This window comes from Dipteris shenzhenensis, chromosome 19 (genome assembly GCF_047967505.1).
Source record: "Dipteris shenzhenensis isolate YYH24624 ecotype China chromosome 19, Dip_SZ_1.0, whole genome shotgun sequence".
NCBI classification, from domain to species: Eukaryota; Viridiplantae; Streptophyta; class Polypodiopsida; order Gleicheniales; family Dipteridaceae; genus Dipteris; species Dipteris shenzhenensis.
The window spans coordinates 21158352-21230440 of NC_141614.1; the positions used below are offsets into that span (position 1 = coordinate 21158352).

The 72089-nt window shown below is 43.0% G+C and overlaps 1 protein-coding gene across 1 annotated transcript; it reads right to left on the minus strand.

Moving 5' to 3' along the window:
* Nucleotides 1-15911: 15911 nt before the first annotated feature.
* LOC147890222 (uncharacterized) lies at nt 15912-17834 on the minus strand. Its single transcript, XM_087390235.1, has 5 exons — nt 17622-17834; nt 17328-17401; nt 16952-17072; nt 16544-16831; nt 15912-16220 (listed from the first exon to the last, which is right to left on the minus strand). The coding sequence occupies exons 1-5, from the start codon at nt 17832-17834 to the stop codon at nt 15912-15914; spliced, it is 1005 nt and encodes a 334-aa protein (XP_087246361.1).
* Nucleotides 17835-72089: the final 54255 nt, after the last annotated feature.

The window sequence follows — 72089 nt, forward strand, 5'->3', positions numbered from 1 at the left end:
ATTGGTGATTGTCCCTTGCTTCATACGATATCTGGTCTTTTGTTTCTGAAGCACCATAATTTGGCTTGTTCTATGCTCTGACTATGATCCCTTTGCAGGATATGTCAATGATGAGGAGATCATTTCAAACTCTAGAAGATGTCAAGCTCGAGAGGCACATGGTTATTCATGTTTTAGGGGATTCATGGAGTGGTTTTTAGCAAAGAAGGAAGAAAGAAGCTATCATTAGCATATAACAATGAATTACATTGACGCAAGAAAGGCATATATTCCTTATTTTGATATAAAACGTAGCATGCTTGATGGAGGAAACTATCTCGACACATTTCATGTATTTTGACGTAGCTACAGAGTTGAGATGTGTAGATCCAATCTAGATCATTTGTGAGCTCTTTAATGTGTAATCAATCTGGTAGATAAATATGCTTCTTAGGAGACTTGTAGTGAATTGTGGGATCGATATAGATCTTTGTGGGCATTTGATCTGATTGTTTTGGAATCGTTCTGGCTCTTTGTGGGTGTTCGACTCATGTTTTGACCTATCTCTTTAATGTGGGAAGTTAGGAACTTTTTATCGCTTGTTTAGTCTTGGCTCTAAGTGAGTAGACTAGTACAGGTTATTTGGCATTGGCATGGCTCTCTAGAAGTGGTATGGATTGTGAAGATTGTGGGAGAGAGGGAAGGAGTCTCACTTGCGGCTTTCTCACATGCACAATGGGGGAATACACACAAAGGTGGAGGCTGAAAACAGTTTTTCTCTTCTTAGTTGTGTAAGCCAAAAGAACTCAAGTACAAAGAAATAGAAGAACCCTATATGTGGGTCTCAAAACCAAACTCAACTAACTAAGGTGGCATACTAACTGAGCCACGAACTAGTGTAGATAAGGATAGCTGTCATCCAGCTATTATTCGTGGGCGGTGTACCAACCGCATCTCCAGCTAACAAGTCGGTGACATAAGTACACAACGGTCACCCTGGAATATCTCGAGTGGAGCTCGATATCTCAACACTCCCCCTCGAGCTCAATCCCAAATCCTGCACAGCAGGTCTCTGAACTTGCGCAGCTTCTCTGCACCCAATGCTTTCGTGAATATGTCAGCTACCTGATCCTTTGTGCTGACATAAACTAGATCAATAAGACCTAGTAAAACCTTCTCCCGCACATAGTGATAATGCACCTCAATGTGCTTTGTTCTGGCATGAAAGACCTGGTTCTTTGCCAAATGTATACTACTCATGTTGTCACAATAAATGACAACCGGCCCATCTGTAGACTGATGCATATCATAGAGTAGCTTATGCAACCAAGCTACCTCACATGCAGCCATTGCTGCACCCCTGTACTCAGCCTCTGTGCTCGACAAGGCAACTGTAGGCTGTTTCTTGCTGCTCCAAGTGACTGCAGCACTCCCAAAAGAGAACACATATCCACTGGTAGATCGTCTATCTGAAATGCTACCAGCCCAATCAGCATCAGTGTATCCATGCAACTGTATCTGAACCCCAGCCTCATAAAATAGTCCATACTGCAATGTGGACTTCACATACCTGAGTATGCGTCTAGCCGCATCCAAATGCGGTTTCCTTGGAGCCTGCATAAACTGACTTACCAACCCAACAGCATAGCTCAAATCTGGCCTGGTAATAGTCATGTAAATCAAACTTCCTACTATGCGTCTGTACATAGTAGGGTCTTCCAAAAGCTCACCTGCATCTGTGCTCAGCTTCACATTCTGCTCCAAAGGAACTGAAATAGGCTTACAGCCTGTCATCCCATATTTGAACAGCATGTCCAATCCATACTGCCTCTGCAAGAGCTGTATCCCACTTGGTGATCTAATCACCTCAATGCCCAATAAATAACGCAGCTCTCCCAATCCTTCATCTCAAACTTCTGCCTCAATAGCATTTTCACATGAAGGATATCTTCATCACTATCACCTGTGATGATCAAATCATCAACATAAATGACCAGCAGCATAATCCCTTTCTCTGTTTTTCTCACATAGAGTGAGAAATCTGCCTTGGAAATCTAAAAGCCAATAGTGACAAGATACTGTCCTATCTTGTCAGACCATGCTCTAGGTGCTTGCTTCAAGCCATACAAGGCTTTCTTCAACCTGCAAACAAACTCAGGATGAGTAGCATGAACATAACCTGCTGGCTGCTCCATAAAGACCTCTTCTTGCAAATCACCATGCAAGAAGGCATTCTTTACATCCATCTGATGTAAAGACCATCCCTTTGATGCAGCCATAGCAATGGCTGCTCTTACGGTTGCCATCCTTGCAACCGGGCTGAAAGTTTCTTCATAATCAATGCCATATGTCTGTGCATACCCCTCGACAACTAATCTTGCCTTGTATCTATTCACAGAACCATCTGCATTGTGCTTGATCTTATAAACCCACTTACAGCCAATTGCATTCTTGCCTTTAGGTAAAGGCACTAATTCCCATGTAGCATTAGCATCCAAGGCATCCATTTCTTCATCCATGGCTTTCTCCCATTTTTCATTTCCCATGGCTTGCTCAAAAGAAGTGGGTTCTGGTTCCTGTATCACTTTGACCATATAGGCATAGTGAATGGCTGTAAATCCATCATATTTCAGCCTATCCACAGGATACCTAACCCTGGTAGACCTGCGCAAAATAGGCTCACTTCCAGGTGCTCTCAAATCATCCCTGGTCTTCCTTACTCTAGGTGTAACAATAGAAGGAATACCCAACTCATCATCAATGCTCTGTTCTGAGCCACTGGATTCACCATCCACACAAGAGTGACCTGCATTCACATCATACATGGGCTGATCTACCTCTCTTTTCCTTTTCGTGATACCTGCGTACCACTCTCTGCATTGCTTTGAGGGGATTCTCCTGATCTCAATTTGCCTATCCATGGCGAAGTATGTGAACCACTGGTAGAGGACACTCCAGGTCCACTGATATTTTGTGATTGCTGCTGTCCATTCTGTGCAGCATTACCATTTTGTGCATCTACATCAATCATCACATTTACTGGTTTATACCAGCTGCTCATCTCATCAAAAACAACATCTCTGCTCACTGTGAACTTACGTGTAGAAGAGTTATAGCATCTATACCCTTTCTGCTGTAGAGAATAACCAATAAAGATGCACTTCTCAGCTTTTGGATCCAACTTGGACCTTAGCTCATCTGGCACATGGACATAGGCAATGCAACCAAAAATCTTCAAATGAGAAATATCTGGTTTCCTACCAGTATACATCTCCTCTGGCGTCATGCCATGTATTGCTGCAGTGGGAGTCCTGTTCATTATATAGACTGCTGTAGCAACTGCTTCAGCCCAATAATAATCTGGTAGATCTTTTTCATTTAGCATAGCCCGAGATACCTCTCCAATATGCCTGTTTTTTCTGTCTGCAATTCCATTTTGCTGTGGGGTATGACTGCATGAATATTGCTGCTTTATACCATGCTCCTGCAAGAACCTTTCAAACTCATTTGAGAGGTACTCTCCCCCTCCATCTAACCTTAGGCATTTTATTTGCAGGCCTGTTTCTTTTTCAACCATAGCTTTGAAAGCTTTGAAGTGTCCAAACACTTCACTTTTCTTTTTCATAAAATACACCCACAGTTTTCTGCTGAAGTCATCAATAAATGTGACAAAATAGTGACAGCCTCCAATAGATGCAGCTTTTGTAGTCCACACATCAGAGTGGATTAATTCCAATGGTTTTTTACTCTCTTGAACATGCCTAGGAAAAGGTTTCCTTGCCTGTTTCCCAAATTGACAGGCTTCACAAACCTTGTGCATTTTTGCAACCTTGAATTTAGGCAATCCTGCAACAATATTTTGGGCTTGCATTGATTTAAGTCGCTGTATATTAACATGACCAATGCGTTTGTGCCAGATATCAATATCTGCAACTACACCGGTCCCATGTGCAAACATTGCTGAACTCAATTCAGGCATGTCTGCATCCAACGTAAACATCCTGCCCTTCTTCTTTCCTTTTGCTATCAAGCAACCATTATTTTTCATATCCTCAACAAAACATCCATGAGGATTAAATCTGACGTGCAAGCCCTGCTCAACCATCTGACCAACAGAAACCAGGTTCTTGGTGATGTTCGGGACATGAAATACATCAGACAAGTATTTCTTTTTCCCATCCTGCATAGACAAAGGAATTTTGCCAATCTGCACAATAGGATGTGCACTATCATCACCAGTCTCCACAAATCGTGGCTTTTCCATCTTCCTTGCATCTTGCATCCATTCTGCATGACCTGTCATGTGGTTTGACGCAGCTGAGTCAACATACCACCCATCATTTTGTTCTTCTGCACTTGTCACAGAATTGGTCATATGCTGCACCATAAATAGATGCTCATTTCTATCATCACCCTGCCTGCTAGAAGATGCATAATTGCCTTGCTGCAATTTTCCATTCATAATGTCATTCTGCTTTTTGTAGCAGTCCTTAGCCATATGACCCATTTTGCCACAATAGTAGCATTCAACATTGCTATTTGCATTTTGGCTTCTCTGCCATCCACCACGACCTCTTTGGCTCCCCCTGCCTCTAGAGTTACCACGTCCTCCTGCATAGGACTGGTTTTCTTGCGTTTGCTGCATATTCTGATTTCTACCACGGCCTGCAGATCGGCCTCCTCTACCTCTGCCTCTACCTCTACCAGCATTTGAGTAGAAGACAGTTTCTTTTGAAGTTCCTGCTGAAGAAGATGCACCACCATTTCTCTGCTCTTCAGAAATTAGAAGAGCAATCAGCTCCTCAAAATCAGGAAATTTTTCACGGACGGCAATGGATGTTCGGAACTATGCATAATCCTTTCCTAGACCATTCAAGGTCACAGAAACCAAATCATCATCATCCACTGGCGACCCAATGGAAGCAAGTGCATCTGCAATTTTCTTCACTTTCATGTGGTAGTCATTTATGCTCAAATTTTCTCTCTGCACATTGTGCAACTCCTGTTTGAGTTGCATTTTCCTGGCTTGCGTATTTGTGCTGTACATTTTTGCCAAAGTATCCCATGCCTCCTTTGGCGTATTTGCATCCTGAATATGCACAATCATGGAGTCCGAAATGCTGATAGACAGCCAGTACATAACTTTCCTGGCTCTCTCATGCCATCCTTTGAATGCCTGCATTTCCTGTTGACTGGGAACATTAGGAAGAACAGGTTCTTCTTCATTTCCTGTAATGAATTCCCAATAGCCTTTTCCCATTAAGAAATTCGTCATTCTAAACTTCCATGCTTGGAAGTTGTTCTTGTCAAGCTTTTCAGTGACAATCTGTGAAAGAGAATTAGATGCCATTACAGAACACTGCAAAATATTCTGTCACTGCAAAAAACACAACTTTTGCCACACACAGCCAGATCTGCAAAACTGACGAAAGTGGTATTTCACCACACAGTCACTTCCTAGTGACGATTTTGCATCAACAGGCAACAAGCATGAATCTGTAACTCCCAATATCTCTGCACACAGGCATACGATGCGATTTTTGCGGCACCTTTTCACCGACTAGCTGCACAGTGGTCGCACAGCAAAAAACAGGGCCTTTTTCTGAGTGCCTGCGAAGGACTTCCACCTTCAAAACGGGCCTCGAAACGGCCTCAAATCATATACTGCGCTCTCGCCACACCGCGAAGGGCGTCTTAATCTGAAACAGTGCACTCCTGCACTTCTGGCTGTGCTACCTGCAGAGATTTGCTCCCAAACTCGAAATAGGAAAGCAACACTGGTCCTCTTACCAGGACACCACGAACTTGGCTTGCTTTCTTGAGCTCCTTACCACGAACAAGGCTCTGATACCATGTGAAGATTGTGGGAGAGAGGGAAGGAGTCTCACTTGCGGCTTTCTCACATGCACAATGGGGGAATACACACAAAGGTGGAGGCTGAAAATAGTTTTTCTCTTCTTAGTTGTGTAAGCCAAAAGAACTCAAGTACAAAGAAATAGAAGAACCCTATATGTGGGTCTCAAAACCAAACTCAACTAACTAAGGTGGCATACTAACTGAGCCACGAACTAGTGTAGATAAGGATAGCTGTCATCCAGCTATTATTCGTGGGCGGTGTACCAACCGCATCTCCAGCTAACAAGTCGGTGACATAAGTACACAACGGTCACCCTGGCATATCTCGAGTGGAGCTCGATATCTCAACATGGATTGCACTTATTCATATTGGAATTCACAATTTTGGGCAGCTAATTATATATCAATTTCAAGCTCTATGTGGGCGTATTTCTTCCTTTGCTTTTCTTTATTCATCCGCATTTAGATTAAGTGGGGTGTTGGAATAATCTTCATGGGGGTTTGGTTGAGGCTCTAAGGTTTGAAGGGGGTTGCCCTTGGCAGGAGTTCATACATAGAATGATGTGGTGGTCCAATCATGTATGGCGGTTTCCTCAGGCTATGGCAGAATTCTCTGTGGTGGCTCGGCACGTCTATATTTATAGGCTCAATGCATCTGAGCCACTGTCTTTGTCCATCCTCTCACATGAGAGTCGATTATAGGACTTCACGACTGGCTAATATAGTTGCTTAAGGTCTTCTCAGCTGAGTCGAATCTCTGAGTGTTGAGTCTTCTTTGTAACTAGCGACAAGGCTTGTAGGCATGAGCTGGATATACAACAACACAAAGCAACTATAGATGTGCAAAATAGCAGACACATCTATAGGCGTTGCTTGAATAGAGAAATTATGAACACGTCTAAAAGGACGTTTAATAGTGCGTCTATTTATGCATGTATTATTGCATCTAATAGCACGTCTACACTGAGAAAATACGGGCCCGTCTATCACTGTATTTAATAGCGCATGTATTAGTGCGTCTACACTGAGAATTAGACGCATATTTAGATGCAAAACAGAGAATACAGAAAGTGAGATTTTGGTGTACATCACTGCTTTCCAAACATTGCCCATGATGACCAAAGCACATAATTTTAACAAAAACATCAATGTTTTTTTGCAAACCCACATATATAAAAATTAAGTGAGGTGAGGAGAATGAGACAATATGTAAAATAGTTTTGCCAATATCAATGATGGGCTACGGTTCAATCTCATCCTCAATGAGATCAACCCTTGCCAAATTATCTACTTCAAAATCCAAACAAGTGTTTAGATCCACAAATACATTCAACCCACTACTACTTGTGCTACTCATGTGCTCATCGAAATTAGCATCACCAATGGTAGGTCATCCTCATGGGTAATGGCCTCAATATCTGTATCTCCTATCTCATGATCATCCTCCTCTCTCATATCACACTCATCATCACCTCCATGGCCATGATCATCCTCCATACGCTCCATATTAGTAAATGTACTATACATCACTTTAGAGCGTGGCATAATAGGTATGACATGCCACCATCTATTATTATCCACCATTGGTTGATAGACAACCTAATTCAAACACAAATACAATCATGTTATTTTCCTTGCATCGAACGTATCTAATATTTAAAAGTGAGTATTTTTATATGTGTGTACAGTACCTGTTCACATTGTTGCAGTAGTACTAGTGTGTCCTTCTTACTTTGCCAAAACTTTGTGGAGTCAATAGTTACAAAGCCACTTGCATGGCATTTGATTGTTGCATTAGGGCCTCTTTCCACCACGTCCTTAAACCACTTTACATCCAAAACATACACAAAGAAGCACCGAAGTCAAGCTTAATAATATCTTGGATTATGCCACAATAATCATCCATGGCTCCATTGGCTCCCTCAAAGCGAGCAATGATGCCATAATCTTGTGTGTTTCTCTTATCATCAATCCGTTGTGTTCGAAAATGCTTGCCCTCACACCATATAGCATTGAAGATAGTGCACTACACCAAGACAAAATCAATTAAATAAGCAATCTAAATTATTGAAAGCTCCTAACTTATGCATAACATTCTATATACCGACCTTGCTCATGCATCCCCTAACATACTCCCATTCTTCCATTGTGATATGCATCCCCTCGTCTTTCTTTGCTTTCTCCATTTCATCAAGTAGCCAATCCACATGAATATCCTTTGGAAGTGCTCTTAGATACTGAGGGTATGGCACACAAGTTCCGTGGTGTGTACGAAAGAGGGCCCTTTCTTCTTGTCTTCTTGCCTTTGCATCCTCATATCTTGTCACCCATCTTTTCATCACATCACTATTAAGCACACAATAGAGGTTGATATTATTAAGCAACTCCATGTCTATTACTTTGTTGCGTCCTTTCCCTTGAGGCACAATAGAGGTCATCCTTAGGTCTTCAGCATCTCTCCATAGTTGTGGGAGAGAGCTATCCACATCAAAAAGAAACTCAGAAATATATACAAGTGACTCTTGTACCAACCAACCCTCGGCCATGCTACCTTCGGGTCTTGCATTTTGTATCACAAAAACCTTCAAGGTCTTCATGAAGCGCTCGAGGAAGAACAACCATCGTGCATGTATAGTACCATATATAGCAATCTCATCCACCAAATGCACTATGAGATGTAGTTGGCTTATGAGAATAGAACGTGGAAATGTCTCCTCCACTAAACAAACCACCTCCACTAACATAATTTGAGCATTCTCAAGCATGGTGGGATCTATTTTCTTTGAGCTCACATACCTAGAAATGAAAAAGTACACCATATTAGTAATATGAACACCTTGCATGGAGCATTGATATGCATCACATTTTGTATCATGTAAAGTACCTCACAAGCTCGCCCATCTTGTAAATACAATCCTTCACGTCCTTCGATGCACTATAAGAAATGCTAGTAGGTAGTATGAACTGAACATACGAGGAATGGTTGATTAGTTGCTTTTAATTCACTCACAAATTTTAAAGGAAAAAGATATTATGGAGCATCTTGTGTCAATCATGAGATTTCAAGCCATATAACTACTCTACACCTCTTTTCTTGCTCTTTGTAAAGGCCCCCTTCAAACACCTCATGCATCTAGTGGGAGTACGAATTGTAGTAATAGTGTGCTTCACTGCCACCATCTCTAGCTTTGATAACCTCCATGGTGCATGAGGTAAAAAAACATGCCCATTTGGTCTCTCTTGTGGCAAAGCTTCATGCATCCTCCCTGTGGTACATAGATCCTCCCTTATGCCTGTGGAATCTTGTGTCCCATTCAAATGTTCCCAAATGGTAGATGCCACATTCTTGAAGATATGCATGGGATCAAGCAAGTGATTGATCTTGAGGTGGGACCAATATGGTAAGATAAAAGATGGAGTATCTAAACAAAAGCTGGTGTTAGTAGGCAATCTTTATTTCCAGCCAATATAGCACATAATAGTTACAAACCCTTACCAGCTCATGCCAAGTGGTGGAGGAGTCATGGAACCGTCCCAAATTCTCATCCAATCTCTCGCAGTGAGTGATCGTGGGAGGACCTGCATGTGAAGACCATAAATGAGAAAAAGCATTCGAGTAATTGACCCACTAGCATAATTCACCATGTTTGCAAAATAGACTTTAAAGCTTACTTGAGTAATGCATTCAAACTTGCATTGCTCCATCCATAGATGGTTTGCAAGTTTAGTAACTCAAGGGAGGCACGTAGAATAGAGAATGTGCACCGCTCAAACAGTGGAGTCAATGCTGTGGTAAAAAGATCATCCTACTCCATGCTATCATCCCTCCCTTCGGATTAATGGACATATTCATGAGGTAATGGTGGAGGGCTAATATCACCATCACTCCATGCATCCGTAACGGTCCCTCCTAAAGATCCCACCTCACATCGCCAACACTTCGCCTCCTCAAGACGAGCATAGGGCAACATATGTGGGTGTGGCACTGCATCCTGTATCAAATTAAAATGGGATCATAACTCAAACATATGAACACCCATAGGTATCTCAATCAACCTTAACTCTTTAACACTTACCATGTTTACGATCGCATCCCATTCTCCATACTTTGAGATGTGATTGATGTAATCTTGCATGCACGATACATGTTTCCTTCACATCGATCACACATACATTTGATTTTTTGCTCCAACCACATTTTGTGATGGTGGATACAGAGAAATTCCTCACTGGAGCTACTTGTTGAAAATTTGCTCTTGTATCAAATATTTAATCTTCTAATACCATGTCTAAAACCGCATCTGTCTGTTCTGTGATGTGCGTCTACAAATGCATCTAAAACTACATCTGTTTGTTCTGCGGTACATTTAGATGTGCAATCAAACATGCATTTAGATGCGTATATAGACGCGTAATTAGATGTGCCTATAGACACGCTTATAGACGCAATTTTTAAACCTACTTTTAGTACGCTTGCTTTTCTTCACATACTTTTAGCATCGCGCGGCTTGGTTTGCTATTAACAGACACAGTTTCGAGCATCCACACTTATCTCCAAGCACCTACACTTATCTCTAGGCTTACACAATTATCTCCAAGCACAAAAGAAAAGAGGGTGAACAAGGAAGAGAAGAAAGAGAGGCAAAGGGTGAACAAGGAAGAGAAGAAAGAGAAGAAGCTTTAAAGAAGGACAAGAAGCTTCCATACCTCTATCCGAGGTAAGTCTCTAAATTATGGTTGATCTTCTTTGAAAGTTGCTCTCTTTGGATTCGTCCTTTGTCGTATCCAAGAAACGAATGTTTTTGGTACTAGTGTTGTGCTTTTGTGTCGGGCACATGTCCTTTTCGAGTTTTTAGAATAGTTCGTCTGTCGGAGCGCGTCTATAGACGCATTAAAGAGCGCATCTAAAAGCGCATCTAAGAGCACGTCTATAGATGCGTCTACTCTATTTTTGGGAAACAAATAGCTGTGTCTATAAACATGCTGTTATATGCAAAGATAGATGCGCTTTGTTATTTTTCCCTGGCCTAGCCTTCCCTTTCCTTCCCTTTCCTTTCTCTTTCCTCTTCCCTTTCCCTTTCCACTTCCACTTCCAAGAAAAGGATTGCATATTGAATGATGGAAATCAGTGATTGCATGAATGAAGAAAGGGATTGCATGAATGATGGAAGGGATTGCATGATTGAAGAAGGGGATTGCATGAATGATGGAAAGGAAAAGCATGATTGAAAAAAGGGATTGCACTCTATATTTTCCTCTCTTTTTCCTTCTCTCTTTTATCCTCTCTTTCCTTCTCTTTTCATCTCTCTTTTTCTCTCTTTTTTTCTCCTCTCTTTTTCTCTATTTTCCTCTCTTTCCTTCTCTCTTTTATCCTCTCTTTCCTTTCTTTTTCGTGGTAATTTTTCTCTCTTATCTCCTCTCTTTTTCTCTCTTTATTTCTCCTCTCTTTTCCTCTCTTTTCCTCTCCTTTCTCCTCTCTTTTATCCCCACTTTTTCTCTCTTTTTCTCCTCTCTTTTCCTCTCCTTTCTCCTCTCTTTTATCCCCACTTTTCCTCTCTTTTCTACTCTCTTTCCTTCTCTCTTTTTCTCTTCTTTTTCTCTTCTCAGCTCATTAGTAATCTTCTTTTTTTCTTTTTTCCAGTTCATCATGTGGCCAGGAAGCTCTTTAGGCTCACCTGATCTTTGGGAGACCATCTTTTGAGAGTTATATAACCTTTTGGGACACCCTCCTAGTCCTGGGGAGTTATACGGCTACATGACGGGTACTCTAAACACCCCTTAGGAGTCGGCACTATAGACTCCAAACCACCCCAATCCCACACCAGCTGAGATTACCCCAGTGGAGTCAACACAGCCTAGCCGGCTACATAGCCGAGCCCCTTCCCCCATGCCATCCTATGCCTCTTCCCCCATGCCATCCTATGTCCCTTCCCCCATGCCGTCAGGAGGCCCTTCTGCCTCGCAGAGCCATCGACATACTCCCGTGCAGTCGAGACTCGATTCTCCAGCTATGAGTGGTCCACGTAGTCCCATGCAATTGAGAGTCATTTCTCCGGCTACGAGTGGCTAGCATACTAGCTCGACATGACATAGTAGTAGGGAGAGTAATGGGGGATGCATGGCACAGTGCTTTGGGGGGGGTGGTGGTGGGGACGAGGATGATTCAAATGATTTAGACATGCCTCCGGGTGATGGTACAATTTACTATGACATCACTCAGACAGGAGGCATCTTGATGGATGCACGGGGGAAGGACATCATGGTCTTCATGCAATCTACAATTGCTAACAATTACAGAGATTGCTTTATTCACTACAAAGACCATCCAAAGAGGTTGGCTGATGAGACCCTCGCTGCTGTTTGCTCTAGGTATCCTAACCCCCCCAATGTTCAGTTCACAGATAAATGGGCCAAGTCAAAGATTGTTACGATACTTGGCAATAAAAGCTCTTCACTTAAGAGGCAGGCACTAGCGGAGCTTGCCAGGCTCAAAGGAGGTCAACCACCAAGGGGCCCGCCCCACACCGCTCACAAGTGTGTGGAAGAAAGCAATGAAGTCAGCGAAGGAGGAACCCTGTCTGCAGCACGTGCACGTGGAGGCATGAAGGATCCAAATGGAGCAATATGAAAGTGTGCATTTTGGAGCAAGGGGTGTTGAATCATGGGAGGCCCAATTTGTAAGTATTAATCTCAAATTATATTATTTATGTAGTTTATTAGGAGGTTGTTTCTTTGTACTAACCCTTCCGCAAATTGTCATCTTGCAGCTTGATATCATGGGCAAGTACCTACTCTTGTCAAGATAGCCTACCACCGCCACCATCGCAAAGAAGATACATAAAGGCACTTCTATAATGATGGGTTGATTACTAAGGAGCAATATATCCGAGCTACTGGAGCGCCCCCCGAGGTATTTGAAAGTAATTAAATAATGTCAATATTATAAGTAAAGATTTGATTTTTCATACATTGATATATGTTGTCCCTTGTTTACAGGACCCTGCACAAGAAGATGAGGAAGAAGACGAGGAAGAAGGAGGCAGAGAAGGGAGCGCAGAAGGGAGCGAGGACATGGAGAACTTAGATTAGTCGTAGAAGTAGTGCTAGCTACTCTTTTTTGTACTTAAAGCCACTGGCTTGGCTTCATGCCTCTTGTATATACACTCCTCTTATTTTTGGTACTTGGAGCCACAAGATGTGGCTTAGCTTCGTGCTATATCTACATACAAGCACTTTTTGAGCTATAAATTAATATACACTCTTTTTATTTTTTTGGCTTTCAATTTTCTTGTGCAACGTTCTATTAATTAATGCCTTGTGAACTAAACGTTTTGGAGTTGTAATGTTTTATTTGGAATTGTAATTGTCGGCTATAGACGTGCTTGCAAGAGTGCTAATTACAATGCGGTTGCCTGTAAGAATTGAATTACACAATGTGGAAATGGGATTCCTGTAACTACATAGCATACACAACATACACAGCATTCTGTTCAAGCACACAAAATTTAAAAAATATAATGTAGCGCGTCTATCAAGGCATCTATAAACGCGTCTATATACATGTCTGTCTATTCGAGAAGTGTTTATAGGCGCGTCTATAAACGTGTCTATAAATGCGTCTATAAACGTGTCTATAAATGCGTCTATCTGTTTTTAAAATTTTCTAGCAGAACGTTTATTTACGTGTCTATATGTGCATCTATAGTCATGTCTGTCTGCTATATCGACACGCGTTTAGATGCAGGTCTATAGACGCACAAATAGACGTGCAAATAGGCGCACCCATAAGTTTTTTTTTAAGTTGAGTAAATGCGTTCGTGGGCGTGTCTGTAGGTGCTTTGTCTTGTTGTGATAGTGTGTCGAGGTCTAATATTGTCTTGAGTCGAGTTCTTCATGATACATGTCATTTTGGATCGCAATATCTCTCTTTATTATGCATGATCAATTGATATTTCCTGTGATAGATTTCAAGGAATCATCTCAGGTTAATAGCTTAGCTTGAGCACTAATTCCAACAAGAGAGAGTGTGATCAAGGGGGGAGAGAGATAGGGGGGGGATCAATGTAACAATATATACATAGAAAGTATACAAATATATATACATAAATAAATATAAAAATATACACAAGAGAGAGAGAGAGAGAGAGAGAGAGAGAGAGAGAGATCAAGGGGGGAGAGAGAGAGGACGATCAAGGGGGGGGGGAGAGAGAGATAGAGGGGGGGGGAGAGAGATGGCGATCAAGGTGGGGGGGAGGGGAGAGAGAGAGATAGAGGTGGGGGGGAGAGAGATGGCGATCAAGGGGGGAGGGGGGACAAAGAGAGAGAGAGAGAGAGAGAGAGAGAGAGAGAGAGAGAGAGAGTATACATATATAAAAGAAAATATAAAAATATATATACATGAATAAATATAAAAATATAAGAGAGAGAGAGAGAGAAAACACACACATAAATAAAACTCACATGTACATCTACATAGAGGAACACACACACACACACACAAAGATGCCCAAACAATCAAAATGCATACACAAAAAATCAAAATAATGTGCATGTGCGTAGATACACATCCACACACATAGACAGGCATACACATGTATATGTGCAGACATATAGGCATACACATGTACACTTTCATGAAACAGAATGAGCATACATAAACTTGATTGTATATGTTTGTGCATATACACATATATATGTATATGCAGTTTGCCACATAGATAGTTATAGAGAGAGAGAGAGTGAGAGAGAGAGAGAGAGGGGGGAGGGCATGTGTGTGGGGAGGGGAGAGAGGGTGGTGTGGTCTTTTGTGCACTCATTGAGTTGAATCATTGAGTAATGTGAGCATAGAGCCAATCCATTTTGATATTTTATTTCTTGAAATTTATTACATTTGAACCTTGAGACCTAGTGGAGTGGGTTTCTAGCCCATCGTAGATGCTACGATGGGTCATGCTACTAGGGGAGAGAGAGAGAGAGAGAGAGAGAGAGAGAGAGAACACACACACACAAAACACGTTGCGATGGGTCATGCTACTAGGAGAGAGAGAGAGAGAGAGAGAGAGAGAACACACACACACACATGCTGCAATGGGTCATGCTACTAGGAGAGAGAGAGAGAGAGAGAGAGAGAGAGAACACACACACACACACAAAACACGTCTATTCTCTCTCTCTCTCTCTCTCTCTCTCGTTTAGAAGTTTGGTTTAATGAAAGGCTTTTGAATTATTGTACAACTCAAAATTTTTAAATGTGTTTGTCTGTGTGTGTGCGAGTGCGTGTGCGCAGGCGTATTTATAATTTTTCACAAATTATCTTAAAATTCCTCAAAGTTTGAGATTCATAAATGAAACCTTAAAGTTTATTGAAGGTAATCTATGATCGCAACCTTGAGACCCAGCAGAGCGGGTCTTTAGCCCGTCGTAAACGGGTCAGGTTACTCGTTACTATAAAAGAGTCACCAATCGCCACTCCATCACATGAAATAAAAAGAAGGGGAAGTTTAATTATTTTGGCTCTTAAATGAACCAACATCAAGTGAGATGTTCCAAACAAGGGAGGTAATTGTGTTAAGGATGATGTGCATGTTTATGTGTGTGGTTGTGCACTCGGTGGGCTATGTGTGTGTGTAGAATAGGATCTAGTGGAAATGCGTGTGTGTGTGCGCACATGCACGTATGAGAGAGAGAGAGAGAGAGAGACCCGGGGAGATGCTATGATCTGATATGATATGATTGTATTAAAGTTATGAGGAGACCCTTCACGAATAAGTTTTAGTGATCCCATATACTTATAGGGAGGGAGAGAAGAGGGAGTTGAGAGAGAGAGAGAGAGTTGCACACAACCACTCATTACTGTATTGAAGCATTACAAATTGTTAGTTATATCTTTACTGTCATATATTCACGGACCCTCTTTCTTTCTTTTTGGATTGCGTTAGACATAGTACGTTCTTCTCTACTCTAGAGATTGGAGATATAGCTATAAGTAAATCATTAGATTTCTTATTACATAGTTTAAAGCGTTAGCAAGTGCAAGAATGTCACAACAGCAAGGATCGTTGTGGACAGCAGCTAAATTAGAGAAGCTTGAGGTTGCTCTCACCACCAGGTGGCTGCCTCACGCCCCCCACACGATCTCTAGTTACTGGTTTCTCGTCTGCGAAGATGTCGTTGCCGCTCATCTCTCGACGTTTTGCAGCACTCACCAGCTTCTCTGATGGAGTCGTAGCCACGCTTTCCCCCCTGAAAATGTCGTTTCCTGACAGCTCCACCACCTTCTGATTATGCACAAGTCTCTTCGATTGCAGCTGCCCAGACCCTCGCCCTCCTCCTCCGCCTGGTTCTATATAGGACCCAAATGAAATCTGGCTGCGTCCTCCTGCAGGCTGTACATGGGTGGAGAAATCAGTACTCTTCCGATTACTAAAGCCCATTTGTGTGTAGCACGGCAAGATCAGTCTTGCTGCTATCGACACAGCAGAGACATACTCAAGTTGTGCTGCTGTATTTAGAAGAAAGAGGATCACGCAAAGATCAGAATCGCGAGTTTTTTTATAGGGGGCATGTGTTCATATTTCACAATCAAACGTCGTAGCAGGGAGCATATCGGATCGACTTTCTGCTATCTATGTAAAAGTAAGAGATCAGTTTTGATATTCTGTGTAAGAAATCAGTCTTGATATTGTGTAGGGAGCGTATTTCAACTTACGTGAGAGACCCTCACAGACGTTCTTGGGGCCCTGTTCTCTTGATGTTCAGCATCAAAGTTGTGTGTCAAGGATCTCGGGCGGAAATCTTGGGACCTGCCAAAAATGTTGCTCCCTTCCAGCTCTCTCGACTTGGCCGACGAGCATGGCCTCCTTACGATCGCGTTTTCGGTTCCTCTAGCGAATGTTCCGCTTAACTCTCGCTGCTTCGCCATCTCGGGCAGGGAGGAGAGCTTCTTGGGAGAAAGATCTTCTGTGCCGAAAGCGATTTGGCTTGCACCTCCTGCAGGCTGCTAAGTACATTGCATTAGTTTAAGAGCCTGACCATTGTCAAAGTAATTCTTCAAGAAACCATACTGAATATCTTTTGTCCTGGTCGGGGACGCAATTTCGCTGCACTTTCAAACTACCTTGCTTATCTTAACGACAGGCTTGCTGGGAGCAGCAGAACCAGGCGAATTGAACGCTGTTTCGTGATCAAATATTCCACTTCCTGTCAGCTCCCTCCTCTTAGATTCCGATCCATGTCTCCTGCGTTCCACTTGACATGCAATCAGGTGCTTGCCGAAGGATTACCTGAAGCCCTTAACCGCAACACCGTAAGCTAAAGCTCCATGAATGGAAAGTGGGAAAACATTCGTTTGTAAAAAACGTTAAGAATCTGATACGTTCCATTGGCAATTGGTACGGTCAGATTTTACATGGGGCACTAAGCTAATCGAAGACAAAAACAAACATTAGACTTCACGAACGTGGAGAAATTAAGCTAGAAAGAAAACAACTCACCTCTTCTGCATTGCATCTGCGTCATCGGGTGTTACATTAGTAGCGAAGGTGATGGTGCTTACGCCTCCTGCAGGCTGCAAGCCATCCGAGGAAGACGTGTTATGCTTGAGGTCGATCGTGACACACACAATAGTTCATTTGACGTTGAGGAAAACGATTCCTAATATTTCGTTCTGGTCGAAGCAGGGTTGAATTACAAAGGCTGGCGAGAAAGAACTAACCGCTGGGAGACGTACAATCGAAAGATGAGAAATGTGGGCTTTCTTCTTACAGAGCACGCCGAAGATACGATACCTGATTGGTACGAATAGCCGAACGGCTGGAGAGATTATCACAGGGGCTTTCATCGGAGGCGTTCATGAAGGCACTACTGTCGTTGGTGGCGGAAAAACGAACAGCAGGGCAAGGGGGAGCGTTATCGGGGGTCCAACGAAGGAGATCCAAGCTAGATGAAGCGCGAGAGGGAGGGGTGGTGCTTCCAGCTGCGGGGCTATCGTCGCCAGACATAGCTAATGCTTCGATCTTGAAGTCTATCAACCACGGCAAATGCCAAGAAACGCTCTACGTGAAATTACGAGAATGCACTAAGGGAATAACGTGAATGCACATGCATGGGCTTGAATTCACAGACTTGTTCAAGCTACGTTGCTTGCACAGAGAGAAAGTTCCAAGAACTAAAAAACGGTTCAATTCGTTTGAATCATTCCCCTACGTTATACACCTCATTTTAACTTAAGGATACATGTAATCTATACATAACCCAAGGATGATATGGTTGTGTAAACTAGATCTATGGGAATTATGTTAGTGCTTTGAACTCCATGGCCCAAGAAATGCTAGTCTAGGTGAATTGCGTGAATGCCAGCCAGAACATGCATGGCCTTGAATTCACAAATTTATTCAAGCTCGGTTGCTTGCAAAAAGACAAAGTTCCAAGAACTAAAAACAACGGATCCATCCTCTTTGAGTAACAAGGATACCTATAACCTATGGGCACAATATGTACATAACCTAGATACTATGGAAAGAATATGCACATAACCTAGATACTATGGGAATGGATCTATCCTATACTAATGCTTTGATCTTGAAGCTATCAATCAACCGCAAACGCCAAGAAAGGCTCTATGAAAATTACACAAATGTACCAAGATGCATGCATGGCCTTGAATTCAAAGACTTCTTCAAGCTATGTTGCTTGCACAAAGAGAAAGTTCCAAGCACTAAAAAACGTCATGGTTCAATTCGTTTGAATCATTTCCCTACATTCAATTTTTTAACTTAAGCATAAATGTAACCTAAGGAATGGATCCATCCTCTTTGAGTAACAAGGATATATGATTCAGCTATGGGAAGAATATGTAGAGTACAAAGCTTGAGGATTCACTACTATAGGAGGATCCATTTTTAATGCTTATTTCACGATGGTTTATGAGACTTAGAATGTTTTTTGCATCACAACTCACAAATCATCGGTAGAGTTTATAGGCATGAAATTCATCGATATATGCATCAGTATCTGTATTGGCATGCACTTCTATACTGACACAAATATCAACTTCTATACCAATGCATATAATAGCTTGCATACCGATGCTGGAATTCTCAATGAAATTATAGAAAGTATTTTGTAATAGGACTCAAAATCATTTTAATGTGAAACTTTTGCCATTTTGAAGACAAAGAAATTAAGAACATCTACACCAAGTTTGGGACCAGAATACTCATATATTCTTGATGAAATTAATATATGACTTGACATAATGTAAGTACTGAAGTAAAAGAGCCAAGGATAAGAAGCCCTCTCCATGGCAAAAGAATCAATTCATATCATTTATATCAAAGGCTTTATTCATCCAAGTCCATCATGTCAAATAAGTTTATCTCTAGTTTGATTCCCAATCATCAAGTTCTATAGTCTCTTCAATAATATTAGGTGATTGATGATCCCTGCACCTTCTTTCCCAAGGTTATGACCTTTACCTTCTTCTCCCATGTTATGATCTTCATCTTCTTTCCTAGATCCATCGGCATCAACTGGATCCATTGCTACCCACACTAGCCACCTAACTTTGTCTAGTCGTGCACAACTCCAGATGAAAACACTGAAATGCTCCATGCACCATATTAAAAAACGTGTTGCTTCTTTATGGACCCATACATGCTCATGCTGGTTGAATGGCACCTCTATCATTGGCATCTTTTTCATCCAAGCTATGTGCCTATGAAGGAAGTCCCCTACCCTTAAAACATAAAGCATGACACCATTCAAGTCCAATATGAGCGCTCTATGATCATTGATCACCTCTGCAAGTGGCATAAGATTTACATCGGCGACAACATTTTCCAGAATAGGTAGCACTTGAATTATGTCCTCTATGTCTTCCTCTACTGGTAGTTGTCTTTTCTCTCGTGGCATCTTGTTTTTCTTTGGTTTCCCAAGAGCCAATAGTCACCTTTTTTTTCTCTAGTTGCCTAGGACACAACAATCTCTTTACCTATTCATGACACTCTATGATTGGTATGTGTACACGTGGAAAGAAATTACGAGGCCTGTATGATTTCAAATACATCAAACCAAACATTTGTGGCACCCACGCAACATGCTAACCAATCAATGGCAATGCATATGAAGGGAGGTAGCTAGATAGCTAATGTACAACCACTAGGAGCAAAGATTCCTGCAAAGAAAGTTGTAGTAGTAGGTAGTAATTAAGCACAACAATAAAAGATTTTAAGTCATGCATAAATAGGAAAGGGAGATACTTCATTATATATCAGGTTGACAAAATGGAATTTTCACTATCATTTCTCTTACAAAACACACCTCCTATAGGTGGGGATCTTATAAAAAGACACCTCCTAGCATCCAAGAAACTATGAACCTCATAATTTCTTGCATGCACACAATTTGGGGGATTTTGTCATGGGGGATTTTGATGCACTTGATATCCCCTTGGCTTTCTATGCAGGAGACTGTTGACTCATTATATGGTAATGTCCCTTCTTTCTTGATAATTGTTTTAAGAGGTGAGCTAAGGGAGAGTTGTCTTGAACTTCTGCATCTTCAATCTCTTTTGGGGTATACCCAGTGGATGCAAGATCTGTGATGAGGTTGTCAATAATTTCTAATAGATGGTGCCACTAGAATTCTTGGGGCTCTCAATTGCATTCTTCAACTTCCCTTCAATATGTACATGTTGCACCTTTGTCTCCTCTACATCTTTCAACTTATCTAGAATTCCCAACTACAACAATGAAGTTGATGAGTCATTCATGTCTTCACCACCACACCCAACCCGAAAAATATCAGCAACATTCTTCATGTTAGCCAAATTTTTAGCAAAGCATATGTCTTCGTTGCCTAGTTGCATGTGCATTTGACCGCCTGCTGCTGCTGCTGCAGGCATGCTCTCCATCTGCCCTGATGAAAACACACTCCGATCACATTTCTCTTTATCAGTTACACATTGATGGATCTAGAAAAAATGTCAATCCAATAACCAATATCTGAAGTAAGAAATAGCTCCAAAACTGTTTGTTAGTAGTGCGGGACTTACTAGCATATCATGCATGCTAAATAGCATATCATGGGTGGTAAGTAGCATAGAGTATATGCTACCTAGCACAAAACATATGCTACCATGGAGCATATGCTATCTAGCACATAACATATGCTAACACATAATAAATGCTACCTAGCACATAACGTTTTCTATCTAACAGAGAACATATGCTAACACAGAGGATGTGCTACCTGGCATTCAAGATATGTTAACCAACATACAAAATATGCTAACCAACATGAAACATATGCTAACTATGCATGGAAATTATGCTAAATAGCATGTGGTAATGGACAAATGGACATGTGCTAACTAGCATATATAGCATGTGCTAACCAACATGGAACAGATGCTACAAAGCATATAATAAATGCTAACTCTTATTTGTCAAAGAATATTAATGATATATTTACTTGCTCTCCAAGCACATTAGAACATGTAGTCTATGGAATCACCACCAACAGTGGGGATATTTGCATACACCACCAACAGAGCATGTAGTTGCAAAGCAAATGACATGGTATGTGCAAGGTATGTGTGTCTGCATGGTAGCATTACCAGCAAATCAAGGTCTCCTCTACATTGAAAACCATTCCGCAACCAACACAGTCTCGTAAATGAGTTAGGTTGTTTGTATGAGTAGTGACCACAGAAGGAGCAGATGGGAAAAGGCAAGCTTGGTAGCCTACTTGCACTTGGTGGAGCATCTCTTGACGCAATGCATGTTTCCCTTCCAACTCCTTCACTAGTTGAGACTGTTGCTCCACATCATCCTGTAATACAGAAAACATGCAAAGGCAACAAATATATATACACATACATATTACAATTGAAATAGAGAAACCAAAAATTGATAAAAGTACCTCAATCAGGGAAAGTGTATCAGAGTCATCTCATCCTCCTCTAAGCAACTCCAATGTTGACTAATTTGTTGCTATCTGCACCTCAAGTTTGGATTTCTCAATGGAATTCTCAAAGGCAAGGAAGCCATCTTGGCTTGTGCTAATAGAACCTGTGCTTTTAAAAGACTGAAGGTTGCACCAACTTTCTCATTGCTCATCTTCTTAATATTTGCTCTCTCCATTATCTTTTGCACAATTGCAGGTGCATTCTTCGTAGTGTTCTTTCTTCTTTCTATGTCTTCAATTAATGCTTTAATCTTCAAGGCCTCGCCTTGTGGCATGCAAACTACACTCAAATTGCTATTGTTTGTTACTTTTGTTGACTAAGGAGTTTTGTGTTGGGATTACACCGATCGGTGTGCACCAACAGAACACGTGGCATGCATGCATTGGACATAACACCGACTGGTATGGAGACATACTGGCCTATGTGGAGTTGGGTTCTATAAAAGGGCACCTTCGTGGCATTCTTTTTCACCTTCCATCGAAATTCACCGTTGATTTTCACTGTTTCCCGCATCCCGACTATTTTTTGTTGCTTGCTGCCTGTTGAGAGTTCACGCTCAACATCATGTGATCACGTGTGCATAGCACCATCATGTGATCATATGTACATAGTACTAACCCAATAGAGTGCTATAAAGGAAAGGTTTAGATACCTTAACGCTAACCCTAAATGGGTTTGTATATATTCTATTTTTTCAACTAAATCTAGTGTACATTTAGTCATTTGTGGTGTGCTCTATAGCTGTTCCCTCTCTCCTCATCTCCACTCTTCTCCTCTCCCCTCTTCATATTTTGTCATGGTATTAGAGCTCCCTTGCCTTCCGTTGAGGCATTGAGAGTGCGAGAGAATTGTGAGATTGAGAGTTCTCAAGTGTTCTTGTGAGAGTTCATTTCTGTAGAGAGTTTTCGTTCATTGGAAAAATTTATGTCCATAGGATTTCCGTTAATCTCTTTCGATAGTTTGTGAGAGATCTATTGAAAGAGAGAGAGTTTTACATTCATTGCTTGAGTTCTTTGTGAGGACTTCCATTGTGAGAGAGAGAGAGAGAGATGTTCCATCCATTGTGCTTGTGAGAAAGATAGGGAGAGACTAACACACTATTCAAAATTTTTGGACTTGTGTAAAGTCCAATTTGAGAAATGGACTAAAAAACATTCCAAAATTTTTGAATATACTAGTAAATTTGTTTTTTGAACTAGATTTGACAACTCAAAACAAAAGATTTGATGATTAAGTACTAAGAACATCAATGCATAACCAAATCATCAATAGATGACCAATAATAGATGACCAATTCTCTTAGAAAGGTGGCGATCTGCACGTGGAGTAGGAGTTATTTTTGCTCTCTTTCTGGGAATAGCTGTAGAACTTGAATATGCTCCACGATCACTCCTTCTTGTTCCTCTAGTTGCAGCAGTCGATGGTGTAGGTACAGTTGGAGATACTATAGTTACTGTTGCAGATATTGTAGTTACTCTTGCCGGAGTTACCATAGTTATCACCACAGATATTATAGATGGCGTACTTACTGCTACTGATGAAGGTACAACACCACCACTTGGAAATGCATCCCACATTTTCTTCAATGCTTCTAACTTAGGCACTTAGCAATTCTTGGGATCCCTCAATTGAATCTGGTAAGGGCTTCAAGAAGTGCTTGTGCGTAACTCATAACTTGTAAACCACCTCGTCATTCTTTCCTTTCACACAACTTCTATCAAATTGTTTTCTTTAATGTTGATATTTGAGACCATGCCACCATTTCTTACTGCCTCTGGAGAATATTTCACGCTTGACACATTCTCTGCAATGATCACTAAAAAATACTTTGATTTGTGCTCCATAAAATACCAAGCATGTTCAAGGTATTTGAAAGACACCTTGGAACCAAAACTGGAAGCCATAGTTTTTTGAAAAATAATCAAAAATAAAAAATGAGAATTACAATGATTTTCAAACTCAAAATATTAAATAAATTTCTAATTTAATATTATTTTAAGTTTTATTTATTTTTAATTTTTAAAAATTTTAAAATTAAATTAAATTAATTTTTTTTTCATCTTTTTTTAATTATTTTATTTTAAATAATTAATTTATTTTTATATTTAAATTTTAATTTAATTTTTTAAAATTTTTTTAAGTTTTACTTATTTTAACTTTTTTTATTTTTTTAAAATAAATTAAGTTAATTAATTTTTTTCATCTTTTTTTTCTTTTTTAAATTAAATTAAATTAATTTTTTTGTCTTTAAAAATAAAATAAAAATTTAAAGCCCTTTGGGGGCTTAGGGTAGGGGAGGGGATTAATCCCCAACCTGTTGCGTGCGCAATAGGTTGGGAGTTAACCCCCTCCTCTCCTCCCGCCTCCCCACCATCCCGCCTCCTCGCCATCCCGCCTCTCCCTTCCTCTTTCCTGCCTCCCCCTCCTGTCTGCACCCTCCTGTTGAGCCCCTTCCCTCCTTCCTGCCTCCCCCTCCCGTCTGCGGCCTCCCTGCCCTCTCGCCTCCTTGCCTGCCTCCTCTCCCTCCTCCCTCCCGCCTCCCCGCCTACCTCCTCTCCCTCCTCCCTCCTGCCTCCCCGCCTGCATCCTCCCTCCCGACTGCCCTCTCCTCTCCCTCCTCCCTCCCCTCTCATCCTCCTCACCACTCCCTGCCTTAAAAAAGAGGGAGAAGAGGGGGGGAAGCAGGAGGAGAGGGGAAGGGAGCAGAGGGAGGAAGGGAGGGGGCCGACAGGAGGGGAGGCGGGGAAGGGGGAGGGGGTGATGAGAGGGCGGGAGGAGAGGAGGGAGGGGGGGTTAACGGCCGGGGAAGGGGGAGGGGAGGCGGAGGGGACGAGAGGGCAGGAGGAGAGGAGGGAGGGGGGGTATTAATCCCCCCCCCCCACCTGTTGCATGCGCAACAGTTGGGGGGGGTAATAATACCCATGCGCAATAGGTGGGGGGGGTATTATTACCCCCCTCTCTCCTCTCCTTGCCCCCTCCCCCTGCCCTCCCACCTCTCCTCCCCCTTCCCCACCTCCCCACCTGTCGGCCCCCTCTTGCCTCCCCTCCCCCTTCCCCCCCTCCCTCCTCTCCTCCCGCCCTCCCGTCGGCCCCCTCCCCTCCCCCTTCCCCACCTCCCCCTCCTGTCGGCCCCCTCCCCTCCGTCCCTCCTGCCTACGATGGGGAGGGGAGGTGGAGGGGGAGGCGGGGAAGGGAGGGGCTGGCGGGGAGGGGGAGGGGAAGGGAGGGCCAGCAGGGAAGGGAGGGGCCGACGGGGAGGGGAAGGGAGTGACGGCGGGGAAGGGAGGGGCTAACGGGGAGGGGGAGGGGGAGGCGAGGAAGGGGAGGGGAAGGGAGGGCAGGGAGGAGAGGGGAAGCAAGGGGAAGGGGGAGGGGGAGGAGGGGGAGAAGAGGGGAAGGGAGGGGGAGGAGAGGAGAGGAAGCGGGAGGAGGGAGGGGAGAAGCAGGAGGAGAGAGGAAGGGAGGGGAGAGAGGAAGCGAGAGAAGAAGGGGGAGGAGAGGGGAAGGGAGGGGGAGGGGAGAGAGGAAGTGGGAGGAGAGGGGAAGGGAGGGGAGAGAGGAAGTAGGAGGAGAGGGGATGGGAAGCAAGAGGGGAGGGATGAGAGGGAGGGAGGGAGTACCTAGGTGGAGAGGTGGTAGAGGAGCTCCAAGAAAGTTGTGAGAGAGAATAAGGAGAAGTAGAGTTTTATAGGAAATGGGTAGCTTTTAGGTCAAGTCAGCTTTTTTTAGTTTTTACGGTCTTTTTAGTTCTTTTAGGTTCACTATAAGTAGAACATTGAGTGACAAAATATGAAGAGGGGAGAGGAGAAGAGTGAAGATGAGGAGAGAGGGCATAGCTAGAGAGCACACCACAAATGACTAACTGTACACTATATTTAGTTAAAAGAATAGAATATATACAAACCCATTTAGGGTAGGGTTAGGGGATCTAACCCTTTCGTTTATAGCACTCTATTGCATTATTGCTATGCACATATGATCACATGATGGTGCTATGCACACGTGATCACATGATGTTGAGCGTGAACTCTCAACACCTTCCCTCAAGATCAACATCATGAAGTAGGCCTTCCCTCAAGATGATGATTTTGGGGAATTGAAGAAGGACTGAGCATTACATTCCATCACACCCCTTTAATGGGAATGTCCTTCCTCTGGGTCAAACCAAGAGCTAGTTGGTTTTTCTCGAATAGCTAAGATTTACCGAGTGGTTTGGTAAAGATGTCTGTAATATTCTCTTTGCTATCACAATGCTACAGTGTGATGTCACCAATTAACACTTGTTCTCTGATGAAGTGCTCTTTGACATCAATGTGCTTTGTCATGGAGTGATATACTAGATTCTTGGTCAATGCTTGAGCCGATTGATTATCAGAGTATATTGTTGTTGGCTTTGACTCATCAAAGTAATTTGTTTCTAACAATAGTCTTATGAGCCATATAGCCTCACACACACCTGTATGAGTGCCTTACATTCTACTTTAGTTGAATATAAAGAAACAGTTGGCTATTTGTTTGACAACCATGATATAGCACCTTGACCAAGGAAAAATTCATATCCCTGTGTCAATCTCCTGGTCTCATGATCTCCGGCATAGTCACTGTCACAGTATCCATGCAACTATGGATGACTTCCTTTGTACTCTATCCCAAACTATCTTGTACCTTTGATGTATCTCAAGACTCTTTTGGCTGCATTCCAATGAGACTATTTTGGATTTGCCATAAACTGTGCTAGTGAACTTACTACATAACAAATATCTGGCCGAGTGATAGTCAGATATATAAGAGATCTGATGAGCTACCTATAGTATCTATCATTGATTGTAGGCTTTTTAGAATCTTTAGTAAGTTTCAAACTCTGTTCCATGGGAATGGTTGCAATCTTGCAATCTGCCATATGAAACTTCTTTAGGAGACTTTCAACATACTTGAGTTGACTCATGAATGTGCTATCTGAATCTCTCCAAAACTAAATTCCAAGACAATAGTGCATAAGTCCAAGATCTTTCATGTCGAACTTTGCAGATAAGTTTTGTTTTAGTTTTCTGATGAAGTTATCCTTGCTTCCTGTCACAATCAGGTCATCTATGTACAAAAGTGCAATAGTAAGGAAATTGTCGCTACCACTATTTTCCAAGACCCAAATGGCTTGAAGTACTCGGCTATAAAGGCCCCCATCTTGGATGACAATTAAGAGGCTATATGGGATTGTAGCAAAGTTGCCCCAAGACACGGGCGATGGCCCATTTCACGGTGTTATAATGAAGCCATGAAAGAGAATGCAGCCTGCATCTAGGAGATGATTTTTGATCTGGGGGTGCACCACTTAGAAACCCTATGTATCACGTGTGTTCTAAGGGTATTTAAAAAATCCCTCAACTAAAATTTCCCCCCAATAAAAACACCCCTCTTTACTTATGAACTAAGTTATTTTTTTCTAAAGTTGAATTAAAAAACCCCTCTTATTATTGTAAACCTATTAAAATTTTCCAAAAAGTTAAATTAAAATACCCCTCCTTTTGAATGCACATGGTACAATACAATTTTATGAGGGGAATCCCCCAAGGATTTTTGCTAAGAAATTTCCCTTTGAAATTCCCAAACACTTTGCAAAGTTGCTATATGCAAAGTTTGTGCTTGGTCGTGAAGTGGACTTTGCCTCAGTGACTCAAGTACACGAGGAGCCATGTACACCATGCACCAGACCCATGGTAGCCGAACCTCCACAAAGTATCGACAGTCCAATGTCAAGTAAGTATAATATTTAAATTTGTCAAGTATTTACTTTGAAGAATTCCAACCCAACATCAATAAATAAGTTTGTATGTGACCTTATTGGACGTGTAGCCTCTGTCACAAGTGAAGACCTCTATATGAATATCAAAGAGGAAGTTAGACAGGAAGAACATGTCAAGCGAGATGTCACATTTAGGGTTGCAACTGTATGAGATGCAACTATGGAGCATCGACGAGTGCTGCAAGAACTTGAGTGGGTGAAAAGTGACAATGAAAGATTGTATGCATTATTATTTCAAACCGGCTTGCAACTTGATATCGACAATGCATACGTGGAGATGTGCATAATAGCAACCAATTATTCTCAAGAGGTGCATGATGCACAAGTCGCCTTGCAACATATCGATGAAGGGAGTGTAGTCTTGGAAATCAGTCGTGATTTTGTTGGCCTTGCCATGTGCAAACCGTCCATGATACCTGCAACATTACAATGCATCGTGGATGGGCCATGTTGTCCAATCTACCAAGATTGTTTTGACAAAGCCATAGGATTCTATGCCCTCCCTTGTGATCATCGGTTTCACCTTGTCTGTCTTGTGAATACTTTAAAGGTGAGAAGTGCATGTGCGGCATGCAATGCTCATGTGGCATGTGATTTGTATGACATGCTCGGCATCGGCGCAACCTACTCTCTTGATCTGAGGCTATGTACAATTTAAATGATAAGAAGAGGAAGAATTTTGTATACAAACATATTTATAATATAAAATTATTTTTTGGACATGTATTATCTATTTGCAATAATTGTTTTGAAGGTTTGTTACAATGGTGTATTGAATTAATATTCATGTTATTTTCAATTATGGAGGAATTTGTTTACAATGATAATGGAAATGGATCTTATTCTCATAAAGTGTAATATTTTTTTTTAGTAATCGAGCATCATTCATGGTGGTGATCCTCCTTGTTGTTCTCATGATCATCTCCAGCACCCTGCTTGGGGTGACCATTATTTGCAGTTGCTTGGTGATACTATGTCGCCATGGGCTACACATTTTTCTAGGGGCCCAGGGCACCCACCAACCACCCGTTGTCGCACGAGCCATGGCTAGAGAATAGTTTCTACTTAGTTTATTTTGATCCTCATCTTATATGCATGGAGCTCTCTCTTGGCTTATTTTTTTGTTGAGGCCATTTCGTATCGGACAATATATATGGCAATATATATCAGGCAATATATATTCCCATATATTTTGCTTATTTTTTTTATGGACTCATTTTGTATGGGTAGTGCCAATAATAATATTTCTGAACTATGGACACGCAATCTCCATGTCAAATTATTATTTTGAAGAGGCTGAAGTGTTTTATGTTGAATTGTCATACCTTTGAAGTAAAATTGTAAAAAATGCAATGTTTGTTGAAAATTGTTGAAGTAATTAATGTGGATGCATTAATTGTTGAAAATTATGGAAGTAATTGATGTGGATGCATTATTATTGTCATACTTTAAAGTGGAATTGTAAATAATGTAACATCTACTCCACTTAAACATGGTCTTCTCCACTTAATGTAACATCCTTCAGTCAGCTTGCACAACTACAAATAAGTGCAATTGTTGAAGTAATTATTATTGTCATAATTCAAAGTGATATAAAAATTCAATGTTAGTTTCACCATATGCACCCTTTGCAAAATCAGTTTCACCATACGTCAATTCAAAATTTAAAAAGGTGATTTACAATGCCTCAAAATAGTAATGTTGGACATCAGTTCCCAAAAAGATAGCAACAAGAGTTTGCAAGCCCTAATCTCTTAGTCCCTTGCATTTTGAAATTCTTCTATGCACATCACCCAAGAAATGCAACCTCCTTCTTAAGCGAGATCCAATGTATATCTGATGACAGACATTATGCATTATATTAATTTACCATGAGAGCCCTCTAAAATCTCCAAGACTTAATAACAATGTTAATAAACACCTTTTAGAGTTTCAGAACTCTAAAATCTCCAAGAGTTAATAACGGTGCCAATAAACACCATTCAGAATCTCAAAAAGCAAAAATGGTATAATCTTAAAGAACTTTATAATGGTGCTAATAAACACCTTGCAATAGTTAGAAAGATTTTTAAAGCAAACACCTTCAAATGATGTATCTTGATGGAGAGGGAAAAACAATTAAGTAAAATTTTTTTAGTTTTTATTTTGTTTTGTTTTGTTTTGTTTTATTTTGTTTTGTTTTGTTTTGTTTTTTTTTTTTAATTTTATTTTGTTTTATTTTATTTTTATCGTCGCCTCCGCACTGCCAATCTTTTGGACAAGAGAGGGAGGAAGGAGAGGAGAAGGGAAGAGAGAGGGATAGAAGGGAGGTGAAAGGGAAGGAAGAGGGAGAGGGGGAACGGAGCACAATGTGAGGGAGAGGGAGAGGGACGAAAGGAGGGGACCACGATGGGAGCGAGAGTAGAAGGAAGGACTAGAGTAGAAGGAAGAAGGAGAGAGGAGGGGAGAGGGAGAGGGAGAGAGGAAGGGAAGAGTAGACGAGGGAGTAATAATTTTTTTAAAATAAATTTAATTAGATAGGTAGGTGACGAGGAGGAAGGGAAGAGAATGGAGAGGAAAAGAGAGGAAAGAAGAGGGGGAAGGAATCAAGGTAAGGGAAGAGCAAGGGAAGGAGAGAGAGAGAGAGAGAGAGAGAGAGAGAGAGAGAGTCGCGTTGTTGCGATAGCGCAACGGTGGCAACAACAAGAACCACAAAAAACTCTCTTTTTTGGTCGCCCACCACTGTTGTGCTACCGCAGCAGTGGGACTCTCTCTCTTGGTGTGTGTGGCACCACCACACACTATAGAAGAAAGGGAGGGAGAGAGGAGACGAGAAGGAGGAGAGAGAGAGAGAGGGAGGGAGGGAGAGAAGGGGGGAGAAAGGGAGAGGGAGAGAAGGGAGGAGAAAGGAGAGGGAGAGGGAGAGGGGGAGGGGAAGGGGAAGGGGTGCGCAACACGAGAGAGAGGGAGAGGGAGAGGGAGCACAACACAATGCAAGGGAGAGGGAGAGGGAGGGAGGAGATGAAAAGGAGGAGAGAGAGAGAGGGGGAGGGAGAGAGGAGACGAGAAGAAGGAGAGAGAGAGGGAGGGAGGGAGGAGACGAGAAGGAGGCCGGAGAGAGAGGGAGAGAGGGAGGGAGGGAGGGAGAGACAGGGGGAGAAAGACGGAGGGAGAGAAGGGAGGAGAAAGGAGAGGGAGAGGGAGAGCGAGAGGGGGAGGGGAAGGGGAAGGGGAAGGGGTGTGCAACACAAGAGAGAGGGGGACGGAGCACAACACAATGCAAGGGAGAGGGAGCAGGAGAGAGAAAGGAAGGGGAACATGATGAGAGGGAGGGTGTGATTGAAAAGGGAGAGGGAGAGGTGAGAGTCAATATACTTCCCTCAAGAAATTCAAACTTCCCTCAAGGAATTCAAACTTTCCTTCCCCATTCCCCCCTTTTCCCCATTCCCCATTGCCCATTGCCCAATCCCCTGTTCCCCCCTCCCCCCCTGATTCCCCCCTTTCACTCGCCCCCCCCCCCTTCCCCCATTCCTCCCCCTCTCCCCTTTTCCCTCCCTTTCCCCTCCCCTTCCCCCCCTTTCCCCCTCCCTTTCCCTCCTTCCCCCCTTTCCCCCCCCCTCTCTCCCCTTTTCCCCTCCCCGTGCCTTTTCCTCCCCCTCCCCCTTTCCTCCTCCCCCTCCCCCCCCCCCTTTCCTCTACTCCATTCCATTAATTTCCTTTCTTCCCTACCCTCCCCAAGATAAATTTTTAAGGGTGAATATTTTCCCAAAGATGAATTTAGGAGCTTCTACAAACTAGTGTCGCTAATCTTTCAATCTTGAAATTTGATAAATTCGCCCAAAAATTAACATAAGTTTATCGTATGAGGTCCAATTTATCCCTCCAAGTACTCAAATCAATTGGCATGAGCCATCTAAAGTCATCTATAGGGTTAGAATTTTCAAATTTCAACTTATTTAATTATACTTAAACCAAATTTATAGGCTAATATTTGTAGCATGGCTAATATTTGTAACTCTACCCCATGCCCTAAATCCTAAACCCTGATCCCTATAGACTAAACCCAAATTCCTATATCGTAAACACTATTTCCTATAACTTAAACCCTAAAACCTATCCCTTAAATCCTAAATCCCATTCCCCCCTTCCTCCATCCCCCCTTTCCTCCCTTTGCCCCTTCGCCCCCTTCCCCTCCCTCCATTCCCCCTTTCTCCCGTTCCCCTCCCCCCCATTCCCCATTGAACCCCTATTCCCCCCTTTCCTCCATTCCCTGCTTTCCCCCATTTGCCCTTCTGCTCCCCCCATTCCCCCATTCCCCTCCCCCCTTCCCCCTTTCCACCCTTTCCCCTCCCCCCCCTTCCCATCCCACCTTTCTCCTTTTCCCCCCTCCCCCCCCCTTTCCCCTTCTAGTTTAGCTAATATTTCAAACTTGAAATTTGATAAATTAGCCCCAAAATTAACATAACTTCCTTGTGTGAGACCCAAATTTAGCCCTCTAAGTTCTCAAATCGATTGGCATAAGCCATATAGAGTCATCTATATGGTTAGAATTGTCAAATTCCAGCTTATAAAAAACGTGTGTAAAGTATCATGCCCATCAAGTATGAGCACATTCGAATGACACATCTCAGATTCTCATAACACTTGGTGAAAAACGGCCTTTGTGGCAAGTTTGACCATCCAAAGCATATACGATGGGTATGATAATTTACATGCACCTCAACATAGGTTGGATTCACATGTGTAAATTATCATGTCCATCAAGTATGAGTGCATTCTTATTACACATCTCAGATAGTTTCTTTTGGCGGTTGTGCATATTACTTGGTGAAAAACAGGGTTTGTGGCAACATTGACCATCCAAAGCATATCTGATGGGCATGATAATTTTTACATGCATCAAAATATGCAGGATTTATTCCTACACATAGTATCATGTCCATTAGGTATGTGCACGCTCGAATAACACACCTCAGATCGTGTTTTTTAGCAATGGTTGTGCATGAAACTTAGTGAAAAATAGAGTTTGTAGCGAGTTTGACCATCCAAAGCATATCGAATGGGCATGATACTTGGCACATAACTCAAAAAAGGTGAAATTGACACCAGTGCAAGGTATCATGTCCATCCGATATGTGCACACTTGAATAACACACCTCAAATACTATTTTTTGACAGTTGTGCATAATACTTGATGAAAATTTGGATTTGTGCTGGCTTTGACCATGCAAACCATATCCAATGGGCACGATACTTTGCATGCACCTCAACATAGGTTGGATTGACATGTGTGCAAAGTATCATGCCTATTGGGTATGAGTGCATTCGAATACACACCTCAAATACTATTCTTTGGCAATTGTGCATAACACTTGATGAAAAATGGGGTTTGTGGCATGTTTGACCATCCAAAGCATATCCGATGGACATGATATTTTTCATGCGTCTCTAATTATATTAGATTAATACATGTGCAAAGCATCATGCCCATCAGATATTAGAGCATTTGAATAATACACCTCAGATACTATTTTTTGGCGGTTGTGCATGACACTTGGTGAAAAACGGAGTTTGTGGCATGTTTGACCATCCAAAGCAAATCTGATGGGCATGATATTTTGAACGTGACTCAACATATATTATATTGATGTGTGCGCAAAGTATCATTCCCATTGGGTATGAATGCATTCGAATGATACACTCAGCTAGTCATGAGCCTTTGTTGGATTTCTTCCTCGTTTTTCTAGAGCCATGCTTCCAATAAAGGCTGTAAGAGAAACATACAAAATTTTATATAAGTTCTATGTATATTCACATTAGTAGCGACTTGTTTACCATAGAAACTTGGCACGGATAATCCACCTTTTGTGCTATGCAGAAACATAATATCAACATCAAAGAAAGAGACCCATCCAAATAAAAACAATAAAGAGAGAGATGCATTTACAAAGGGGAAGACAGAGAGAGAGAGAGAGACTAAGACTGAGTGACGGAAGATACTTTTGGAGGATTCTTGCTTCATTTGCATATTCATCTCCTCTTCTGTAAACAAGCTTGAAGGTAGCGGGTCTACTCTTTTCCTCTTGCACTTCGACTGTTCTCTGGTTCTTGCTCATTTCATGGTTTCTTCACACGTATACATCAACAGAAGAAGCAGCTAAAGTACTCATTCCACCATCCACGACCCGTCCTCAGTTATACTTCACGTGCCACTCGCCATCATTCAAATGACTTGTTATTGGAAAATACAAATACATGTAAAATAACTAAGTTCCAACTTGTATGCTTGTTACACCACCTCTTGAAATGTGCTTACAAGCATAAATAACATAGTACGTTAACCTACTTACACCCCAATAGACTTTGTACCACTTATGTGAATGTCCTAAACTAGCTCGATGGTTGTATGTGATTGAGCTTTGGAGTGTTTAATTTCTACATCACACTGGCCCGTACTTAATGTAATTGTTGTAAACCAGCCTAGTGGTTGGAACATGAAAGCAATCATGGCTAGTTCATGTCCAAACACTAGTTATGCAATTGGTTGAATAGAAATTAACAACAATATATTTTTCACTAGTTATGTGATTGACCTAACCCAGTCAGTGGTTGTTTGTGATTGAGTTTTGGAATGTTTAATTTCTACATTGGGTTGGCTTGAGCTTAATGTAATTGTCCTAAACCATTCTAGTGGTTGGAACATGAAGAAACCATGGTTGGTTTAGGTCAAACACCAGCTATGTGATTGTCCTAAACTAGCATGGTTGAATAGAAATTAACAACATTGTGTGATCATAGCAATTATAGGCACCTAGAGTCACACAAACTAATATAAGAAATGCAGGGGAAGAGTGTGGGAGGGTAGAAAGTCTCCACCATTTTAGATAAATTACTTAAGGGGAGAGAAACAATTTGCCACACCTAGGAAAATCCCTCTCCTACACCCTTCCTAACACTTAAAGCTCCCTTCCACCCCTATGATGAATCTTTTGTTGCAACCCCAATGCCCCTTCTACTTAATATTACCCAATGCCCCTTTTGCTTAATATTACCCAAGTCATGGCATCCATTATTTTCCTTGGATGTCCATATTGTACCATTCCACCAGCCATAGCTATGCCAAAAGGGAGTTGCAGGATGGGCAGCCAAGGAAAGCAGTCTTAATGAGGGGCTTTGAGAAAAGGCTAGATAGAATTGGTGCCATGAAGAGGGAGAGAAGCAGCTCCTAGTAGAGCACACAAGGTGCACCCTTCTTTTGGTTCTCTTGCCGACCCATCATCCAACTACCATTCCAAAAGGGAATAGCAAGGACCTTCAAGCTTCCCAAGGAAGATAACATGTCACATTCATGTCTTAATGAGGGGCTTCTAGTATTCACAATGTATCTGGAGACTACCATGAAGGGGTAGAGACCAAGCCTATTTGGAAGGGCCCTTTTTCATGCCTATCCATTTCCCTTTTCTTGAAGGTAAGGGAAATGGGAGGTCAGAAGGTTTTGGGGGTCTCTCATAACATCGCGGTTCAGGCAAGCCCATCCATGGTGGATAGCCAAGGTTTTTCCATAGTCATGGCTCATACCATTCCAAGTATTGATCCAAGGCACTAGTAGCCCTTCTTTTGGTTTTGAGAAAGGCTAGTAGGCTTGATGGCAAATGGTTCTAGTCTTGGTAAGAGAAGAACACATTATAGGTCCATAGATGTTGTGTGTCTTGGAGCTAAGACTAAAGACACTCAGAGCATCTGAGTAGCTATAATGTGGACTTCCTTTACCTAGGTTGAGTTCTTTCATTGCCTTGAAGGAAGTTGTGATGAAGAAAACTGTGCTCAATTATGAGGTGCTTGTATTGTCCTCAACTACTCATGCACCCTCGAGCATAGGGAGGTATGCAAAATGAGGAATGTTGGAAGTTGGGACAACCAAACTCAGTGTGATCATAGATGTCAATGATGATGATGAGTGGTGGATTCGATGATGATGAGTGGTGGATTCTCTTGAGATCCTTGATGTAATATTGGTGGTACTATCGGTTAATGACTAGTCACCGGCATGGCAACTTCTTGGGCTTGCATGGAATTTGCTATGCTTGAGGTATTTTTTGATTATTTTTAGTGCAATTGATTACCAGTAGCATGTCATTAAATACTGGCTCATTGAAGCTGTTCATCACAAGCATCTCCTCCTCCTCATCACCTAGCTCAAAACTCTCCTCACCAAAACTCATATCAACACATGGCAAGAAAAAACCAAAAACAGATGGAGTACTTACAATCTTTGTATTGCTAGTATTTTGAAATAATGAAGCATGAAGTCATTTTCATGCTTCTGTGTCGAGAGCACACCTCATTCCAACTTTGAAAGGTGCCACCATTATTGTTGGAGATGGTGATTGAAGATTTATAGGTTATGATTAAAAACAAGCCCGTTGCCAAACCTGCCTCTAAGACCCCAAAGGACAAGCATGCCTCCAAGACCCCTAGCTCCACATACAACCAAAATAAGAGAATCTACTATTGTTTTGAATTGTACTCTTCTTTCATAAGTAGTTCTACAATAGGCAATAAACTAGTAGGGATGCGCCTTTGATAATGAAAGTAACCCCTCAATTTATACCTTTGTCATACACTTTCTTTCTATAGAAATTTTTAATTCTCTTTTCTTTGGCCCTGCTGAAGGTCTATGGAGAGTTGGAATGGTTTTTTGCTAATGAGGGGGGCAGATGTCGTGAAGTATATGGCCATGTTAGTTTTGTAGTTGAACAAGTGGTTAGTGTTCTTAACTATAGGGTTAATCATGTTCTTAATAGTCTTCTTTCTTCATTTGTTTCAATTTTTTGTCTTAATTTGTTCTCATTGAGTAGATGATATTATAGATAAGAGAAATGAGATACTACTCCTTGGGATTGGAATTGTATGTAGGTGACTACATGCAATTTCAATCTCGGGGGTAGAGAGAGAGGGATGAAATTAGAAAATCTATTCTAGTTATCATTGAATATGTCCAAAACAAGTCTTGCACCATTGGGCTTACATTAGGGTAACACTATAGCATAGATCTCTCAATATTTGTGTGACGAGACTATGTATGTCACGAAGACTGTGTGAGGAGCTCTCGTATGTCATGATTTCAAGACTAGGGGAGGAACTATTGTGTGAGGAAATGTCTTCAAGACTGGGAGGAAAGATTGTGTGAGACACCTTTAGACTATGCAGAGGTGGAGGACCAGGGTGACACATCCTCTTCTACATTTCAAAAAGAGAAAACCATCGTATCCAAGGATGGATAAATGCAAAGACAATTTATTACTTAAAACTCAAGTTATATAGAAAAACCAAATTATTAGAGGGGTGGTAAATCCCTAAAAAAGACTCATATCCAAGTTTTACTCTTATACATTTTTAATTGGTTTCACTCATAATCAAAAAGTGATTATGAGGTTGAGTCAAATCCACAAAAAAAACAGGTGAATATAAAAACAACGTAGCTGAGATTCCAAGAGATCAAGTTTGAGATCTCCTATATTTAATAAGAACTTGTAATGTATGCAAGGATTCCCAGACAGGCTTAACACATAGCATAGTGGGAGTCTTTAGCGACATACTTCACAAGCTATGAGTTCTTACAATATTGAAGACCTTCCCAAAGTTCCTCTTGCAACAAGCGATCCATCTTGCAAATAATAACCTCAGGTTGACGTTGTGGAACACAATTCCTTGTCCAAGTGATCCATCTCATGAATGATAATCTTGGGTTGCCCAGGACCCATTTTGAAAGGGTTTCATCTTCCACAAGAATATAGCTAGAAGAAATCTTGTTGCTATCATGGCTTTCCATCACTAGGCCCCCATTGTGGATTCATGGGTGATTGAAGGTGACTTTAACATGGTCGAGTTACCCATAAGGACACGTTCCCCTCTAATGTTGGAGACATAAAGGTTAAGGAAACCAACCTTATGCCCTCCAATCAAAAGAATAATCCACTGAGCTCTAGAGGGAATAATGACTCCGTGCCCAACAACTAAGGGGAGAACCGACTGCGAAACTGAAATAGAAGTGCCCCCCTGGTGCCCAAGGTGGGCGACCAAAAAGTATGGCCAGAAAGCAACTTGCCTGACTTGGCACAATCTCTAGAATCCAGCTTGTGCTCTTGAATAAATAATATATCAATGGAACCCCCAGTAACACCTGGATGAAGCTGATCCCGGATCAGCTGTCTACGGCGGCGATGTGGGATGCCACCTAGGCCCTATATGTTCCAACTAATAATCCTCATCGACGGGAGGATGTAGAGTGGATGTGACTAAAGCAAGTTTGCAAGGGGTGGTTATGAGTAGTATTGAAGAAAGACAAAAGAGGTACGTTTTTTTTAAATTTAGCCAATGCAAAATATAGTAGCACTACTTGCATGCGATCTCCATGCAATTTAATTACCACTTAATTTCTAGTCACTAGCATGAAAGCTCCTTCATGATTATTTGGACAACACCACCAAGCTTGCCCATCCATACATTGGATAAAAATGAAAAAATGTTTTTCACTTGTTGCATGTTGATGGGTGAGTGTATAGCTATGCACATAGCTCGATGGTGGTGGAAATGAGCTATGGACACCCTCATGAAGGACTCCACACTGATGTAGATATTTTACTTGAGAAGGTAGATACTTTACAGAGGCTCTTGGGAAGTGATGAAAATGCAATATGGAGCACTAGACATTCTAGGACAAGGTTTCCCTGTGATGTTTGGGAGGGGTAAAAAGACAAAGGTAGTTGGCTAATGGGAGGTGATGTCGCTTATATCAAAAAAGGTATCCATGCAAGTGGCTACATGAGATTAAAGGAGGCACTTCTAGATGGCAAGGTGGCAACTGGGCGTCGAAGGAGGGGATTGTTGCTAAAAGAGGAGGTATGAATCTGATCACGGGGGCTGCAGGTTAGTAGAAAAGGAGCTCGATGAGCTATGAGATAGGGGGAGAGACGTCTTGAGGGGCAACAAGAGACGAGAGGACTTGGGCTAGATGTCAAAGATAGCACAGAGGAAGGGATACTGGTGACTTGGGAGAGGAGATAGGGTTCATGAGTTTGGATGGACAGCAGGTGATGGGTTTTGGAGGGGTTGGCATCTCAGTTCGTTGTGGGAGACGAAGGGGGAGAGACCTCTTGAGGGGCGACAAGAGACGAGAGGACTCAGGCTAGACGTCAAAGATAGCACAGAGGAAGGGATACTGGTGACCTTGGAGAGGAGACAGGGTTCGTGAGTTTAGATGGATGGCAAGTGACGGGTTCTAGAGGGGCTGGCATCTCGGTTCGTTGTGGGAGACAAAGGGGGAGGATGAAACGATTGGAATAGCTCAGATGACAGGTGTGGAGGCTCGTAAAGGCAAGAGGACTACGAGAGGAGGAGAACCATGAAGGCCAGAAGTTTGTGAATCCTCCATGAGCAAGAGAGAGCCACAGTGCTGGGAGCTTCCAGGAGGGCGACACAATGAATTAGCCTGGAGAACCTTGGGTAACAGAATCCAAAACTCTATGATGCAGAGGAGAAGGTCGTAGATATGAAGAGGGATCGATCACGTGAAGAGGAGGGGAGTGACTAGTGGCAACTCTACGAGGGAGGCCTAAAGCCTTTTGATGGAGGAGTCTAGTTTGATATCCAAAGAGGATTATGAGTGACAAAGAGTGAGCTGCAGCAAGAGTGCGGGCTTGATCACCATGTGGCCAAGGCTTGTTACAATAGGAGGCTATTGTAGCTGGGATCCTCGGACTGGGATCGTGCTGGCAGTCTCATTACGAGGAGGAGGGTTGTGTGTGCAAAAGGAGGGGAGCACTATGAGGAGGAGAACTATGAATAGAGGGAGGACCTTGGAGGAGGTTGTGAGCTCCGTGAGCTCTAAGATGCTATAGAATCAGCTGTGAGAGGTTGCAAGGTAGTTGATCATTGATTGTACATGAGCTAGGAGCTTGTACGTGACAAATGCATTATGGGCTATTTGCTTTTATGGGAGTCTTGTAGAGACTTGGCTGTGGTGTCTCTATTATGCAAAAAGAAAGGCTTTGTCCAGGTGGGTGTAGAAATAATTCCTCAGAGTCTTGAGTAGGAGAGAAGATGAGATGGCAGGCTGCATCATTGTCTAGTGTCTAAGGATGATCTTGGTGAAGATGTGATAAGACTTTTGGCCATCGCTAGCTTGTGGGTTGATGCCTTGAAAAGTCATGAAGATAGTCCTCATGTGGGATGTGGGTTGGAAGTATTTTTGGACCTGAATGCTTTCTAAGTTGTTGAGGGAAGTACAATTCTGAAGTCCATTTGTCTTGAGCTTTCTAGTCTTTGGGTTCTTTTTGAGGTTGTTTGGCTTCCAAAGGAAGTGTGGCCAGTGTATGTGCTGAATGTAGAGGGGTGTAGAGACAAGGATGTGGAATGAATGCCTTTTACCTTGTGATTGTGTTGTTCGGTTGTCTTAAATGTGGATGAGGGTGGCTGTGAAGGTAGATTGGGCTCTATTGCTTTTGTCCATCCAAGGTTCTTGCATGATTATTTACACGTCTTTGTATGGTGGTTCCTTCATGATCATTTGGATGTCCTACTATGGTTAATCACCAGTTCTACTATAGTTAAGCACCAATCACTGTGGTGGCATGTGATTGCATGTCGGGCTTGCATGCGATTGTTTTGGGGGCAAAACCTTCTTAGTGCAGTAAACTACTAGTGATTGCACTGGCTCAGATTTTGATTAATTTAAGGTAGCTTATTAAGATGGCTCATGACTATTTGATGGCACAATTGCATCTCCAGTCACCACAGTAGCTTGAATTTTGATTAATTTAAAGTAGCTTATTAAGATGGCTTGGATGGTACACTAGGCCTCCAATCACCAGCACTGGCTTGGATTTTGATTAATTTAAGGTAGATCATTAAGATATCTCATGATTATGTAGGGATTATTTGAATGGCACAACCAAGCCTCCAGTCAGAGTGGTAGCTCAAATTCTTTATTAACTTAAGGCGTATTTAATCATGGCCCGAACATGATTTTGCTATTTGCTCTCATCCGCCCCTGCTCCTCTTTTGCTACAGTCTCTCTGCCCCAAACCTTCCCTTGCCATCCTCTTTTCCTAGTAACCTCTCCTTCTTACAGATCATGGCCTATTATCTCAGAACCTTTCAATAACTATTTTCTTGTCTAAGGTGCCTTTTGGATAAGCAAAGACAAGAACTCGATCCCATGGAGAGGGACTCTAAGAAGAATGTGTTACATGGATGGTTCTTTGATTTGAACATCATGGAGAGAGTGAATATTCTACCCTTTTTCATGGCTTCATGAATCATGTCAACCAACCATAAGCTGGCTTATGATATAAGTTTTTATTTAGGAAATGGAAGAGGCTCTTAGGATTATTAAGAGAGTAAGAAAAGATGAGGAAAGCTTGCAGTGCAAGGAGGAGTTATTGTGCACCTATAAGGAGGTGGAAATTGTAAGAAGGCTACAGTGATGAGACTAGGTCAGGAGGTTTGCGAGAGTATAGGAGACTGGCCATGAGATCTATTGTCAGCCTACTTTAGGGAGGTTGCTAGAATAGTCGTGAGTTTAGAATCCCCATGATATGTGGGTTGTTGGCTCAAAGAGAGGATAGATTTAGTACTGCCACATTTACTCATCTTAGGTTAGAATGGCCTACAAGCAAGTGGCATGGTGTCCTTTGGACTTACATGGGTGGATCACTGATTTAGGGCTTGATCTCTCTCAGTTGGCTCAGCCTGCAAGTAGAGCTGATGTGCTTCCTCATATTCCTAGTTTTGTTAAAGGTCAATGGCAAAGGCATATGCCATTTGATAGGCTGGAGATTTGGTCACTTACATTATCTCGAGTGAAGACTACCACACCATTGCTTTGGTTCAATTTTCTTTTTGTGTTGTTGCGGGGTCTCTAAGGCTCATACCCAATCACTAAGTTTTTATAAGTGTAATCTCTTTTGTTCAATTTTTGCCCCATGAGACTCTTACCAATTGCTGAGTTAATAATTTTATAAACTATCTATGGATGTAGACATAATCTCTTTTGTACAATTTTTCCTTGATGAGGCTCTCAGCAATTGCTGAGTTGTTATCAGTTGTCTTTAGATGTAATATATTTTGTTCAACATTTTCTTTTAGCAAAAATAAAAGGATAATTTTTCTAGTTTGGGGCCTTGCAGGATCTAATATACCTCATACTTCTTAAAAGCATATGTGCCCAACCCTCCTCTAGATGAAATGCTGCTTTGATCATCCAAGTAGTAGAAAGATTTTTAGCAGTATAAGAAATATCTATCACCCATGGTCCCCCTTCTTCCTTGGGTTTGATACAGTATTCCCATCTCACTTTGGATATTTTTTTTAAATACCTCCCCATAAAAAAGATTTGCATAATCTGATGAATCTGTCTAGACCTATTTTAGAAGGAGACCAACAAGAAATATAAAAAATAACAATGGGGTAGAGGCAATGGTTAAGAACCATTTTTCTTCCAGCCAATTTGTCTTGAAAGCTTCTCTATTTATCCAACTTCTTTTGAAATCTATCCATTACCCAGTCCCACCTCTACTTCATTGTGACCTCAAAGCTCATTGGAATTCCCAAAAGTCTGAAAACTATCCCTTTTTGAATTTTAAGGCATCCTAACTATTGGAGAACACCTTGTTCCTTGCCATTGAGAGTGTCATACCCTATTTTGGAGTGGTTGATAGAAGATCCTAAGGCTTGACAAAAAACTTCAAGACAATCTATTACACATCTAACATCTTGATCAGTGTTTCTAGGAGTCAAAGTGGTGTCATTAGCAAACTGTTGGCATACCAATTGTTTACCCTTAATCATCTCTATGCCTTTCAGACTTCCCTCTTGAATTTGACTTCTAAGAAGCCAACCTAGAGAGTCTACAACTATAGAAAAAAGAAGAGGAGCTAAAGGGCAACCTTGTCCAATTGATCTCTTAAGAAAAAAGGGGTCACTCATCATACCATTGACATTGGCCTTAGCATTAGTGAGCAAAAGTTTAACACTTGACACAAAAGAGGGTCCCATCCCCATGTCCTAGAAAGATTGAATTATAAAATACCATTCATTCCTATCATCATAAGCCTTATCAAAATCAACTTTGAGGAAACAAATATCCTGTTTAGTTTCCTTGGCACACTCACATCCTTCCCATATATTGATAATGGCTTCAAGAAAGTGGCATCCCTTGATAAACCCCTTTTGCTCTGATAGAATCCAATTTTTCATTTTGCATTGAATCCTTAGAGCTAAGATTTTGGAAAATATTTTATAGCTATGGTTTAACATTGTTAGAGGCCTCCAATTTTTTATCTCATCTTTAGGGCCCTCTTTAAGGATCAATTTGATAATGCCACCATTAAAGTAAAGGGGAAGAAAACATTTCACTAAACTTTCTTGCCATAATAGTAATAAAGATGGGCCAACTAGTTCCCAAAAAGCCTTGTAGAACTCAATGGATACCCATCTTCCCCTGGTTTCTTACCATCTGCCATGACTGCCACAACTTCTTTCAACTCCTCCAAACTGAAGGGTCACTTTTAATAACTTTGAAGCAGTGTCTAGTGGTTCTTTTATGATGGCTCCAATGGACTTGACAGGAGTAGGATTTGAGATGCAAAGAATGGCATGTCAATCTCTCATTCACAAATTTTCTTGTTGGGAAGAGCAGGGAGGAGCAGTGGCACATGTAGAGTCCCAATTAAATATTCCAACTGACACCCACCTTTAGCCTAGCATAGGTGGTCATATACATCATCATTTGGCCACCCATGACGTGTGATTTGATGGTTGTTATGGGAGAATTTCTCGGTCATCAGATCCAAGATCATAATACTTCAATGCCAAGTAACTACCATTTTTAATGGCAGTATAACTAGAAATTCTAAAATTCTAACAACTTGATTTACTATTGTTCTTCTTATAGTCTAATTCCAGCTCAATGCTAATTCAATCCTGTGGTCTTGACATTGTTATAATATTTTGATGCAATCTAATGTGAGGCGAAGAATTTAGATGGTCATGAATGCTCTCATGTAGTGCCGGTGTTTACCTAGTGGCTGTAATTGTCCAAATGAACTTCAATTGTCCACAGTCGCATAGCTATCCAAGAATAGACATCAGTCTTTTTCAAGGACATTTCAACTTCAATGTGGATCTTGAAAATCTGAGCCTACAAATTAGATGGTCCCGAGTATGCATGGTTGATCTTTAAAACCTTAGCAAATGGTCTCTTAGAGCTACCCACTCGGAATAGACAGTGATCCATTTGAAGGATGGTACTATAATGTTGATCTTTCTAATGAGATGGTCTTGAGTCTACTCACCCATTACACATCATATGCGAACAACCATACTAAGCCCATTTTTGGACTAGTATGAGAAAAATAAGACAAACACACTACATGGACAAAAACCATCTAAATAAAATAGTTCAGCCACCGAGCTAGATTAGGTCAGTCACATAATCAAGCTAATAAATAAAGTAATCAAGCTTCTAGTAAAGAAAAACAATTAGAGTTTAGGACAGTCACATATTATCAAGAAAATAACTAAACTCATCAATTAAATTAATCAAGTTAATAATATTAAACTAATCAAGCTACTAGTAAAGAAAAACTATTATATTGTTGTACATGTAAAAAACATAGTACATTGTAAGAAGCTTTGCTAACCATGTGGTCCAACATAAGTTGAGGCAAAGACATAAGACAGAGATAATCAAGCTAATAATTAAACTAATCAAGCTACTAGTAAAGAAAAATTGTTAGGCTAGTTTAGGACAACCACAATTTCAACCATCGGGCCAGTGTCCAAAACTAAACCAGCTCGGTAATATATTGTTGTACATGTAAAAAACACAGTACATTGTAAGAAGCTTGTTCTAACCATGTGATCCAACATAAGTTGAGGCAAAGACGTAAAAGAGAGCCTAGGCATGCTACCACATGTTAAAAGGGGGGCCTTTATACCCTTTTCTATTTGTTCTCTTTGTTGTTCATAGATAATCATGCTCCTATAAGAACTCATTTAAAAAAAGAGAGTACAAAATAAGAAAAGATGTCTCTAATTCAAGTAGGATAAAGGCTTAATCTATGACTAAAGAGATCTATATTTAAAAATTAAATATCCTAGTTAAGTTGTTTAGAGTCTTCTCAAAGACGAAGTTGTAAGAAAATAATACAACGTCTATGCTCAACAGATAACAGGATCTCGTACGCAAGAGAGAAAACAAGATAGTATGGAGAATCAAAAATTTGATTACTATAGAACTGATACAATAGATGGTGCTACCTCCCAAACGTGCGCTCCTGTGAAAGAAGCTTCGATGGCATGACGAAAACAGTAGAAGACAGAGGCTGGATGCTAAGGAATCAGGGTTGCTATAGCCAGTGATGAAATGGGCTTCATGGGCTTGCCCTTATATAGCCATCAGTCGGAGTCAGTTAGGCTCAATTGGGTGGCTGACCCAGTACACCCAAAACGGTCGACTGGGGGTCAGTCCCGAAATAGGCCATCGACCATACGATAGAACTGGTGCACAAAATAGAGCCCCCCCCATAGCCATCTGGGATCATTTGAGGCTACAAACAAGCCTCGCAACCCGAGACTGGGCTGCCCTAGGAAATGCTCCATCTACCCTCAGTGCAGTTAGTCAAGGGATGCCTTCTCGCACTTGCATATAGCCTAGTTGGCGGTGTGCCAACTCTATCTGAAGCCGTCCAGCCATCAGGCCACACATGGCCCCCATCTCGTGTCTAAACCAGGACCTACCGAATAACCAAGCTACTCAAATGCCTTCTCCTCATATGGCAGGGCTTATCAGTAGAGTTAGTTGGTTCCCGTGTAGTTACATGAGAGTGGAGCATTGATATCTAACACCCCCCCTCAATGTCCACCTGTAGGCAAACTTACTTTTTTGGCCCAATGCCAAGTCGATGAAGATGCCTCTCCAGCAAGTCTCTTCCAAGAGCCTTCGTGAAGATGTCCACAGCATTCTCTGTAGTCAGACAATACACCAACATCCATGATGAGCTCGCATACAAAGTGATATTGAATCTCAATGTGTTTTGTGCAAGCGTGGAACACCGAGTTCTTTGCAATCACCATGCAACTCTGATTGTCACATGATAACTGCGTAGGCTTGTTCTGCACTGCACCCATGTCCCCCAAAATCCTCCTCAACCACACTACCTCGCAAGAAGTAAAGCATGTAGATTTGTACTTGGCCTCGGTAGAAGAAAGAGCAACTATGGGTTGCTTCTTGCTGACCCATGACACAACTCCAGATCCAAGTGAGAAATAGTACCCTATCATTGATCTCCTGGTGTCCACATCTCCTGCCCAATTCAAGTCACAGAATCTGGTCAAGATGTTCCCCTTGGTATAGGTGATGCCATAATCAACTGTGCCTTTGATGTATTTTAGCACCCGCATCCCTGCCCTCCAATGGTTCTCCCAGGGCTTATTGGAAAACCTGCTTAGTACACCAGTCACAAAACTGATGTCCGGCCGTGTGTTGCACAAGTAGATCAAGCTGCCCACAAGCCTTCTGTACTTCGCTTCATCCACCAATGGTGATGAATCCTCGTTTGAGAGCTTCGCGTCAACCTCCATAGGGGTACCAACTGTCTTGGACTCAGCCATGCCAAATGCCTTCAGTATCTCTCCAGCATACTTCAGCTGTGAAATGAAGATATGTTTCTGCTCTTGCCAAACTTCAATCCCCAAACAAAAATGCATCAGTTCGAGGTCTATCATTTCAAACTCTCTTCCTAGCAAATGCTTCATCTGCGAGATCTTCTCTTCATGGTTCCTTGTTATGACAAGGTCGTCCACATAAAGGACCATGATCATACACATGTCTCCTTCTCTGAAGATATACAAATTTGCATCAGATGGGCTCCTTTGAACCCATTTTGTAGAAAGTAGGCATCAATTCACTGGTACCATGCTCGTGGGGCCTGTTTCAGCCCGTAAAGTGCCTTCTTCAATTTGTAGACTTTACCTTCTGAATCGGGGATCTCAAAACCTGGTGGTTGTTCCACGTATACCTCCTCCTTGAGATCTCCATTTAGAAAGGCGGATTTCACATCCATCTAAAACACAGGCCAACTTCCCTGGGTAGCTAAAGCCAAAACACTGCGAATTGTGGTTAGTCGAGCTGTGGGAGCAAAAGTATCTTGATAATCAAAACCATGTACCTGTGCAAATCCTTTTGCCATGAGCCGAGCCTCGTACTTATCCAACGTGCCGTCGGACTTGTACTTGGTCTTGTACACCCACTTGGTTTCGATTACCTTGCATTTTGGTGGTCGATCCACAAGGTCCCAAGCGTTTTTCTTCATTATGAAGCCATACTCTGATTGCATAGCCTCCATCCACCTATTATCACCATGTGCCTCTTCAAGACACTTGGGTTCATCAGCACGGATCACTTTTGTCATCAAAGCATGGTTGACCAAGTGTTCCTATGCCCTTCTTTGCTCCTCTAATCTCTTGGACCGGCGATGTTCGAATGGTTCCTCCTCAATGGTTGGAGGTTCTCTGCCATCCAAAAGCTGCTTTACCCACTTCAAGAATGGCCATTGCTATTGTGGTTCTGCAGGCTCTTCTTCATCTTCTTTGTCTTGAATCCTCCCAAACACCGTTGGGGGAGTTTGGTCTGCTATTGGTGGCAGTACTGGATGAATATTCTGGTCCTGGTTGTCTGGGAAGGAAGCATCCTCCTCCAATTGATGCGGCTGTTCTGAGAAGACCACATTGCGACTTATAATTACCTTCTTAGTAATAGGGTTATAGAGATGGTAACCCTTCGCCTCTTCACTGTAGCCCAAGAAAATACACTTCCAACTCTTTGGTTCCCATTTGGTTCTGGTAGCATTAGGGACATGCACTAAACAGTTACATCCAAAAACTTTGAAATATGCAGCTAAAGGTTTCTTACCAAAAAAGGCTTGCAGTGGAGTCATCCCATTCACAGCCTTCGTGTAGCTACGATTGAGGATGTAAACTGCAGTGTTACATGCTTCAGCCCAGAAAGTCTTTGGCAAATCTTTTCCTTTCATCATCTCTTCATCATACTCCGGCCCATTTCGCAGATGACGCGCATCTTGCGTTTTGCTACTCCATTTTGCTGTGATGTCTATGGTGGGGGTTTCTGCCTCTTGATCCTGTGACTTTTGTAGTAACTTTCGAATTCAGTCGATGTGAACTCTCCACCTCTGTCTAATCTCAGCTTCTTCACCTTCCTCCCTGATTCTTTCTCGACCATTACATGCCATTCCTTGAACCTACTGAAAGCCTCGTCTTTTGTCTTCAGGAAGTATATCCATATCCTTCTACTATAATCGTTGATCAACGTCATGAAGTAGTAGGAACCACCCAAAGCTTCTGTCTCCATCTTTTCGCAAAAGTCCGTGTGAACGAGCTCTAGAGGAGCTTTTGCCCTACGGGCCTCTTTAGGAAAGGGCTACTGATGCTGCTTGCCCATCATGCAAGCTTCACATACATCGGGCAGATCTGAAATTTCTGGTAGGTCTGCAATCATTCCACTTTTATGCATCTCCTTCAAAGAACTAAGGTTTAGATGACCAAACCTCTCATGCCATAGCTTAGTGTTCTTCACATCCGCTTGAGCACCGAAAGCTAAGAGTTTGTAAATGTTGTTGTGCCATGTACCTTTACCAATGACCTTCCCTTGAAGATCCAGGATCTGTGCACCATTCTTATCGAATTGAACTTTGAGGTCCCGATCCATGATTGCAGAAATGGACAACAAGTTCCTCTTGATATCTGGCACATAAAGAACATCAGACAACTGTTTTACAACTCCATCTGACTTGAGAGCAATTGTACCTTTTCCTTTTGCTGGACATTTTGCATCATTGCCGACTGCTACCATGATGTCATTCCCTACAAGCTGTACAGAGGTATACCAATCCTTCTGACTGGTCATGGTGCAATGCACCACTATCAATGATCCAAGGTTCATCCACATGTACATGAACTGCCTCTGTGCAAATCTCCGCAATTGCGATGAGCAACTCTATTGGTACTGCCTGCGCACTGTTGCTGGACTCTTTCTTCACTCCGTTCTTCTCATCTGCAATCTTCTTGTGGTACTCATTCTGCTTGTGCCCTGCCTTGTTGCAATAGAAGCACTTGATCTTATTCTTTCTCTTTTTATTATCAAAAGAAGATGGGTTACCAGAGTCCTTACCCTTACCTTTCTTTGATCCGGTCCAGAAAGCCGAATCTTCTCCAGTCCTCATCTTTTGATGATAGATCTCCTCCTCAAAATCATCGTGCTAAAATCCTCAAAGTTGAGGGGCGGATTTATGTTCTGCATATTCAGTGCCATAACAAGACCGTCGTACTTTGGCGGGAGAATTCCGTATGCATCTTCGTGCTAGATTCTCACTGGTGATGGTGATGCTGATTGTAGTCATGTGATCGCACAGATTCTTCACCCTGGTGATGAACTTCTCTACCGCTTCAGACTCAGATAATTTTTTGTTCGCGAGTCGAGTCTCCAGATTCTGAATCCACGTCTGATTCGTGGTCTTGTATTGATTTTTCAAGACCGTCCATGCCTCGTTCACTATGGTGACATGTTGAATTAATGCCATGATGGAATCACTAACACTGCAGACAATAGAAGACAGCGCATCTGCATTTCTTCTTGTCCACGTGAGAATCTCATCCACAGTTGGTACTATCTGTTGTCCTGCATTGGCTAGATCCGGCCGACCTCACGTCCACCCCAGTAGCAGTGTCCCAAAGCTCATATGCACTTAGGATGGTCTTCATCTTGGACTTCCAGAGAGGATAGTTAGAGCTATCCAACTTTCCGCTTTCGCCGAACGGTGGGATTCGTAGTCTTGCGGACTGGGCCATCTCTCACAATCTGCTCGCAAATAGAAACACACTACCAAATCTTCTTGCTAGAGTCCAGGCTCTGATACCATGTAAGAAAATAATATAACGTCTGTGCTCAATAGATAACAGGATCTTGTATGCAAGAGAGAAAACAAGATAGTATGGAGAATCAAAAATTTGATTACTATAGAACTGATACAATAGATAGTGCTGCCTCCCAACCATGCACTCCTGTGAAAGAAGCTTCGATGGCATGCTGGAAACAGTAGAAGACAGAGGCTGGATGCTAAGGAATCAGGGTTGCTATAGCTAGTGATGAAATGGGCTTCATGGGCTTGCTCTTATATAGCCACCAGTCGTAGTCAGTTAGGCTCAATTGGGTGGCTGACCCAGTCCACCCAAAACGGTCGACTAGGGGCCGGGGCCACCGACCATACGATAGAACTGGTGCGCAAAATAGAGCAACTAATCTACAGTTACCATTCGGCCCATAGCCATCCGGGATCATCATCTGAGGCTCCAAACGGACCTCGCAACCTGAGAGTGGGCTGCCCCAGGAAATGCTCCATCTACCCTCAGTGCGGTCAGTCAAGGGATGCCTTCCCGCACTTGCATGTAGCCTAGTTGGCGGTGTGCCAACTCTATCTAAAGCCGTCCAGCCATCAGGCCACACATGGCCCCCATCTGGTGTCTAAACCAGGACCTACCGGATAACCGAGCTACTCAAATGCCTTCTCCTCATATGGGGGGGCTTACAAGTAGAGTTAGCTGGTTCTCGCATAGTTACACGAGAGTGGAGCATTGATATCTAATAAAAGTCGCTATTAGAAGCTCTCCTAAAGACCACATTGTTGCAGCATTTCCATATATTGGAACTAAGTATTGCCCTCATTAGGTGCCAGACTGCATAAACAATTTCATTCATATTCCTTTATCACCAACTAATGCATTTCTCCATGTTAGACAAATGAAAACTAAGAACCATCTACAAATCTTCCACATGATCCCATAGGTTAATCAAAGCATTATGATGGTTTATGACATAGACACGTGGCTCAAGGAGAAGCCAACATTTTTTTTCATTCCATGTAATACTTACCTAAAAATTAATTCAAAGTGGCCCCTCTTGCACTTGTTTAATAGAAGGATGTCCTCAAAGTTGAAGCCCACAACCATGAGGTTGTCGAGGAGGTTGTGAATTCAAATCCCCCCTGAGTACAAGTAGGGATTTCTCCCCTCCTTGAGCACACACTAGGGTTACCCTGGGGCATTCATCACTCTTGCTTTGTCCTCCATCTACAATCTTCAACTCCGTTGCTCCATTCACCAATGAACAATGATGGAGGAAGACTAGTCTAGCACAAAAATTTCAAGGACACACGATCTAGCTTGAGGACCATGCTTGAAAGTTGAGTTAAAGCTTCAACCATTGGGCAAGCATGTATTCCTCTCACCCCTCAATTTGACTAATAAAACCCTGCACCCAATCGCTTGATGTGAGTGCTCGGCTCATCAAAAAGATGCTCACTATTGCACTCCTAGGATTGCTACACCGACTCAACTCATGCAAGATCGGATGTCAACAGAAACACTAACAATAGGGTTTTGCAGTATGTGGGTGAAACCGCATGGAGATGTAGGATTGAGCACATGAAACAGTGAACAAGTACATCTTCTAGAAATAATAGTGAACAAGTACAGCTATTAGAAATAACTGTTTGAAAATTGCAAACACAATTTATTCCTTAATAAGTCGTGCTTAGTACAATTTATTCCTTAATAAGCCGTGCTTAGTACAAACAGTCATAGCCACAGAATCAAAACACTCAGACACTTCTCAGTCCCACTATAGGCACAAATAGGCACAATAGTCTACACGATCCTCTCTAGACAATTCTAATCTATAGCACGGGAAAGAGCCAATAGCAAAATGCTAACTATTCCCATCTAGTACAACTCTATTCAAACTTAAGCAGTCAAACCCACTGCCTTTCACAATTGTCCTTGCCAATCTGGTCAACTCCCTATTGAGATTGGCATTTTGATTCTCTTGACCTTTGCCCCTTCCTATAAACTCGAGGCCACACTGCCTAGCTTTTGGTGTTGGCCAAATTCCAATCCCACTTGCTTGCATGGTCTTGGCCTAAGTAGCCGTGTTATCTTAGGATTAACATTTACCTTGACTTAAGATATGATGTGTCCTCACAACTCCTTAGGCATTGAAGAAGCCATTACTTGAATGTTGGTGGTACATGGGTGACTCATCATTAAGAAAGTTCAAAACCGTGCCTTTTGTATTTTGCATGGTTGACTTTGTGGCTTGGTATGCTCGAAAAGGTGCTTGGTAGTCCAACCTAGAGAAGTTTCAGAGGCTCCAAAGAGCTTCTGATGTGCTGATCAAAACTCCATATCCCTTAGGCTCGGGAGGATGGCTTATTATTTATTCTGATTCCTTGCTTGGGTTGTTGCCATTAATACTCAATTTGATCCCTAACAACTTTGCCAGGACTCTCAATCGATTAAGTCAAGTTGATATTTGTGTATATTGTGAGGGGGTTGCATCCATTTTCAATGGATGATCTACATATGGATAAAATGTGGTTATACATTGTACTGGCTTCCATAATAGTCAAGCCAATTATGCACTCTGATAGATGTAATCTCTTGGCCAACGTTGGTCAAGGTAACTACAAGACCTATTTGTGGATTTCTCCAGGCTCCTCTGCAAAATCCTTTTTTTTGTCTAGTGGCCTCATTTTACCAAGTCATAGGTGTTGATAGCCCATTCATACTATGAGACCTGTGTAATGGGATTACTATGCCTATCCAAAAATGTATTCTAGCACAAGGTCACACTGGGAGGGGTATCTATAGGGAACATATACAATGGCTAGTAAGGAAATGGAGAGTACATTTGACAAGGGAAAGAAGTCACAACTTGACCTGAGTTCCTAAGTGGGGAATTGGTCAAGTCCTCCTGATCCTCATCTATAGGCGGGGCCAAAAAATAATGTGTGGAGGACGTTTGGACAAAATGAATACCTTTTTTATGTTGAGACTCACAATCCAAGAGAAGTGGTGTCTATGCTATGGTATGTGCTTCTGAGTCCACTTCCCCTCTTTGGTCTTTGTCTCCCTTGGATGAATTCTTGGCTCTTATTACTACGGCAGTTAAAATTGCACTTGACTGATCCCTTGGCTCAACAAATTTAGCCTTGCCATGCTACTAAGATGCATCCTCATCATTGTCACCATTGTTTTGCTTTAGAGGAATGCTCGAGCACTCAAGAGGTATGTCGAGCTATTGTTGTGCCAATTTTCCCTGCAAATTTGCTACCTGTTCTCAAAGTGCAACATTTTCCCAAGCGGCTCTACTATACTCAGCAATCATGTTGACTCTGTGCCAACATGAACTTATGAAGAAAGAGAAGGTGATACAACTTTGTGATACAACTTTGTGTTACAACTTCTAGACACAACTTTATGTTACAACTTTGTGACACAACTTTGTGTTACAACTTTGTGTAACAACTTTGTGACACAACTTTGTGTTACGACTTTGTGTTACGACTTTGTGTAACAACTTTGTGTAACAACTTTGTGTTACAACTTCTACATGTAGAGAGAGAAGGTGTTACAACTTTGTGTTACAACTTTGTGATACAACTTTGTGTTACAACTTTGTGATACGACTTTGTGTTACATGCACAGAGAGAAGCTCTCCAACTTGTATAAATACCCCATAATGGAATGAAGCCCACACTCTTGGGGCATTGTGTTGAGTCTACATTGGTATTCCAAGCATTTGTCTCAAGTGTCCATGCTTCCTTGCACTGCACGTCCAAAAGCATGTCCTAACCTTGCAACCCTTCTCCCCTCTCCTCCAACCCTGCAACCCACCCTCTCCCTCTCCTCCTCCCTCCTTCTCCTTCCTCCTTCTCCTCCTCCTCCTCCTCCTCCTCCCTCCTCCTCCTCCTCCTCTCTCCTCCCTCTCCCTCCTCCTCTTCCCTCCTCCTCCTTCCTCCTCTCTCTCTTCCTTCACCCATGCTCTTACACCTTCTTCCTCTCCCACTCCTATGCTTTCCTAAACCCTTAAACTCCATGATCTACGAGGGAGACGAGTTCTCCACCTTGTATTCTACTTTGAACCTTGAATCCTCCTTCTAACCCTGGACTCCTTCTAAACCTTGGAACCTCCTTCTAAACCCTGGAACTCTTTCTAAACCCTACAACCTCCTTCTGAACCCTTAAACTCCTCCTAAACCCTATAACCCCCAATGAAGGCGAAAGCCTTCATTACCCCATCAACAATGGTTTACGTGCCTTTTACACATGCTTACACCTTGTTTGCTTACCACACTTAAGCCTACGTCTCTCACCGGAACACGACTCGAGGTCCTAAGCTACACATATACTACAACGACAATCCCAATATATCTGTAGGTGACAAAAAGCCTCCGAACCCTGCAACATAGAATACCCAGCTCTTCCTACGAAAGCAGTAGGAAAGAGCCAACATTTGGCGCCGTTGTCGGGGAGACTAGCATCTCAAGTAGCGAGTAAACATGCGTAGGTAGGTGTAATAGCCACATGATGTACAATTAGGCTAGGTAGTGGACACGGTTGCGTAGAGCTTTCAATTACGATCATTTTACCTTTTTACAAAAAGGCAAACCGAGCTCTCCATAAAGAGTTATGGCTCGAGAAGAGTTTAGGGTTAAACCCTAAACCTAAACCCTAAACCTAAAATCCAAACCTATAAAAACCTACTCCACCCCCCCTCATTCTTCATCTTTCACTTTTTGCCTCCATTCTCTTCCTCCTTCCGAGCCCCATGCAAGACACTCCTCCCTCTCCATCGACCGCCCCCTTACTCCTATCCTCACCATGTAAGTGACATCGAGCCCTTCTCGCAGCGATGACCTAGCCTTCCACCCACCGTCCATTGTTCCGCGACAATCCCATTACATCGAGAAAGACTTGGAGAGCGTCAAGTAACCACTTCGCCTTGCTTTTCAATTTCCGTCTTTCAGTTTTTTTTGTTGCTCTTTTACCCCTCCCCCTCCACCACCATCTCCCCCTCTCCCCCTCCCCCTTCATCTCCACCTCCCCCTCTCCCCCTCCCCCTCCACTACCACCTCCCCTCTCCCCCTCCCCCTTCATCTCCACCTCCCCCTCACCTCCCCCTCTCCCCCTCCCCCTTCATCTCCACCTCCCCCTCACCTCCTCCTCTTTCCCCCCCCCCCTCCACCACCACCTCCCCCCTCCCCCTCTCCCCCTCCCCCTCCACCTCCTCCCCCCTCCCCCTCTTTCCCCCCCCCTCCACCACCACCTCCCCCCTCCCCCTTCATCTCCCCCTCCCCCTCCACCTCCTCCCGCCTCCCCCTCTTTCCCCCCCCCTCCACCACCACCTCCCCCCTCCCCCTCTCCCCCTCCCCCTCCACCTCCTCCCCCCTCCCCCTCTTTCCCCCCCCCTCCACCACCACCTCCCCCCTCCCCCTTCATCTCCCCCTCCCCCTCCACCTCCTCCCGCCTCCCCCTCTTTCCCCCCCCCTCCACCACCACCTCCCCCCTCCCCCTCTCCCCCTCCCCCTCCACCTCCTCCCCCCTCCCCCTCTTTCCCCCCCCCTCCACCACCACCTCCCCCCTCCCCCTTCATTTCCCCCCCCCCTCCACCACCACCTCCCCCCTCCCCCTTCATCTCCCCCTCCCCCTCCACCTCCTCCCCCCTCCCCCTTCATCTCTCCCTCCCCCTCCCCCATCCCCCTCTCTCACCTTTCTCTCTCCCACCCCCTCTCTCTCTCACTCTCTCCTCTCTCCCCCTCATTCCCTCCCCCACCCCTTCTCTCTCTCTCCCCCTTACCCCCTCGCCCCCCATCCCCCTCTCTCCCCCTTACCCCCCTCGTCCCCCCATCCCCCTCTCTCCTCCTTACCCCCCTCGCCCCCCATGCCCCTCTCTCCCCCTTACCCCCCTCGCCCCCCCATCCCCCTCTCTCCCCCTTACCCCCCTCGTCCCCCCATCCCCCTCTCTCCTCCTTACCCCCCTCGCCCCCCATCCCCCTCTCTCCCCCTTACCCCCCTCGCCCCCCATCACCCTCTCTCCCCCTTACCCTCCCCACCCCCCCACCCCCGCCGGCCGCCCCGCGGCGGCTTTGCGACCCGCCCCGCGGCGCGGCACCGCCCCTACGCGCCCCGCCCCGCCCCGCAGTGCGGCGCCGCCCCTGCACGCCCTGCGCCGCCCCCGCGCACCCCGCCCCGCCCACCACCCGCTACCCCGCTCCCCGCCCCGCTCACCGCCCCCCCGCTACCCTACCCCGCGTCGCCCCTGCGCGCCCCGCCCTGCCACCCTAACCCTACCCCCGCTACCCCGCTCCCCGCCCCGCTCACCGCCCCGCGCCCCGCGCCCGCACTCACCGTGCCCCCTCTCCTCTCTCACCCCCCGCCCTCCCCCGCCCCGCGCCCGCGCCCGCACGCCCCTTCCACCTCCCCTCACCCCCCTGCCCCGCCCCCCGCGCGCCTCCCCCTCGCATGCCCCTCACCCCCCTGCGCCACTCCCCCGCCATTACCTCCCGCCCTCCCCCGTCGCACCCCCGCCCTCCCCCCGCTCGCCACCTCCCCCGTCCTCCCCCCGCTCGCCACCCCCCGCGCACCCCCGTCCCGCCCTCGCGCCACCTCAGGCAACCCTCCAGGGTGCCGCCGTCAGGCAGCCCCCCTCAGAACCAAAAAAAAAAAAAAATTAACTAAACCTAACCTAAAATTAACTCTAGGGTTAGTTTTACCATAGTTAGGTTAGTACTAACTACAGTTAGGTTAGGTTAGTTAACCCTAGGTTAGTTAGTTAACCTCAGTTAGATTAGCTACGTAGGTTTGGTTAGTAGTAACTGAGGTTAGGTTAGTTTAGTTACCCTCAGTTAGGTTAGACTAACTACAGTTAGTTAAACCTCCCAGTTACAGTAACTGGGAGGATCTAGGTTAGTTAGTCTAACTAGAGTCACTTGGTTTCAACCCCTCGGTTGGACTTAAAGTCCATTCACACCACCATTAGGACCCCCCAAATGCCAAATTTACCCCTCCTTTAACCCCTCGAAACTCATCCGTTTGGGACCCAAATTGAACCCCGTTTGAACCCAAATTTCACACACGGAAACACCACGTTACGGGGTATTTTTCCAGCCCATTGCACACCATTTCGGCATCCCTAGCACACGTTCATTTGTGCCCCCGTGTGGGCCTCATTTTGCATTAATTCACTCGTATTTTCACGCCGCGACCTCCGATTAACGATCCGTCTGCACCGGCACATTTCCCTACACACGTAGGACAATCCTAGGCACATTATTAACACGACGGTACCTACACAAACTAACATCACTCTAACTCTCCTAACGACACCACCTCCACACCCGCCCTTGGGGTAGCGATACCCTTGGCAAATCACGCACCATCTGCATGCAGTTACATTCCGGCCAACGACTTCGACTCCAACGCTCGCCCAATCCGCAACTAACTCCACTGCAACAACCGCCCCCGCCAATCCTCAACCCCGAATCCCCCCCTGAGATTCAATAACTCCCTTTAACTCCTCCACGCCCCAACATGGCTGGCTGCCGTCCTGAGCATGATGGGGACATCGAGCTTGACAACTTCTTCAATCGACGAAATCACAACAATCACGGCCGACGCCCCTTGGGAAAATTGGAACTTCCCAAATATAATGGTAGGGGAGACCTTGCTCGCTTCCTCCAACATTTTGATGCCGCATGTCGAGCAGGTGGTGATCAATCCCATGAAACTAAGGTGGCTTGGTTTCCAATGGCCTTAACTGATGAGGCGTCAGAATGGTACCTCGACCTTCTTGTGGAAGAACGTGCTACATGGGACCTACTTCAAACCGAATTCAAACGTCGCTTTCAAACAGAGAGGCTACAAGATGATCCCGCTCTCCAACTCAGCAAGATCGAACAAGGCCGGAGGGAAGATGTACGCACATACCTGGGAAAGATGAAGAGATTGATCGCCAAATGTGACCCATGCCCCGATGCAAAGTACCTACGGCATGGTTCATAGCAGGTCTAAGAAAGAAAATCCGCAAGGATATGAAAAAGATAAGTAGCTATGAAACATTCAGTGCTGCTCATGCGGCAGCCATTGACATCGAAGATAGCATGACAGATTCAGACACTAGCAGTGATGATGCCAGATCAAATACATGAGATAAGCGCTCGAAAAAAGGTAAATCAAAGGACACTGCCGAAACATCCAATGAAGATTGCCTCGAGGCCATGACCTTGAAGCTGAAAGAAGATATGATGCAGGCCATGGATCAAAAACTTCACTTGTCTCAGCCGCCAACTCAAACATATCCACGGTGAGAACATGTTTGGTGCCCACACTGCTTGGCAAATCATACAGCAAATGAATGCCCAGTCCTAAGAGCAAGAATCACTGCACAAGCAAATCCACCACCACGGTTGTGGTGCCATATCTGTGTCGTCGGCGGCCATGATGAGACCAGTTGCATCTTCAACATGTGCAACAATCCGCCTCGACCACCATAATACCAAGCGGCACCCATGCCAGTATATAGGCAACCGGCACTTGCACAAGCGCCCCCAGCTCCGAGACTAAATCCTGTTCCCGTTCGGACACAAGTCCCACAACTACTCAGGAATCCGAATCCACGACCGTATCCAAGAGCACCAAATCCAGCTCCTCAGGCAGTTCCCATACATCAATTACAAGCCGAAGAAGTAGACTCACTATTTGAGTATGAAGCAGAGTACCCAGTGTACTATGTAGAAGGTGCAGAGGGTCTAATACCAGTCTATGCAAATCAAGTGCGACCCAACACATTTCGTGCACCAATCAAGTGTTACGGTTGTGGAGAAAATCATAGAATCGCAGAGTGCCCTCATCGCGGTAGCCCAGCCACTTTCCAACCACTCTGCAGAGATTGTGGCATAGGACATGCCTGTATGGATTGTCCCATGAAAAATAAGGTCCCAGAACAAACAGAGGTTGAGCCTGACATCCCCATCGACATCATTGGGGTGGACCATCAAAGTCTGGGTCCGGAAAGTCTAAGGTCACAACCTATCAATGTAATTACACGCCAACAGAAAGCGGCCACGAAGGACCCTATCATTCCAATCCAACCGAAGCGACTTCTGAGAAAGAAAGCACAAGTGCCTCCACCTTCGCCAAGCAATGAGCAGCCGAGTTCATCCACATCAACTCCCGAGCCTCGAATAAAAGAAGCTCCATTCCCGAATGCAGAGGTGGAGAAGGCTCATTTTCAGGCACTTCAGCAATGGGTCCAAAATGAACAAGCTCAATTTGAGACTCGAAAACAAGCTCAAGACCCACTCCATGACTTGGCCCCACAAAGTATTGATACTATACTCAAGCCTTTGTTCCAACAACAGACTCCACAACAGAATGTACCGCCACATCAACTTGAAGGAGCTGCACTCTCTAGCATCCTGAGTTGCCCTGTGTCCATTCCCATCGAAATCCTGTTACGAAATTGTCCCAATCTCTGGGAAAGTTTTAAAGGATGGATTGAACTCGCAACTCCCCCTCCACCTATGAACGACATTGATGATATCCCTGTGCGGATGGGTGAGAAAGATGACATACGCAACATCACTGTGCCTTTGATCCACAAGGCATATAATGAAATCCAAGCCATAGTGGATGGTGGAGCAGGTGTCAATGTCCTATCAAAGGAGCTTTACGAAGAATGGGGTCTCCCACCAATGCAAAAGGCTAATTTCAACATACGCCTTGCCGATGATTCACGGGCTAAACCCTTGGGAATAGTGAATGGTGTGTCCACAAAGATCGCTGGAGTCCACTTTTCCCTTCAATTCACAATCTTGGATCTCCCCAAAAAATCCTATCAAATCTTACTGGGACGTCCTTGGTTACGGGAAGCATCAGTCCTCCATGACTGGGGAACGGATAGATTGACAATCCAGAATCAAGACACTACAGTCAGGGTGAATGTGGGAATAGGAGCTATTAAACCAATTGTTCCTAGAGCATTGGATGACACATCTTCCACGACAATCTCGAGCAAATCAGATCCCTTGCAACAACATGCCATAGCAGGTGACTCACAAAGCAATGTCAATAACTGGATACAAACATTGGCAACCATCGACAACTGCCATTCATTAGACCCCATCTTCTCATAGATAGATGTTAACGCACTACAGGTCGATCCTCCACCGACGCATGAAGAACCAATCGATCTAGAGATGCCTTTCTTTATGGCTGACCTCGACTGGGATAATGAACCTGAAGAAGGTACTCATACCAATGATGACTCAGATTTTCCTTGGGACCTTGAAACAAAGGCTGCGAATGTTGCATTTGAAGATCAAATCTTTGATAATGACCTAGCCATTCTGCATGCCCTAATGGCAGTTGAGCTCCCAAAAGTTGAACCTCCACAGTTGAATAACAGTAGAAGATCCCGCAAGAAAGCTGCCGGAGGAAATCGCAGAGAAGAGCCAAGGCCGAGCACTTCAATGAATTCGAACGAGTCCAAACACGGATTGTGGAATTGTATCTTGCAAAGGCAGTCCCCTCAAAGTCAAAACCACCACCTCTTGAATGGTCCCCTGAGGGACTGGAAGGAGTATGTGCAGCACATGAACCCTTACTTGGAAACACCTTACCAGTGGAAAAGTTACCCCATAGTTCCCAACGTAAGAAGTTTCGGAAATATAAGCCACATGTGCGGATGAAGCTCGATCCAGAGACTTCAGAAAAAGAAAGGAAAGAAGAGCCTAACAAATTACTAAATGCAACTATGCCACCCAGTACTCATGACACATCTCAGGCTAGTTCAATCCCATCAGAGGCCGATCTTCGAGAAGTGCCGGAATACTTTAAGAATTATACAAGTGGCAATGCACCAATAGCAATGCCAAGACCAATCAGAGAATCTGAAGTTCAAGAAACCGATAGCATTGGAGAAACTCCAATCTATGAGGGACCAGCAAAAACACGCACAATAAACCTCGCCCTTGAAGGGGAGGAAGAAAAGTTGGTTTTCATTGGGAAACAGCTCCGTCAAGAAGATGAAAGCAAACTCAAAGACCTCCTAATGGAATACCGTGACTGCCTAGCATGGTCATACAAAGAGATAAAAGGAATTTCACCAGAAGTGGCAGTTCACACGATCCCTATAAGGGAAGGTGCTCGCCCAAAGGTATGTGGACCTTATCGCACAAATCCTAAATATGGCACCATGGTTTATGACGAGCTGGAAAAACTCCTAGATGCCGGATTCATCTACGAGATAGAGCACACTGATTGGGTTTCACCCATTGTCATTGTGCCTAAACGCAACAAGAAGCTCAGAATATGCGTAAACTTGAAAAATGTGAATGCCGCCACAATTAGGGATCACTAACAGAAACAGTGTTGGAAAAGGTGGCAGGATCCGAAATATATAGCTTCTTGGATGGCTTCAGTGGCTATAACCAAGTACAAATTGCTCCTCAAGACCAATCAAAAACAGCATTTGCTATAGAATGGGGTATTTTTGCATATAGAGTCATGCCATTCGGCCTTTGTAATGCCCCAGCCACATTCCAGCGAGTCATGTTCACAGCTTTCAAGTCATTTTTGAATAAGTTTTTACAGGTGTTCTTGGATGATTTGTGCATCCATTCAACCAAACAGGACCACTTCAAATGTCTGGAAGAAGTACTAATCAAATGCAGGGAGTATGGCATCTCCCTAAATCCAACAAAATGCCAGTTCATGGTCACCCACGGAGTTGTTTTGGGACACATCATCTCTCAACATGGGATTGCAACTGACATGGACAAAATCAAAATCATCATGGAATTGCCTCCTCCTACAAATTCCAAAGGTGTACAGGTCTTTATGGGACATGCCAGCTATTATAGAAGATTTATATTGCGGTATGCCATGATAGCTAGACCACTTTACAAATTATTAGTGGAGTTCTTATGGACCGAAGAGTGCGACCAAGCCTTTGAGCTTTTAAAGTGGTGCCTAATCACAGCACCCATCCTTCTATCTCCCAATTGGGATATTGATTTTCATGTTCATACTGATGGATCCAAGTATGCAATTGGGAGTGTGCTTTGTCAACCTGGTGAACATAAGAAAGACTACCCCGTCTACTTCGCCAGTAGACAACTCAATGATGCAGAGATCAACTATACAACCACAGAAAGAGAAGCCCTAGCAATGGTGTACAGTGTAAAGAAATTTTGGCACTATCTACTTGCAAATGATTTTGTCTTCTACACCGACCATCAAGCATTGCTTTATCTTGTGAACCGTCCGTGTACCACAGGAAGAATAACCAGATGGCTCCTCTTGCTGCAAGAATTCAACTTCAAAATTGTGGTCTGCAAAGGTGCCCAACACTACATTGCCGATCACATGTCTCGAGTCAAGACAGGAGAAGAAGCCACTGGAGTAGAAGATGACTTACCAGATGCCACACTATTTCAAATAGATGTTGTTCCAGAATGGTGTGGAGATATCATTGGGTACTTGATGGCAGGAAGACCACCCCCTGACATGAAAGCAGTAGATGCCAGAAAATTGATTCTAAAGGCTGCACCATATCAACTCATTGCAGGACAGCTATACAAGATGGGCAAGGACCAGATATTAAGAAGATGTGTAATGCCTCATGAGATCCTGCCAATCCTGAGTGAAGTCCATGAAGGCATTGCAGGAGGACACTTCCAAGGGGAAGCCACAGCAAGAAAAGTTCTCCTCGCAGGCTACTGGTGGCCAACACTATGGGCAGATGCCTATGAATATGTAAAAGGCTGTGATGTATGCCAACGAACTATTAAACCACAACACAAAGACTTCAATCCCCTAACAACAATTGTTGCACAACAGCCATTTGAAAAATGGGGGATTGATTATGTGGTTCCCATACATCCAGTAGCAAAAGGAACATAGGCACGCTACATCATTGTGGCCACTGATTACTTTACAAAATGGGCTGAAGCTAAAGCAGTCAGAAAGGCAGATGCCAAAAGCATAGCAAGATTCTTGTACGAACATGTGATCACCCGATTCGGATGCCCCCTTGAAATTGTGTCGGATAGAGGCACACATTTTGTTAATGAGGTAATCCAAGAACTCTTGTCTGGCTTCATGGTCATTCATAGAAAAAGCACACCCTACTACCCCCAAGGGAATGGACTAGCAGAATCCACAAACAAAATCATATGGAATATCCTCACCAAGGTAGTAGAACCACAGCGTTCTGATTGGGCAGAGAAACTGAATGCAGCCTTATGGGCATACAGAACCAGATTCAAGGTCAGTACCGGGAACACACCTTTTCGATTGGTGTACGGCCTTGAAGCCGTGGTCCCACTCGAATTTGTAATACCAAGTCTGCGCATCACAATACAGGAACGCATGGGTGATCATGAGTCCTTGAAAGAAAGGCTCTATCAGTTGGAAAAGCATACAAAGACAAGACTAGTCGCTTATCATGCCATGACAACAGAAAACGTCGAAGAAAGGCATGGTTTGATAGGAATCTGAAAGCTAAAGACATCAAGGAAGGCGACTTAGTCCTGTTATACAATGCCAAAGTACACAAGGGAAAACTGAAGTATCTAGGTCAAGGACCCTACCGAGTACGAAAGATGAATCCCATTGGAGCTGTGCTACTTGAAACACTAGATGGAGTCCCATTCAACACAACAATAAACGGGAGCCGACTGAAGCGCTACTACGTCAACACGCGAGCCATCCCCGACAAAAACGAAGATTTGGGAAACCAAGTCTTCCTTAGTTAGGATTAGATTGTATCACAAGCACTCACTCGCATATGCACATTTTTGCACATATAGTTTGCACTAGATTGTTACACGCACACTCACTGCATACGCACGTTTTTTGCACATTAGGGATGTTTGAGTCTTAGTTTCCCTATCAAATCCCACAAATAAGCATATAGTTAGACACATCACATGCACTCACATGATTTTGCATAGGCACATAATAGATTGCATAAAAAATAGCATCACACACTTTCATTCCATACTCTCAAAGCATGCAATGAATTCACACGCAGTACACGAAGCTATGCCAAAACTCAAGATGAATTGGCAACAGAGTCTGCAGCCTCCGCAACGAGACCCCCGCCAAACATCACAGCCGTCTCCTATATGCAAAAAATATCAAACTTGCATACTAATTATCTACAAGCTCAATGCTACGGGTGCAATCGCATCCAACATGTATGCAAGATAGCAAGAAATGACAGCCTTAACAACGAGACCCCTGCCAAACCTCTTCCCAAGAAGATTCGATGGCAGCGTCCGCAACCTCAGCAACGAGATCCCCTCTGACATTCATAGTCATCTACCCCTCCTTAAGTGGAGATAAGCGTCTTGACCAACATTCTTTTATACCAATCCTCCACAACGAGACCCCCGCTAAACCTCTTCCCAAGAAGATTCGTCGATGGCAGCGTCCGCAACCTCAGCAACGAGATCCCCCTCTGACATTCATAGTCATCTACCCCTCCTTAAGAGGAGATCAGTTTCTTGACTATTGACTACAAATTGTGTGGTGCAAAAGAATTGCAGCAGGAATGACTCGCATACCACAAGCTCAATAGCCACTGAATTATGCACATGGCATCCCAACTCTGAAATCAAAATAAGCCATAACCCGAGGACGGGTAATAAAATGGATCCGGGAGTATGTTGACTCTGTGCCAACATGAACTTATGAAGAAAGAGAAGGTGATACAACTTTGTGATACAACTTTGTGTTACAACTTCTAGACACAACTTTATGTTACAACTTTGTGACACAACTTTGTGTTACAACTTTGTGTAACAACTTTGTGACACAACTTTGTGTTACGACTTTGTGTTACGACTTTGTGTAACAACTTTGTGTAACAACTTTGTGTTACAACTTTGTGTTACAACTTCTACATGTAGAGAGAGAAGGTGTTACAACTTTGTGTTACAACTTTGTGATACAACTTTGTGTTACAACTTTGTGATACGACTTTGTGTTACATGCAGAGAGAGAAGCTCTCCAACTTGTATAAATACCCCATAATGGAATGAAGCCCACACTCTTGGGGCATTGTGTTGAGTCTACATTGGTATTCCAAGCATTTGTCTCAAGTGTCCATGCTTCCTTGCACTGCACGTCCAAAAGCATGTCCTAACCTTGCAACCCTTCTCCCCTCTCCTCCAACCCTGCAACCCACCCTCTCCCTCTCCTCCTCCCTCCTTCTCCTTCCTCCTTCTCCTCCTCCTCCTCCTCCTCCTCCTCCTCCCTCCTCCTCCTCCTCCTCTCTCCTCCCTCTCCCTCCTCCTCTTCCCTCCTCCTCCTTCCTCCTCTCTCTCTTCCTTCACCCATGCTCTTACACCTTCTTCCTCTCCCACTCCTATGCTTTCCTAAACCCTTAAACTCCATGATCTACGAGGGAGACGAGTTCTCCACCTTGTATTCTACTCTGAACCTTGAATCCTCCTTCTAACCCTGGACTCCTTCTAAACCTTGGAACCTCCTTCTAAACCCTGGAACTCTTTCTAAACCCTACAACCTCCTTCTGAACCCTTAAACTCCTCCTAAACCCTACAACCCCCAATGAAGGCGAAAGCCTTCATTACCCCATCAACAATGGTTTACGTGCCTTTTACACATGCTTACACCTTGTTTGCTTACCACACTTAAGCCTACGTCTCTCACCGGAACACGACTCGAGGTCCTAAGCTACACATATACTACAATGACAATCCCAATATATCTGTAGGTGACAAAAAGCCTCGGAACCCTGCAACATAGAATACCCAGCTCTTCCTACGAAAGCAGTAGGAAAGAGCCAACAAATCACATCATGGAGATTCCTAAACCTCTCTGTTTGTTGTACCATTAGCTAGCATTGGGACTCTATAGTCTATTACATGGTCCTCAAAGACCCCATGGCCTCCTGGTATTAATGGACTTGAGTTGCATACTCGGTCTACAGGTTGGCACAGGTCATCTTCAATCTATCCATCTTACACTCACCTTTCACATTCTTCCACAAGCTCAACTAATGTGTAGAAAATTTCTCTAAGCTCAATGGTGTATTTGTTGTGGTCTTGGTGCTCATGCATGAGTATCTAGAGGGATTACCCACTGTTCAACTATGTGATGCATTATTTGTATTGCTTCCAATCTGGTCTCCCTTAACTATTGCCAATTAGTCACTTGGAGGTTCCATATCAAATTGAGGAGCCAGAAGTAGTGGGACTTGTTGTGCATAGTTGGGGCGCATCTACGAGATTGTTTCACTTCTATTGTAGCACCATTCAATTGTAGCTTTATTAGCAATTGCGTTCTTGGAGTCTTCTACATGTGAGCCTTGGGTATCTTCAAGCTATGACACAATTTCTTGGTGGGGGTGCCTATACTTAACTGGCATGGTCACTTGGATCCCTAGTAATTTGAACAATTTTCCCTTGCCGTTTGGGTCCTATGTAGGCTACACATCATTCTTAGTAGTTGATGCTGGAGGCACAGTCAAAAGGCTAGTGCCAATTTCTTCTTCCTATAGTGCCAAGGTGGTCACCTTCTTAGTTGCATCTACTTATATGGCCTTATTCTACTCAATTGTTTCTACTTTTGTAGTGGCCTTAGGCTACTTGGCTGCTTCTTCTTTGGTGGTGTCCTTAAGCTACTCCTTGTGCACATCTTGCTTGGTCTCCATCGTGACTTTCTGCTCATTAGACTGCCCCTTTTTTGTTTGTGGCTCAAAACCCAATTGACCACTTGGCAGTCTTCCTTGACATTAATTTGAGACTTGTAGTCTATGCATTTTTTCTCAGTCCCTCAAAATCGCTTGGAAAATCTACTCCTTGAGGACCTTGGTGCTCGTCTACCATTTTGAACCCTAGAACCCCTAGTTAGCTCTCTAAACCTTATCCCCCTTCTAAAAACTTCAACCCCTTTATAAACCATTCAACTCCCTTGGAGGAGAGAGCCTCCACCCATCATTGTGAACAAGCCCTCTTTCTCACCTAAGTGCGCACGAGAGTTGCTTTTTGTGCTTCAGCCTACACCTCTCTCCGAAATACAACTTGGGGACCTATGCTACACTTGTGAACACCTAAGCTACAATGAGAAATGATGCAACTGTAGGTGACCAAAACCCTTAGAACTTGGACTTGGGAGAGACAGTGACAATAACCTTCATAGAAAACCAATCTTTGAACCTTGATAGCCCTCTCCTCTGCCCAATCAGCTTGATTCCTCCCTTGAAATCATCTCATAGCATCTTCCTTTGCTCAACAAAGTCACAACCTACAACCTACACACCCCCTCCCCACAGAGAAACCACAAGTAGAAGAGTGCGCCCCTTGAGGAGCAGCCACGTGTAGAAGAATAGGAATGAGCGGTTGAGAATCACTCTTAATCTTGTTGACTCCTTTTGAATTCTGACAATTGATGTAGATATTCGATAGGGGTCAATGCCAATTGCCAGCATTTGTTTGAGTTGAGTGAGTTCCTCTTTTAATTCTTGGATCTCATTGTTTTGCTTTGCATGGCATGAGTTGTACTTTTGATCATGTTCCTCTTGTAGTTGTACCAAGTTGAAAGGACTTCCAGTGTGGATTGCAGAGGAACTTACAAAAACTCAGCTGAAGAGCAAAGCCTCAGAACTTGCAAAGGTGAAGGCAGCTAGAAAGGAAGGCAAATGGGCTTTCTACCAAGATGACAAGGTATTGATCAAAGACTTCAAAGAAAAACCAATAGACCCTCAGTCTATAACTGATGTATGAGCTTCATTTGCTCTCCCTTTTTCTTTTTTGTTTTCTCAGATGTACTAGTGGAACCAGTTGTAATTGGAACTTTATGTGATTATCAGTCTCTTGAGACATAATATTAAAAAAATATGTTTGCCTTTTTTAAAAGAAAAAGAATAGGGGGGGAAGAGAGGTTGCAACATAAGTAGAAGGAGTGTGAGAAGGATTGATTATGTACTCCTTGGGTGTGCTACCATCATTTCTCTCGCAACTTTAGCCTTTGGAGATCCTTCAAATAAAAACAATTGGAGGTTCCATGTTCTGTCTAGTCACAAAAGGTATAAATTTATCTTGGGCATTCAGCGCCAATGTGACCTTGAGAGTTGCATTGATGATGCACCATACACCACTACACCCTTTCTTGAGTTCATCCAGCTTTTGTCACAAAGCGTTAACCTCCTCATTCATCTTGGCCAATTTGAGTTCGTCTAGTTTACAACAAAATTTGATTCTTCATACAAGAGGTTAGAGGAAGGTAAGATCTAACCATTGAAACTCTTACCCTACTCGGTGATATGATGAGCATTTTCAATTTGGGTGGCCATCTCTTGTAACTTCTCCAAGGTAGCAGTCTGAGCTAAAATAACCTCACCATGCTTTCACCCTAGAAGATACTTTGGACAAAGTTCTATTTTGGAATAACTATGGACATGGAATGCTAGTGATCCATTTTTCATGTATGCAAGTGACCCAAGAGCCACTTGGTTTTGGGTAGATTTGTAGAAAACTACATAGAGTATTAATGTCAATCTAGTTATGTTCAACTTTCCATCAATGATCATCTGGGGAGTTAAAAGGAAATTGGATTCCTATGATGTCATTCTAGGATCACATGTATGTGAGTTTCTCAAGTTGCACATGGATGCGGCTACTGTAGATAGTGTGTAAGCATTTTTTTTTGCCATTGGAATGGAATTGAAGCTCAATGTAGAGACTTGTGAGCTACTTAAGGACCTTCCTATGTATAGGCAAATAGTGGGTAGTTTGATTTACATGACTATCACCAAGTCATACTTGAGCTATGTTGTGGGGTGGGTGAGTCAATTTATGTAGACATTGAGGAAGCCATGCTTGGATGCAGCTAGGTGCATATTGTGGTATGTGAAGTTTGTGTTGCATTACAGAATCTTTTATGAGACTTGGACATAGATTGAGGTACATGGGTACACAGATGCTGATTGGTTTGGTAGTGTCACTAATAAGAGATATATTAGAGGTTCTATGTTTTCTCTTGGGAGTGTTGTAGTTAGATGGAGCAGCAAAATTGATGATACTTGTCTTATGGAGCATAGAGGCTGAGTACATTCATGCAGCTATGGTGGCATGTGAGGTATCTTAGCTTCAAAAGCTACTTATAAATATCGGCCCACCTAGAGTATCTTGTAGTAGCATCAGTGCAGCAGGGCGAGATTGGAGCAGTTTCTGGAGGCTCTCTGAGTTGAAGAAGCCACAGAGGGGAGAAGTACTACAGTGGCAGTAGAGAGGATAGGCTATGTAGCATGGACTAAGAGGATGAGTCAGCCTTTAGTAATATAGCAAGGGTTTTGGAGGAGGCAGCCCATAGTTAGGGGTAGGGGTCAGACTACAGAGCCTAGTACAGGGGACTTAGAGTGGGAATGCGGGTGCGCCATAGTAAAAGCTATTTGCAAAGATAGGCATAAGTCATTGTCTGGAGCAATTGTCATTTATTGTGACAACATTAGTAGCATTACGCTATAGGCTAGACAGTAGTTATGTGACTATCCTAAATCAACCATGTAAATTTGTTTTGTTTTGTAGTAATGAAATTGTTATGTATTCTAATAGCTTGATTAATTTAATTAATAATGTGATTGTCCTAAACTAGCTTAGCAGTTGGAACATTGAGCTGGTATAGTTCAAACACCAATTAATATGTGATTGTCCTAAACCAATTGAAATACCAAGAGGGTGCAGTTATGTGATTGTCCTAAACTAGCCTGGTGCTTAAAAGTATTTTGTTTTGTAGTAGTGAAATTGTTTTGTTTTCTAGTAGCTTGATTAGACTATGTTTTTGCATGTACCTCTATTTGTTTTCCTCATACTAGTGCAAATAACAAAGTTCTTATTTTCACAAAATTTTATTTCTTGCATGTTGGGTGAGCATACGGAGTTGTATCTAAAGTTTATGGCTCAAAACCTTGACCTTTTGATGGGCAAAGGAGATTTCAGCATTGTAAGCCCAGGTACATTAGGAAACTCAAAGACAGCAATGTGTGCTATTATAAAACACACAAAGACTTTGACCTAGCCTAGCAAGCTTTGAATGACTTGAGATTTGGTCATGTTGAAGCATTGCTCCATGGAGATAGATGCCCATGTCTCACGCATGAATGTACAATATTTAGGCTACAAAGATCCTCGTGTGTTGCAAGGGACACCAAGTTTGGTAGCCTAAGGTCTCTATGGGAGCCAATAGTCTATCCAAATGGATGATTTGAATGGTACATTGAATGCATTTGTGGCACATGCACGTATTGTAGTATGATGTCTATCCAAATGAAATTTGGGGAGACACCTTATTGCTATAAAATGAAGGAGATTTGAACATGCTAATGTTGAAGGATCAGAGAAAAAGAGATGGCTACTATTGTTTAAGAGCACTCAACCAAGGGAGCTTGTAGAGCACTTGATCCAATTTATCCCAAAATATGCACTAGCCAGCTAGCAAGATAAGTAGTTCAAGAAGTGCCTTGCCAATTTTCCACATGACACAACTTTTGCAGTCATAGATTTTGAAAAAATTACTCATTTCAAGAGAAAGATGAGATACAAAGTGCTCATTGGTACAATAAGTGTAGTGCATATCACATATAGTATTTCACTTGATTCTTGTATGATTCATGCCAATCTTCTTGCTGACTTAGAGTCCAAGTCAATCTAACACACATACCATTTCTACATTTTGGATGATAGGGAATGCGACACCTTATTTGTGCAGCATGTTTTTCTATTGCATTGGGAATTGATAAAAAATGATGATACCCATGTACAAGAAAATATAAAATAGCATTGGGTGTGGTCAAATGGTTAGTTTAAATCAGCCCATGGATTCTACTTTATCTCAAGGTTTAAATTCTTGACCGGTCTAAACATGATGTGGAATTTCTTTGGGTCTATCCATGGGAAGGAGAACATGATGGATGTGGTGCTTTATTAAGCAAGCTCTATTTAGACAAATATCAATGATGCCCATGGTGTTGTATCATGGCTCACAACCAACAACCTCTTCACAGGGACACAGTCAACATAATAAACAAACCTAAAAAATAGTGTAGTGTGCAAAGTGTTCCATGAAGTGAAAGTGAATGAAGTGCAAAGGAGAAGTAGACATGATTGTGAGGCCATTAAAGGAGCTCGTAGTTTGCACAACATGTGGAGCTTTCCAAACAACCACTTGCTCAAAACAAGAAAACTTTCTTGTTTCTACAGTGTGTACATCACAAGGGATCATGACAATTGTGAGAACATTACAATTGTAAAGAGATGGGAGGTAGTTCAAGTCTTTCCTCTACATGAAGATAGAGGATAAATAATATAGAGAAAAATGATGGAGTGATAGATAATGGAGAGACAAATGATGACTCACTAGGGTTTGGGGAGTGTCTTGATGACCTCATTGATGTCTAGAAGATGGTAATAACTTTGTAGTTGTTTTGCTGACTCTGGGGAGAACAAGGATGATGACCCATACTTTGTGTTGTATTATACCAAACCCAAGCATAAGGCTGAGAAAGTATTTTAAGGATTGTTGGGGAATAAAAGAAAGGCAAAAGGGTCTTCAAAATGGATTTAGACATGCATGAGCATACTGTGGGGTGTCTAAGGAGTAGTGGACAACTAAGACAGTACAAGAAAATGTTTTCTCATTGCATTAACCAAGGAAAATGTATTCCACTTATCATAGAAAAATGGAAAACATATTTATAGTTGGCTTGTATTTAGTAAATCCCAAACCCACCATGCTTGTTTTACAATCATTGGCCCTTTTTTTCGTAAATCCTAAACCCACACTGCACTTGTTTTATGTAAATCCCAAATAGTTGATCTCACCACGTTTGTTTTACAACCATTGTTCTTGTTTTAAGAATAAATCCAAAACCCACCACACTTATTTTAGTGAATCCCAAAGAGTAAATATCCGAAGCAATCCCACACTTGTTTTAGTAATGCCAAACGAGGGAAAATGTATACCACTTATCTTGTTAAACCACAAGACTAGTAATCACAAATCCTAAACGAATGAGTTGTATGCCATTTATCTTGTAATAATTGAAGGAAATGATCATGATGGTGGTAGTTAATCCTAGATGACATATCATGTGTAACCAACCACTACATTGGTTATGATCCTAAAACTTCTTGTATAAATGCAATTGTCGATATGGCCCTTGAGGGGTCCTCTTATAGGGCAAGGGACATATTTGATGGGATATCTCAAGGTATATGCCCCAGGCACACCTTGGTTTATATGTGTGTGTGCTAGAGGCACAGTTAGGTGCCCATAAGCACTGTTAGGTGGTGGTTGATGCCACATAGGATGATTGACAGAATCTAGGAGCCGATTGAGGAGATGATTGAGGAGATGATTGTGGAGCTTGGTGGCTCATGTAAGAGGTGCCTACATATGGACTCACCTTTCTTCATTCCATAAGCAAGCAAGCATTCTCATTTTGTGTTCAGCTTCATGCTTTCCTTTCAGTTCTTCAACATGGTATCAGAGCACTATGATCCTCCT

Bases quoted from the DNA above. Each gene is read 5' to 3' on its own strand.
- LOC147890222 (XM_087390235.1), bottom strand. From the start codon at position 17,834: ATGTCTGGCGACGATAGCCCCGCAGCTGGAAGCACCACCCCTCCCTCT. The intron at 17,073-17,327 runs GTGAGTTGTTTT...AGTGGAACGCAG, and splicing joins GCAGATGCAATGCAGAAGAG to GAGACATGGATCGGAATCTA. The intron at 16,832-16,951 runs GTAGTTTGAAAG...TGTACTTAGCAG, and splicing joins CTGTCGTTAAGATAAGCAAG to CCTGCAGGAGGTGCAAGCCA.